Source organism: Mixophyes fleayi, chromosome 10 (genome assembly GCF_038048845.1).
Source record: "Mixophyes fleayi isolate aMixFle1 chromosome 10, aMixFle1.hap1, whole genome shotgun sequence".
In the NCBI taxonomy this organism is placed as follows: Eukaryota; Metazoa; Chordata; class Amphibia; order Anura; family Limnodynastidae; genus Mixophyes; species Mixophyes fleayi.
In genome coordinates, this window is record NC_134411.1 from 76819093 (window position 1) to 76887367 (window position 68275).

Genomic DNA, 68275 nt, shown 5'->3' on the forward strand with positions numbered 1-68275 from the left:
TAACTTTGCACCTGGGCAACACCATGTTGAATTAGAGGTGGAGGTAAATCTAAAATGTGGGGACAGATTTATAGTTGGGATAGGGTATGTCGTAGATCAACTTAATTTGTGTGCTACATAAAAAAGCAGCCAGTATTTCCCTACATTCAATGTAACATGGTTTGTCCAGGGTCAGATTTGTACCGCTTTTTGCCTTACTTTCCTTATTGAATTTAACAGTGTGGCTGTTTAATAAATTGTAGCGCTGATTGTGCTTTGACCTCTGTTACCCTTCTATATTAAGAGAGTCTAATGTTACACGGATGGGATGGCATTGATTGGCTTCAAGTTTGGGATGGGGAAGAGGGGCTACTGGAGTTGCTGTAAACTTGTCGGGTGTTTGCTAGTAGGGGACCGGTCGGACTCAGCAGGTGTATTCAGAGGTATATATAACACTGACCTGCTAGGAGCCCAAAACACCGCTACAACCCCTCCTCTCTTCTTTAGTCATCTTTAGTGTGCCTTTCCACATTGCTCCCACGCGGGGGCTCCAACCTGTTCCATCGCTTGGACCAGTCACCAGGGAATGCTACTCTGTCCACATAACTTTACACTCTTATATTTTACACAGAAATTGGATCTCCGTAATAATGAACCTCCAACAAAATATATAGTGACTGGTGTAATTATGCAAAAACTGCCTACCTCTGGCTAGATAATGACCCTTTCCTGCCCCTCATGTCAGTGTATTTGTATAATCAGGACCTACTCAGCAAATCACTGTAGAAGGGTTTCTGAATGTGTTCCTTACCAAGCAGCTCCTGAGATCTTGGATTACTAAGAACAGACAGTATTTCCCAAATACCACTTTATGATAAAGAAGTACATTATTATATCTGTAAATGAGTATCCTTTCTTTTTTTGTAGATTATTTTTCTTACTAAAACATAACTCTTTGTACCATAATCAACCTACTATTATGTTTTCGGAGTGCGGGAGAAAACCAGAAACGCCAAGAGCAAACATACAAACTCCACACAGATAAGGCCATGGTCAGGAATCAAACTCATGACCTCGGTGCTGTGAGGCAGAAGTGCTAACCACTGAGCCACCGTGCTGCCCAAGTCCAATGAACGCAATTGCCTGCAATTCATGTCTGAATGTAAATGCCTACGACTTGAAGGGGTGGGAAGGAGCAGACTAAGGTAGCCCAGGTATAGTAAGGGCGTTCCCACGCAGATGTGGCACCTCTCTTTTTCAGTGGTAAGGTTTGCACTCACTTCAGGACAGGGACAACTGACTTATTATAGTGATGGCCAAACACGACATTGTATTTCATAATATAATGGGATGATTGACAATTCACCTGCACACATGACACAACTCATCTCATTAAACAACTCTATAAAAGATCATAAAGATCATGGCAGAGACACGCCACTGTGCCATTTCATTTCCCAAAAAAATGACAGATGACCCGGGAATTAGACCCATGTCTTTTAGAGTGTTACTCCCTCGTCTGACCCGGGTAGCCTTCAGTATGAACAGTAATACCTGGGTTTTTCAACCCGGGTGTCAGCGAAAGCTATTGTAAAGCTAAAAAAAAACAAAAACAATTACCAGAGGAGCCAGTCAAAGCTCCTCTTGTGATGTTGCCATGGAGACCCAGGCAGACCCGTGTTCAGTGTGAACACAATCTGAAGTTTTAGTTTACTTACCTTAGGGCTCCTTTTCCCAGACGGGTGTCCTGCTCTGTCACCCGTCAATATCCCGGTTCATAAAACTGGAATATTGCCAGGGCGACAGTGTGAAAGTGGTATGAATGGGGTATCAGTGAACAGTTTGGCTGCTTCATCGGGAACTATTTAAACTAGCAGAGGGGAGCAGTGAACTAAACAGGAATAAAACAATCTGCTCCCCCAACCAAGAGGTATTGTTTGTGCAGGGTAATGGAAAAGGAAACATTTCCACAGCAACAAAAGACAATGCAGATCAGAACAAAATGAACATAGGCAGAGAGATGAACATAGCAAGGAATAGGAGATGCACAAACAAAACTCTTAGAGCTATGTGTGCAAATGCAAGGAGCTTAGGAAATAAAATCCCAGAGCTAATTGCTATAATGACAAGGTTGATCTGGATATTGTGACCATTGCAAAGTTAGGGTGCAATTAAAATCATGACTGAACATAGCTATACCGGGATATACGTTATGTAGGAATGACAGAGTGGAAGGAATTGATGGAGTGAGTGGAGGGGCAGCAATGTATGTGGAAAAAAAAGCATAAATACTACTTTAATACAAAGTATTGAAGAAAAACCTGAGGGTCTTTGGGTGACCATAGAAATGAGGGAGAAGGCTGTTCTTTGTACTGCGGTGATCTATTGACCACCAAGCCAGGAAGAAGAATTGGACAAGAACATATTGCAGGATATTACAAAAATTTAATATACATAATATGAACTGGGAGGAGTTTTTTGTAAGTTCCACTAGAAGTAGAGACATTCTGAATTACTTGCATCCCTCAAGCAATTGGTGAGGGAGCCCACTCGCAAAAACGCAAAAGTATGAGGGAGACAAGGAAATGGCAGATCATCTTAATAATTATTTTTGCTCAGTATTTACTACAGAAAGAGAGGGGAAGAGGCCACAGTTAAGTTGCAAGTATATTCATTAAAAAATTAGGTTGATACAAGTACGACTGTCTCTTGTCGAGGTTTTCCAGTCTGAGCCATCACTTGCCGAGGGCGTAAAGTTCAGGCCATCTCTTGCCAAGGATGTCCGGTTCCAGCCATCTCTTGCCAAGGGCATCCAGTTCCAGCCGCCTCCTGCTAAGGGCATCAAGTTACAGCGGTCTCCTGCCGAGGGTGTCCAAATCCAGTGGTCTCCTGCCGAGGGCATCCAGTTCCAGCCCTCTCTTACCAAGAGTGTACAGTTCCAACCATCACGTCTCCTTGATGGGACGCTTTCTCAACTTAGTGCCCTACTGAGGTTTTGTGCATCATATTTTCCCTCCGTACCTAGCCTCGTCAATGACCCAAGAGGCAGCTACTGTTCATGTTAGCAAATTTTAAAGAAGCCCTTTGATCGAGACTAACCATCTCATCCTGTCTAATTTGCAACTCTTTGCTGAGGCAGTAATCGTCACGTTTACACGATCTCCTGCAGTCCCAACTATCAGCCCAGTCCAAGAACTACCTTTGTGCTCCACCCAGTTGATTTAGGCTCCTATTCCGAGGAAATCTTGTAACAGAAAGGCGAAAGAAAAAAAGAGGGTCTGCGCAGCCTCAACTTTCCTCTGGCATGATTTCCATCTCCCCTTTCCGCCCTTTGACGAGGACTTCTCTGCCGGGGCCCCCCCATAGTGGACAATGATTCAGACTTCTTCAACCACTTTTGGTGATATGGGAAACTGGAATCCCCCCTAAGGTGGGATTGGGGGTACTGTCAGGATCTGCCTCGCTTCCTCTGCAGCATCTCCTCAGGATGCTGCTACATCTCGGCAGCTCCTTCCTCTGGGAATATATGGGACTTTATTATTGTGTTTACCCTGCAGTACCTGTGAACCACCAGAGGTGCTGCGACCAGAGGTTAACTAGCTGGACTAAGCTAATCATTCGCACCTGATTGTCTCCTATTTATGCCTGCCTCTCCCAGTTACCTGTGCTGGTCATTGTTGTTTATGTTGCTGTTACTCATTTTTGTGCTCTCCTGTTTCTACTGTTCTCTGGGACTCCTACAAGCTGCTGCCGTCATCTCTGTATCTGATTTCTCTTCATTCAGCCAGTCCACCTGCACCAATTGTATTCCTTGTTATCAGTTCTCTGCATCACCCAGAAACCCTTGTTTATTGTCTGCGGTTCGTATCATTTTCTGCATTTTCTGGTTCTTACCTTTTCAAATAAATAGTATATGTTTTCATCATATCCTGGGCTCCATATTTGTTATTGCCAGCTTCCAGCATTGAAGTGTGACAGATTGCTGGAAAAGGCATTCTCTTAAAAGCCAAACACAGTTGATTAGGATCCAAGAGTAATGATGAAGACTTAACCCATTGCAGCCAGGATCAGATGAAGGCAGTACAGCTTCTAGAGAGGAGACACTGAATTGCATCCTGAGGCAGATTGTGACAATAAGTAGATTACATTAGTAATTTCACAGGTGAAATGTATTTTTGTTTTTGTATATGTGGGGTCACGTGGAGAAATTAATTACATTAAATAAATTGACAATATGCATAAAGCGCAAGCTTCATATCTTTAGCTGATGGCAATTTTACATATGCATCCATTCAACTTAGTTACTCTCCAAGGGATCATACATAGTAAACTTGCCACATGACCAGTCTATTATACAATAGACTGACTAGGTTGCAGTACAGGTTGCAAAGTTTTTGTGGTGTTGGGGTTAAAAAAATGACAATCTCATATGTAAAAAGGCAAGTATAGATTAATTTAGAAAACACATTAATATATGCATTGTTGGGGGAGGGGGGGGGGTGTTAAGTTTTATTTAGCCACAGCATTACAGTCATTTGATGTTAATGTATAAATTATGATATGAAATTTACATGGAGGGATCCTTTGTGTGTTTGGGGGAGGGCACTCGCTTGTATCTATCTGGCCCACACCCTCCACCAATCATAAAACATGAGTGTTTACTAGTAATAAGGTCAATTATGGTAAGGAAACATGCATTATGTGAATTAAAGATGTATGTAGTGCAAAAAGGTGCAATTGCTCCAAAATCAAGTTGAAGAGCATATAAACATGCAGTTTGATTTTCCGTCATGTAACTGATTTACTACAGCATTCACCAAATGTATTACTCAGGCGCGCTTGTATTTAAATACGGGTGTATGTGCGTACACGCTACGTGCGTGCTTTTAAGACGCAAGTTGCATTTGAAAATAAATCAAGCACACTGTATCTTTATGATTATCAGTAATATATCCAACAACTGTAATGTATATAAGAATGTACTATCAAGACACCAACAGGCAATTCAACATCACTTTTCAATTTCTGTGTGATGAGCACAGGTTAATAAACAAAAGCAGAAGACAAGCTGACACTATCACAGAGCTCTATTACATTCCCATTCTTGTATATACACATATACACAACGCCTTATCTGTTAGATGTATTAGATGTTAAGGACTAAGGAAACTAAGGAGGGAACTGAACCAATAGAGTAAGCCGGTGATCAGAGAAAAATGAGAGTGCAAGATAATGGCAGAAACTGTACTGCATCAGGGGCCCTGAACATAAGCAAACCGAGGGGGGTTTCCTAGTGCCTGGAAATCCCCCTCCAAGCCTGGGGCACAGTAAAATTGATGTGGCTGGACCCTGCCCCCACTTCACACGGCTCTTCTCGAAAAGTGAGAGCTACTTGCACCTAACAGCAGTGCACACAGCATTGCCCATGTATATTATGGTGATAGGAAGAGTTGGAGAGCAGCCAAGCACTCTCTAAAATTATAGCCACGCCCCCATGCATGCTGGTCACGCCCACTGGCAGCATGGTGTGGAAACCCCCCTCTGCAAATCCTGCGTTTGCCCCTGCTGAACCAGAATCCAGCAGCAGCACAGACTAAGAATCAGGAGGTCACAGATATTTACAGGTGGGATTAACAATACATTTCTCCATTTTTTTTTGGCACCTAATTGCATATTTCACTGTAAATGTATAGTGTAGATTCTTCATTTGGTTGCTTGCTCGATGCCGCTTTGCAATGCTGCATATTATGAGGTGGGCCCCATCCATTGCCTTCCCTAGTGGGCCCTTCATGACCTAGTTCGACACTGTTCTTACTTAAGTTCCATAGAAACCCAGTTTAGTCCCAATACTATTACGATATGATAGAAATGTGTTGGGACCACGTCCTCTTCACACCAGATACCACAATAAGACCTTCTGTGATCCAAGTCTGGACATAGATCCACTGAGTCCGCACAAAGGACTTAATGAACTTTCAATGAACTAAAAAAATCATTCAGACTACTGATTTCTCAATTTTTATATTAGGTTTGTTGAGTCTTGTGTTTTTTTAATATCATGTGTAATGAAAATAGTTTCTTCGTGCTTTTCCAGCCCAGAACCATTTTTAGTTTCTTACCCACAAGCACACCAGGAGAGAGGATTCAGCAAATCCATAAGATGAGGATTAGCCAATAAGGGACTCGCATATTAACAAGCTGCAAAAGGAGCACTCAATATACTCAGTTCCCAATTTTTGATAAGTATGTTTGACTGATAATCTATAGGCTTTTTGGAATATCTACCTGAGATGCCTCTCTGTATCAGTGCATAAAGGAAGACAGTCCTAACAGTACTTCTGGTTGAACATTTTGTCATATTACAGATATAACTAAAATACCTGTTATGTGAGAGTTACAACGTATTTTGAGATATTAAGTGTCACCGAATGCCTTGGTTATCATATTATTATTTGCAATGCAGCCTATTTTCTCTTTCAGTGCAAAAGAATTGGGACATTAAGTGTTGAGATTATACCATTAGCATTAGATCACTGTGAGGTGGTAACGATCAAATATCTGGAAAGGGAAACACATACTGTTAAGGATTGCCACTCAATCGTATCCTTTTCTTATATATACTAGATATATATCTGTACATTCCAGTTGTAGTGTGAAATTATTGTTTTGCAAAGGAATTCTCCACCGTACCTGATAGAATATATATAATTTTACAGAATCAGGAACGAGTCCTACATGCCCTGTTGTTAAACCCCCCCAAACAAGTGTTTTGCATTGCATGCAATCTATTTTTAGTATTGGCATGTTTACATATTTGCGGATTATTATACCTAAATTTCCCCTTATTTCAGATTGTGTAAACATGGAAAGGGATGCGTCAAAACAAGACAAGTTCCATGATGGCAAGAATGTCCATTTACGCTCAGCAAATCATGTATTAAGAAAACTGTTTTTCACCTACATTATATGGAGACACATTATGTCAGTTAAACTCTAACACTGTATTTTTCAATATTAAGTCTAAATTAGTAAAAAAGGATAAGAGGAGGTTTGCACTAAGTGCTATGTTATGACATGTGTGAGATATACATTGCAAGTTATACATTGTATGTTATCTTTGTATAAGTACACTAGTTAAAGTGTGACTTATTCATTCATTTATTTATTTATTTGTCACAAGACCAGAAATCAAAGTGTATAGCAGAAGCCAGAACAACCAAGTTTCTCTCTGTTCTGCAGGAGCACCGGTGGTGAATTGTAAATATGACAAAGAGTCAATTTGCACCTTCACACCAGCTACTGTTTCTAGAATTGCACATTTACAGCTAGAGATAAAGTATCACTGTCATAGGAAAGACTGTTTAAAATATGACAATTGACAAATCAGATTCACGGTAGCAATCTAATATATGGAACTGTCTCAGGCTCCTGGAGTTGTTCTTACCCATGATAAGTGTCCTGCCATGTGCAAGATGGTACATGAAGAATCTTTAATTGTAAAGCTATGATTAAATACAAAAGAAATCAACAATCATGTGATCATTGTCTTATTGTCATTTGAAATGTTTAGTCTTAGTCACTATAACAAATTATCAATAGGTATTAGTACGTGTAAATTTACTAATTGTGGGGAATACAATCTAGATTCAGAACAAAACTAAATGTTGGAGACAACTGATACTATCAATGTGGTGATTAATCTTGGAGGAACGGGTTGGGTACGCTTGATGATGAGGAAAAATTCGACATCAATAAGCACTGCAGCTAAAATCCAAATTTCTGGGAAATCGAAAATAAACAGACTTACCTTGAGGCCGACGCTGGAGATCTCTGATTGGCTCACGTGCTGACAGCAAGTTAACCCGATTGGAGAAGTGTTCGGCACTGCAGTTTGATGTCATTGCGACGTCTGTAAGTAGAAATTTACAGCGGCAATGTCGGGTTAAGTGTTTAAACACTTAACCTTAGGGGTCCCCACCTTGGCGTTTTAAATTTCTATTGACAAACGTCACGATGACGTAAAGCTGCAGTGGCGAATATTTGTCCAATCTGGATAAGTTGCTGTCAGCATGGTGAGCCAATCGGAGATCTCCAGCGTCGGCTTCAAGGTAAGTCTATTTTCACATCGGTTTGGCAAAAATTTGGATTTTAGTTGGAGGGCTTGTCGATGTCGGATTGGTGGTAATCATGAAAATGATTACCACCGAGAGGACTAATAGCTAGAATAAAAAGCGTAATTCTGAATTGTCGATTTTGTAACAAACACGTTCACATTTGTATGCAAGAGAAGGTAACTAGTTTGTATTCTTCAAAGCAGTATTGTGTCCTCGATTCCAAAATAGTCCTGATGCAATGTTGTCCTGTGTTGTCAAGTGGTTCCTTTTAGGTAACCACTCTCCCAGAAGATAGTTCTGTACCTTTACACCATTCAAAGTCCAAATTGTGCTTTACTTGTGTCACCTTATTCTTTATTTCGAAATGAGATGTCCTCTTTTCATTGGATGTTATGTAGATGGCTCAGATGGGAATTGTGATGGAATTGTATCTTCAGTTTATAAGTTGCTGTTTATATTTTACATGTCAACCATTTAACTGTGTAGAAATTATGAACATGTAGACATTCTGTTGACCTTTTAACTGTGTCGACCTTATAGCTGTAGACCCTTTGGTGTAGACCTTTTCACTGTCAACTTTTCATACCCAACTCTGCCAGTAGATTAGTGAATTAATTAAAAAATTGGCAAATCCACAAATCACATAGAAAGAAACTAAATATAGTTTAGTAAAACATAGCTTACCTGGATAGAAATGCTTGTTATAGAGGCAGAAGACATAAAAAGTAAAAAAAATAGAGCAAAAAATGCCAATTAATCTGTGTTAAAGCTAAATAATTGGACAAAGGTGCTAATTTAATAACTTCTGTACACTACAAACAGCTGCTATTTTCTATTGTTTTAATATAAAAATATAAACTGGTGAAGAAGCTAAGTAATGTTTCCAACATCTAAATTACATTGAGTTTAGTGTCATTTTGTTCACAATTGTATAAGAATGTTTCTGGTGTTATTTATGCAGCGTTCGCACCTTGCGGACACTAGTTATAAATAATATCACTTTTTCATACACTAAATAGTCAGCTCACATGGATCATAAATACCAGTTTATACAGGTCTAGAGGCAGGAAACTGGAGAAGGACACCTGGCAATCTCAAGGAACAAAGACCAGAAGAATCCACCAATGCCACGTCGAGTTCTTAAGAGGTGAGGACCCTTTGACCTATGAATGTGGAGCTTAATACTGTGACTGTGTATCTTTGTGATGTAACTGCTTTTTACAACTGTACAATATATAATTTGTTCACCTCTGGCTTTGGAAACCAGAGCGTTCTGATTGAAGCTTGAGTTTGTGCCAACGAGCGCACGCGTATGTATACCAAACTTTGTCTTGAAATTCTCTTCTAATAAAAGCTTTGTGCTTTGGAACCACAGTGATCGCATGAAAGAATCTTTATTTTAAATGATAGTTACGACTGAAACGGCGTTGCTTTGATTTCTATGCATCTATAACATGAACTCAATTTCCTGGTAATATTTGTTTTCATTTGGGAAAACACGTAATGGGTTTTAAAAAAGAAACAATCATGTGTCACGTAAAACTAAACATAATAAGGAAGTTTTCTGCTCAATTTCAAACCATGCTGGAATGTATTGTGATCCATTGTAGCATGTCCTTGTCAATTAACAGCATTTCTAAAAAGGAATCTGAAAGGTTTCCCCACATACTTTAACTCTCATTGCTTCCTTTTCAATAACTCAACAGTTATTACAGTGCTTTTTGAAAGTACACCTGGATTTTGAATTTTAATACTGAAATGTAAAAACACACCATAGTGCTTTCAATGTCTAAAAAAAGAAACTCTTGCAGTTTAAGCTGTAAATTGTTGATAAAAACCTGGCAACAAAAGTTATGTGGCGCAGAGGGGAATATAATATATGTAAATGTCTTCAATTATATTTGTATGTGCGTATAAATATACACAGATCAGACACAACATTAAAGCCAACTAATATTGTGTAAGTTCTCCTTGTGTTGCCAAAACAGCTCTGACTCATCAAAATATGAACTCCACAAGACTTCTAAAGGTGTCCTGTAGTATCTGGCACTAACTTGTTAGCAGCAGATACTTTAAGTCCTGTTGGTTGCGAGGTGGGGCATCCATAGCTCGAACTTGTCTTTCCAGCACATCCCGCAGATGCTCGATCAAATTGAGATCTTCACTCCCCATGCTCATCAATGAGCATGTGGGTGCCCATGACCCTGTCCGTGGTTCACCAGTTGTCCTTCCTTGAAACTCTTTTGGTAGGTACTAACTGCATATGACAACACCCCACAAGACCTGACATTTTGGAGATGATCTGACCCAGTCGTCTAGCCATCAAATTGGTCCTTGTTACTCTTATTCATTTATCCTGCTTCTAACACAGCAACTTCAAGAGCTGACTGTTCACTTAACGCCTAATATATCCTACCCGTTAACAAGTACCATTGTGAGGAGATAATCAATGTTATTCACTTCACTTGTCAGTGCTTAATGTTGTGCTTGATTGGTGTACATAAATTACTATAATAGTGCAAATGTACCCTCACTATTTCTGTTTATAATAGTATTTTTCTTTGGAGTTAGGTGGGAGTCCTAAGTCTTAGAATAGCTGTTTTTGTAAAGTTTTGCTGTGCAGTTGAAAAATTGTTTTATTCTTACTCACAAAATACTCGGTGTAATGTAACAGATGATAGTGATGACCAAACATGGCCATTATCAAACATCTGTGTAACAAAAAGTTTGATCAAACTTTGTTACAGATTTCACTTCACAAACATAAATGCTGCATTTCATATGGATGCCGTGTTTCCTGAGCTGCAGCAGGTAATATTTTTAATATATTAGCCTTGTCTCCCAACATGTTCTTTACACTTCAAATCATGTTTGACAAAACAGTTCATTTACCTTTTAAGCATCTTTGACATCATTGGCCCTGCAAGATACTATATTACATGAAACTTTCTATGTAATGCTTTCTGTAGAAATTAGCCTTTGTAACTAAAAATTATTAACCTGCTCTCAAAAACATAAACATTTATCAGACATGATGCACGGATGCTGTGTGTGTATATATATATATATATATATATATATATATATATATATATATGTTGATAGAGAAAACAAGTAGGGCGCCCAATGTGTAATATCAGATAGAAATGGGGACGATGTAATAAACTGCGTACCATAAGGATTCCATGATCAAGTGGTATGGTAGGAGTTCCTCTTCAGAGGTAGTACCTCCCCCTCACCCACAGGATGATGACAATGTGGATATAAAAGCACATATAGTGTAGTATAGTTGTGTTATGTAACACCAATTGTGATAAATCCTCCACCACTATCAATAGTGGAAGCCCAACAACCAAAATGGCTTGATATTAGGTATACACCTCCAAATAAAAACAAAAAATCTGCGTACCAGAAATCCTGTTATACAAGTAGCGTATGTGTGCTCAGGGTCAACAGTCCATCATGGTATAATCGATCAGGCAAATATCATAGGCGGACAGACAAACACAAAATTGCCATGTCAGAGTAAAAAAATAGCACTTTAATAAAAAAGCAGTATGAACTCACATGAGGTACAGAAATGATGCCAGTAGAGTAACAGTAGCACTGGGGTCATGAGTTAAATTCCCGATCATGGCCTTATTTGTGAGGAGTTTGTATGTTCTCCCCGTGTTTGCGTGTGTTTTCTCCGGGTGCTCCGGTTTCCTCCCACACTCAAAAAACATACTGGTAGGTTAATTGGCTGCAAACAAATTGACCTGTGTGTGCGTTTGTATGTGTGTTAGGGAATTTAGACTGTTAGCCCTAATGGGACAGGGACTGATGTCAGTGAGTTCTCTGTACAGTGCTGCGGAATTAGTGGCGCTATATAAATAGCTGCTGATGATGATAGATAGATAGATAGATATACGTTTCTACTGCCCTAGATACCAGCATATAATGCAGGATGAGCTGCTGTCGGCTATTTCAGAATCCATATTAAATTACTGAGATTTATTGAGGGATACAAATCAATAAGTCATTATAACTATTATTCATGGTGTATGGTTTTATAGCCTATATTTCTGAATCACTTTAATTATTGAAATGTTCCTACATGCTAAATATAATTTCTAATTTATCTAAATTATTCCAACTCAATTGTACTTATTATTGTAACATCTATGGACCTGTGTAATGTTCGGACGTTTGTCCAGTTGCGTAACGAACCTGTGCATGCTTATGGATGGATCTTACGCCACTGAACGCAAATGATGCTCACGGTAGCCTACGACTTGAGGGGCGGAACTGGGGAAGGTAGGGGCAGACTACCGTAGGCAATGTACGGTAAGAGAGTGCCGAGTACTTCCTGATGCTAAAGCAGCTGATTCAAGTACTTGGTTTATCGTAAGTATGTTTGTTTCCAGCCGTATAATTTACACCAGCTACAATGCAGGTGTAGATGCCAACTGATAGTGATGATTGACACAGCATAGTGTTTGTTTTAATAATTATGTGCCAACACTAGCTAGCACAGAACATGTACTGTATATGCAAGTAACATAGACTATAAAGACACATTGTAAGTACAGTATCTTGATTTATGTATTAAAGGTAAAAACATATATATATTTTCTTTGAAAATCCATATTAATGATTATAATGTAAAGAATTGTTTGTTTAGTTTATAATAGGATATATGTTGTATGGCGAAAGCAGGGTGTCTGTCACATTTATCTAAAGGTTTTAACCTGATGTACACCCTCTCTTTCTCTAGGGATAATTGGACATTGTAGCCTATATAGAAGACTTTTCAATTCTATATTACCCATTGTTAAAATGTGTTTGTTGATATTGTAGTGATGGTGTTATGCCTTGTTCTTCAATTGAAGCCAGGTGGGTTATGGGTAAGGATCAGGTGAGGTTCAGTTCCAGGATACAGGTGAGGGGTCTGTAGCTGAATTCATTACACCCTCCTTTTTCTACAGGAAGTCCTGATCATTTGAAATCTAGTTCTGGCTGAACAAGCTTGTAAGGAATTCATACTAGGAGTGTCATTTAATCATCTTGGCCTTGACCATTAATTAACCTGAGTATGTATTGTCTCAGGTTGTATTCAGCAGACACTTTAGAGTCAGCCCAGCAGGTGACCAATGTATGTATTAGGGTGAGAGGAGACAGCCCTCTAACAGCCCCTTTTGACAGACAGACATTCTCAGGATTCCACTAAGGTCACCCCTGACCTAGCCTCTGGAATGGGTGGAAACTACAGGGCATAGAGAAAAGAGGGAGACACAGGAGAGATTGGACTTTTTGCTTTCATCCTGGGAAGAACTCCAGTGTTGACGTCTAGGCTTCTGCTGGACTGTACATCCTGCTGGGACATCTGCAGATCAGAGGAACTCCGTGGGTCTTGTTACTTGGTGGGTCTGAGGGAGACCAAGGGCTTGAATCCTACCATGCTTGTTGAGGAGAGATTGTCTTGCTGTGTGGCCAGGATTCAGCAAGTCAGGACATCCAGGTGGCTGTAACTTCTTAAGCTAGTGGGGTAAAGCATTTATTTACTGTTTGTATATAGTATTCTAGGGATTTTATTACAAAAAATATACTGTTTTACTTTTTTAAATGCATCATGAGTGAATATAAGAACCTTAGAAGTTACTGGGTAGGCTTCCCTGGCATAGTAAGGCACCCCTGTGTGGCCAGCCAGCGTGAAGTAGGTATAATTGGGCCAAATAAACCCGGTATCTTCACAGCTTTCTGATGTGACCCTTACATTGAAAATATGCTTGTGCGTATACTGCAGTCTGTTCTGTCTGTCTACGTAAGGCAAGTACTATGTAGTCAGGGCGTACTTGCAGCCAGATTCTAATCGAAATGCATTTCGAGATCCGCTTCGATTTGAGTATGGTCAGAACTATACTCAAGTTCCACGCTCTTTTTTTTTTTGTAAAATCTCTTTATTTTTGCAAAAACATGAGATCCACACAGTAGGTTACATAAAAAAATAAGTTGAGGTAGATGAATCAAGACATAACGATAAAAGTATAGAAAGTTATTACAAAACACGAAACAGATTATTACAGAAAATTTGTTTTAGTATTTTAACAATGAATTAATCTATATAAATAAAAGAGATGAGGAAATGTAAACTAAACTAGAAGGTTGATCCAGTCTACCTATGAATTATAAAGAACTCAACTACCGTGGAACTCCATAAAGTTATTACTTCATTTTTATCCCTTTTTTTTTTTTTTCTATAAAATAAGGAAAAAAAGAAAAAGGGGGGGAAAAGAAGATAGAAAAAGTGTGTAAAGAAGGGAAGGACGAGGGTAAAGGGGAGAAGGGGTATATCTTAAGAATATATCGGAGGAGAAGATTTTCAGGTGGCGGGCGTTGTTGCTTGATGGTAGGAGTACCAGAAGTCCCAGACCTTGTGGAAATTTAGAATTTTGTCATGGAGAAGACTGGTAATATATTCCATAGTGGCCAAGTACCACACACGGGAAACTACACTTTGAAGGCTAGGTGGGTGAGGGGATTTCCACTCTTTCGCTATCTGCAGGCGAGTAGCAGCACAGATGTGTTGGACAAGTCTCCCTGTTTATTTAGAGCTTTAACTCGGGAACATAGCAGCATGACCATTGGGTCGGGCACCACCTCGATATCTAAAATTCTTGTTATTAGATCAGCAACCAATGACCAAAGATTACAGATACTAGGACATGTCCACCAAATGTGGAAAAATGAGCCCACCTCTCCACAACCTCTCCAACATAGATCTGAGGTACCAGGATAAATTGTATGTAGTCTTGCAGGCACCAAATACCATCTAGTGTATACTTTAAATGTGTTCTCTCGTATTGAGGTATTGATGGAGATTTTAGAGATTCTCACTCTGAGCCGGGACCATCCCTCCTGATCCAGAACCTTGCCAGTGTCCTGAAGCCAAGCCTCCTCAAAGGATTCAGTTGAATCAGATTTTGGACTCAGGAAAATATGATACACCAGTGATATCAATCCTTAAGAAACTGAGCTGCACATACATCTCCTCTCGAAAGGTGTGGGTTTACGTAGTTTGGAGGACCTGCAGAGTGATTGCATGAAGCCTCTGATTTGTGTGTAAGGATGAGGGGAGACCCTTTTTCTCTCTGATATCTGGAAAGGTCTGGGGAGCATATTCTCCCAGAATGTGGGTAAACTGAGTGATGCCCGCCTCTTGCCATGGGCGTGAGAATGACTGATTGTTTCCCATTGGGAAATCTGGATGGTGCCACAGCGGGGTGAGTGGAGAAGGGAATGAAGTGAGTTCCCATTTTTTGTGAAGCTTATCCCACAGGTTAAGTGTAAACTGTATGGAGGCGTGCGAGTACACTGAGGCCGGCCTTTGATTCCTGGGGAGCAAGGGTAGTGAGTTCAAGTTGTGGTTTGGAGTATGGGCATTCTCCAGGTCGACCAATCTTTTAATCCCCGGAGCAGACTGCCAGGAAATGATATGGCTAAGGTTAACAGCATGATAATACCGCTCAAATAGCGGCAATCCGTATCCTTCTGACTGAGAGGATTTAGCTAAACAGGACCTTTTAAGTCTTGATTTTTTCCCTTGCCAAATAAAATTGCCACAGATAGTTTGTAAATTCGCTAGATAAGTGCCTGGGACTGGTATGGGTAATGTCTGAAAGAGGTAGAGGACTCTTGGCAAAACGTTCATCTTTATTGCATTAATTCTACCGAACCAGGATACAAAAAGCGAATCCCATTTTGACAGGTCCCTTTTTATTGAGTCTAAAAGGGGAGTATAATTAGCATGGAACAGTTGTTTATATTCTTTTGTGATGTGGATCCCCAAGTAACGCACCGCCTTGGGGCGCCATTGAAAATCGAACGAGGATTCGAGTATAGCTTTAGTAACATTGGAGACTTGAAGCGAAAGGGCTTCCGATTTAGTGCTATTAATTTTATAGTCTGATAGGAGACCGTATTACTTAAGTTCCTCGAGAAGATTTGGGAGTGAAATAAGGAGATTTGAGCGTTTCAATAAGATGTCATCTGCGAATAACGAGATTTTAAAATGATGGGGACCAATTCGTATCCCTGAAATGTCCGGGTTTCGTCTGATAGCCGCAGCCAAAGGTTCTATGCTTAGGGCATACAGCAAGGGAGATAAAGGGCACCCTTGTCTGGTACCATTGCCTAAAGAGAAGGCCTGGGACTGAAGTCCATTAGTCAAAACCGAAGAGGAGGGGCGATGGTATAGTGCCTGGATGGCCGTTAGGAAGGCCCCGTTTAAGCCGAAGTGACTTAGCGTGCTAAACATGAAAGGCCAAGAGAGTTTGTCAAAAGCCTTTTCGGCATCTAATGCTAGGACAACGGATGGAATCTTGTTCTGATTAACATGGGCAATAATGTCTATTGTGCGCCTAGTGTTATCTAGAGCCTGCCTAGTGGGAACAAAGCCCACTTGGTCCAGGAAGACCAAAGTTGGCATATAGACATTTAAACGGTTCGCCAGTATTTTGGCAAAAAGTTTAATGTCTGCGTTGATTAATGATATTGGGCGATAACTAGGGCAGCATGTAGGGTCTTTATTAGGCTTAGGGATCACCACTATATTGGAGCGGGTGGATTCAGCATGAAATTTCGTGCCAATACTATTTCTTCACTGGAAATAGCTTCGTTAAGGGAAGAGGCCTGAAGGGAGGTTAGCGAGGGTAATGAACATTTGTCCAAGTAGGTGTTGATAGTTTGAAGAGAAGCTCTAGGGGAGGTCTGGTCCTCCGCGCTCTTTTTTAAAAGGTAACTTGTGTCCGAACATGAAAATGAATCAGGCCTTACATGTTTACATTTACATAGATTCTGCCATTCGAGATTTAATGCAACATTTTTATTTGCCCGTTGACCTTTAAAATTTGAGAAAATCTGATCATTTAGCTTCAAGCTCAACTATATTAAGTCATTACTTTTCTGAGGAAGTGATCCAGATGCTCACAAAACGTGGAATAAGAAAATGTGGAATATTAGCCATATAATACTATCTCACGGAATACCATTTTAGAATTTTTTGTGTATTGCAGACCAAATTAAGAACTCATTTACTATGGCTGCTTTATTTCTACTAGGAGTGTGAGTGTATCTAATCTGTTGACTTTACACTAATTTAAGATTTTTTTTGTAGAAATAATACATTTTTCAAACAGATCGGAAATCGACAAGGACTCAATTCTGGTATTTAGAAAGGTGCCTCTAAGTTGAGCAATTACCATCACCATACCCTTTGGAAAGAAATATTACACTTATACACAATTGTCCTTTTCTGTATACAACATGATCCCAGTGTGACTATCAACACGAAAACTCCAGGATTGGGAGACTAACTATTTAAGGCTTCATTTCACCAATTAAAAATAATATAATACAGCGACAAAAACCTGAATGAGTGATGTCATATATTAATAATATGCAAGTGTTTCACGGATCACCACATAAAATGCATAAAACATTTATTAAATATCAAAATAAAATGAAATAGACACACATATAATATTATATAATCCATAGATATAAACATATAAAATTGGGTAAAAATAGACCTTATATACAGAGGGCTAGTCGAAAAGAAGCAGCTAGCTATCAGAGATCAATTCGCCAATGTGCTGAAACAGATATAGGGCCTGAGTCATTAAGGAAAGTAAGGCAAAAAAAGCAGTAAATGTTCTCCGGGACAAACCATGTTACAATGCAAGGGGTGCAAATTAGTTTATTATTTTGCACATAAGTTAAATACTGGCTGTTTTTTCATCTAGAATACAAATACTTGATAGCTTTACTTTTATACTGAAATTGAAAGTTAACCTAGGACATGTCCTACCCAAACTATAAATCTGTCCCCACATTTTAAATTTACCTCCCCCTCCAAGACAACATGGTTTTGCCCAGGTGCAAGGTTACTCTTTTTTTATGCTTTGCTCTCCTTAATGACTTAAGCCCATAGTGTTGATAATAAGTGAACTGTTACTGCAGTCAGATATGCATATCGTAAACTCTTTGGGGCATATTCAATTCCGATCCCGATCCGCGGGATCGCGCCGGAACGGCCGCAAACCTAATCCGCGGTACCGCAATAACGTGGATTTTCGTTCGCAGCCCACAGGGCTGCGTACAAAAATCCGCGTTATTGCGGTACCGTATTACCGGCAGTACTGCGCATTTTCCGCGGTAACGCGTGTTACCGGGATCGGATCGGAATTGAATATGCCCCTTTGATTGTGAAATAATATATACACAAAGCCGGCATCCACACAAAAGTACTTGTTAGTGCAAAGGAAATCACTTTGATTGAAAGTGGTAGTTGAATATATGCTAGCTCATCCACATGTGTGGGTAGCATTTTTCAGTGCTAAACCACATGCAACCTATCAATGCAGTTTATTAATGGGTATCCACAAACATGTGGTGAATCCTGTGTGGAAAACTCTGTAGGCAATCACTCCAATCAGGAAACAAGTAGAGGAATTAGAGAAATGTACAGAAGCAGCGACCACCCCCAGACTTTTATTCTAATCTTTAAGAGCCGCGTCGGATCTAAGCACCAGGAAGCTACAATGATAGAAATCCCGGACAGACCCGTCGGCAGTATTCACCTGCTCTGTTGATGATCCCGGATATGTTTAGTGGATGTAAGAGCAGCTGATTGAAGACAGTTTGATCGGGGTCTGAAGTGAGAATGGTGTTGGGTTCCTTTAAGATAGCCAGCTATAGGCATAGGTGTATCGACACTGCAGAGTGGTTCCGTCGCTTGCAATCTCTCCTGCTTTGTTTCTTGAGAGGGTTAGCATGTAACACTGGCAGTTGGTCCTTGCAAATGTAGGATGTAGCTATAGGGTTCAATCTAAATACCTATTGAAATCACTAACGCGTTTCATTACAATGTAACTTCTTCTGGAGGGAAAGATAAAATGCTCCAATTACAGGACGAATCCATTTGGAAAAATACACAGACACGTGACCTGTTTCAACTCTTTATTATCACTAATTAAACATTTTTTGCACCAAAAAAATCCCACTCATCTGTCCCTCCGCATAAATTGTTACGCAGAAAAAAAGCATTGCACTAGTCTTTACAACCTGGAGAAAAGAATACACAAGTCTGTGCCATAAAAAATAAGAACAATACATAAAAGTCTGTGCCCCCACAAATATACAGGGTCACAACAAAAATTACAAAATATTGCATTTCCATTTAATAGATTCCCACCCTTAGTGCACCAGATCTGGAGATAGCAAATTGCTTATTATCCATAAACCGACTGCATACAGCCCTCTTTTCTCCTTTACCTTGATTTGATACATTTTAGTCTGTGCATAGTTAATTCAATGTTCATTTGTTCATTTTACACAACTTGAAAATTAGAGGTCAAGATAACAGACATATGGAACAAGAAACTCAGGAATTACGGGTAGGTCTCCCGGACTCCCGGGAGAGCAGACCATTCTCCTGCATCCTGCCTGATGGGAGACTGTGAATTGTGTCATTTTGGTCCCGCAGGGGTGGGGCCAAAATGTTGAGAATAGTAGCGCCCCGTCCCCTTCTGTCCTCACACTCCTGTTGGGAGTTAGGTCATATTGGAGACTATACTGATATACTGTTGATGTTGTTTTGTTTAGCTGTTGCTAATACCTGCAATGAAATCATCTTGGAGAGAGTGAGGACTCCAGGAGCATGGTGCATATGAATGTCACTTATCAGCAATATATGCAGAAGGGGAGGGACAACAATTCATTTGTGGTGAAAAAATAATAAAAAATTAACTCAAATATCCTAACAAGTAAAAGTTATTGTAATAAGCACATAGCAAAAATGTTAAAATGTGTTTGGCCAAGAAGTTAACAAAAAAATACTACAAATGCACAGTTTAGAATACATAGCTATACAAGTCGAACTACCTCACTTTCTATCAAACTACAAAAGAAAAAAGTGCCTCGTTTGAAATTCAGACATACAGAGGTAAACACAGGGAGAGATAAAAATGATATAAATTAGCAATGCAAATTAATTTTTGTCCATTTTTTCACATCATCATTTATTTATAAAGATTCTGCAGCACTGACAGCCGGCATACAAATACATAAGCACAACATAACAAATACATGAATACATATAAGCATAATAACAAATACCACTAAGCATAATAGCAGCAGCCGTATGGTACAAAACCAAAGTGTGTGTAATTTGCGAGCATTTACAGGTAGCGCACAAACAAGTATGAATTCCATATGAATGAGTATAGTATAGTAAAGTGCATAGCACTCACACAAAGAATACCGCTTTCATACTGCCGCCCCGGCAATATCCCGGGTTTTTCAAGCCGGGTTTTTGCCGGGGCTCGGAGCGTCCCAGCTCAGAAACACCATTCATACTGCACCTCGGACCAGGGAATTTCCCGGGTTGACCCCATTCATACTGCACAAGTCTGTGCCCTGGCAATTTGTGGGAGTCATCACCAGAGCAGTTTTCATTGGCTGAAAAATGGTGATGTCATTGAAAGGTGACTGGTTTTTGATCTGCTTGATCTGCACTCCACCATCCACCATTTCTCCTAAACTCCTTCTCGAATCTTCCACGGGCTCCCACTGATGACATCATCCTCCAGAGACAGGCAGACAGCCAATCAGCTTGTTTGAAAAACCCGGGTTGCACCATTCATAGTGCAGGCAACCCGGGTCCGACCCGGGAATTACCCCTCGGTAAATCCCGGTTTGAAGAACCCGGGATTTTTGACTTGTACCATTCATACTGCACCAAGACCCGGGTCGTTTGAGCTCGCCCCGGCAAAAACCCGGGATTTTGGTGAAGTATGAATGGGGTATAATTGAGTGGGAAATGAGAAAGATAGATAGACATGAGACATAGAAACAATCCTGCCGGTGAGAGCTAACAATCTAGAGGAAGAGGATAGTGAGAGATAGTAGGTGATAGTGGGACACAAGTGAACATTGTGGGTGTAGGAATTGGTTGTCGTGGAAATGAAGTTCTAAGAGGGGGTAGGTTAAGCAGACATGAGGACATGGGTTTTGAGGGAGCATTTTAGAATTTTAAATTGTGGTAGAGTCTGGTGGGGAAAGGTATGGATTTTCAGAGGTGGGGAGTAGTGCGGGAGAAGTTGAGAGGAGATTATAAGAGGGGGTGGAGAAGCATAGATCGCAGGCATAGCAGAGTGGACAAGCTGGGGTGTATCTTGTAACAAGGTCAGACATATAAGAAGGATAAGCATTAATGAGACCTCTGTAGGTGAAAGTAATCAGCTTGAATTTACTTGACTGGAGTAAATTGTGAGCAAATTAAGGGATTTACAGAGTAGTGCAGTAAAAGTAAAGTAACGGAAGAAGATTATTCTAGCTGCGGCATTAAAGATGTATTTTAAAGGAGGAGATTACAGTAATTAAGGCAGGAGATAATGGGCCAGTGGACCAGGGTTATGGCAACTTAATGAGTGAAGAAGGGATATATTTTGACAATGTTGCAGAGGAAGAAGTGATAGGACTGTGAGAAGGACTAGATATGGGGAGAGAGGCTGAGGGCAGAGTCAATAATGACACCAAGGCAGCAGGTGCGGGGAACGTGGGAGATCGTGATGTCATCCGTGAGGGAAATGTGGGGCGGGGTATGACATTAGTAAGGGGAAAGATAATGAGCTCAGGTTTGGATATGTTAAATTCTGGGTGACATTAGGTCATCAAGGTGGAGAAAGAGGGAGAGAGGTAAATTTGGGTGTCATCTGCGTAGAGGTGGCAGTGGAGGCCGAAGAAGCGTATAAGTTTTCTTAGAGAGACGGTGCAGAGGGAAAAAGCAGAGGGCCGAGAACAGATCCCCGAGGGACCCTGGTGGAGAAAGGAAGAACAGATGAGCAAGAGTTAGAAATACTTAACAATGAGATGGAGGTGAAGTGGAAAGAGCAGCTGACGGAGTGAACTTGGAAGGAAGAGAAGGAGACAGAGGTTTTGGGAGTGCATAACACTAATGGTGCATCTGGGATATAGTAGGATGCCTACTTCATCACCATGACAGTCTCCAGGATGAGGAGTACGGGTGACGGAGAGAGCACCAAAGGAGAAAAGGAGAGTGTAGCATGGGAAGCAGTGTCAGCATTCTATTCCTGGTGACTCAAAAAACTGTATCTGCATATGTATCGCTGTACGCTCCAGTCCAGTACTAGTGTAGATAGATCCTTTTATGAATATGACAATTGCGTATCTGATGATTATTGTTGCTTAGTGCAGATTTCTCGGAAACATACATAAGCTCATCTTTAGGGAAACTGCACTAAGCAGGGAATCATGTCAGTTGGACAAATTTCATAGTCATCAAAAGATCTAGTTAAGAAAAGTATAAACCACGAATGAGAGGTTGGTTTGGAAACACAGGATCTGCTTCATGAGATCCAACGAGTATCATTTATAGTATTGCATTTTTTTAATGTTTTTTTTTTATGGATTTTTGCAAACAAATATTTTAATGTTTTTAGAAATATAGGTGAGCTGTTTTAAATTGTTCTCCGTTCATTGTTCTATTCATTGAAAGTAAATCAGATCCGTTTATTGGATTTAAGTGAGTGATTACAGACTTCTTCCTAGATAGAGTGCCACCAATGCCAGCACAGAGGGACGAGACCCCCCCAATCAGACTCCAAGATTCAATCATCCATTCCCTCAATCCTGCCTGGAACCCCTACCCCTGACTTTCCACACCATAACAAAAATAAGAAGACGCAACTGATCAGATGATGTAACCAGTAAAGTCAATTATATATGTGCTGAAATATCGCAGAATTCAGCACATAAATAATTGACTTTACTTACATGTCTGTGTATATACATACATATATATATATATATATATGTTTATATATACACGCACACACACATTTTATTACCATTGTATTTACTCATAAGAGCCTTGCCCTCATTGCTTTGTTTAGAGATAGTCTCTAATTTTCCTGCCATGTCTCACATGATAAAGACGAGGCGATTGTAGTAAAAATCATGAGGAACCCTCAACTTCAGTTGGCAATAAATATATATGACTGTACCACTGTTTTATTTTATGATAATTGTAGTGGAAAAATGTTTGTATCTCTTCTCCAAGCTTGACCTTTAAAATGATTTTCCACAGGTAATATTAGTGATAGAAGTTATTTTAAGTACTGCTGTCATTTGTATGTACATTATGTCATCCAAATAATAACCACAACAGTAAACAAGATTATTACAATGATCAGGTACACTAGAATTACAAGCCGGTCCACTACCAAGGCGGCAGCATACCATTCTGTCTTGACATCCTCTTTGTTCCTAGAGTTGACCAACTCCTCATGGATCCTTAGAATCTCCATCAGCAGCCTCTTCAACAGCTTCACATCAAGACTATCTTCGTTGTCTTTTGGAGTCTTCTTTTTGCTCTTCAAGTTTGCTTCGATTGACCTGTTATCATCTGCAAAGAAATAGGCAATAAGGAGTAGAAGTGCAACTTTTTGATTCGTCTGTCTCCGCCTCTCCCAACCGCTACTTACAAGTCTCCATTTCAGGTATGTCTACACCATATTTTTTGAACGATTTTTCTTTAAAGCAGAGAACACGTGCCAAGTATTTCAAGATCCAGATCCTTATCCAGGGTGGGACATTTGGTTGAGATTCAGACATCATTAACATGTAGGAGACAACAATGCATCCAAATATACTGCTTACCATGACGGCCATACATATGCAGCAAAATATACCTGTCAGTCGAAAAAAATAAAAAATAAATGTATACACTTAAAGAAAATGCAGATCAATGTTTACTTATAGATACTCTCTGCACTCCCATCATTACAGTTGATCTGCTGTAATGGATTAAACTTTTCAGACTTAACTAAATATTAAAATACATGTATTTCGTGAATGATGTGTTCCAGAAAATGTTTAAATTCCCCTACTGTATTAGCCTGTATCATGCCTATTGGGAGGCTATTCCACCTTTCCACTATCCATACGGGAAATACATTTCCTCAAATTTCCTATAAAATGACTTCTCTCCAATTTACTTCACTTCCCCTGAAGAATGCTTCTCTCCTGTTCCTTGTTATTACCCTTGAGATATCTAAAAGCTTCTATTGTATCCTCTTCTCCCTTCTTTGCGCTCTAAGCTATACATGTTTAGATCCTTCAGTCTTTCCATGTAAGTTTTGTGAGTTAGACCATGAACCGTTTTAGTTGCCTTTTTCTCTAATTTATTTAGCTCTGGAGATATGGCCTCCAGAACTGAACACAGTATTTCAGGAGGGTCACACCAACGATCTATAGAGATATTGCTACCTTTCTCCCTCTGGTAGTAATTTGCTTTCCTGTGCAATCTTACATCTGTCTGTCCTTACCTATTGTTTTGTTACATTGTTTGCCTACATCTAATTCTTCTGAAATAGTGACTCCTTCAAACCCTTTTGTCCTCAGTAGTATATATTTTAATGTCATTAACACTATAGTCAGTCTTTGGTTCTTGAAAACCAAATGCAGCTTTTCAACTCATTTTGTTCCTCCTTACCCCACTTGAAGTGTATACACTGTTGTATATATTTGTGTCTTCTGCAAAAAGGCAGACTTCACATTTGATACCATTAGTAGTGTAACAGTGCACTGGTGTGAGTACACAGGCAGACAATGTTGGGTGCTCCATTAGGAATATTTCCCTCCTTTGAATGCAATCAATTTACTAATGTCCAACATGAAGTAGGATCTCTGGATCCTACGTTCTCACTCACACTTACATCAGATACTCTCTCTCTCCATTTATAAGTATATTGATTCTTTGTGAGTGGGCTCCCTCAATTCCTTGAGAGATGTTCCCTCTAAGGAATTTAGGCTATCCATACTTCTAGTACACCTTGAAGATGAACCACTCCAATCCATACCACTTAAAATAGATCAATTACTCTCTGTCATTAAATGCAGCTGCTCCCTTGGTTTGGTGTCAAGCACAGAAACTGGCTAATAATCAATTGAGCCACATATAAAATAATGAAAATATTAAGACTCTGATATGTGCATTGTCTGCACAAGAATGGTAAATGGTTGTCATGTGACTTCACAGCATTCTTAGCACACAATTGAAATTAAAAACTTTAATTAAGATCCTTTTTTGAAAGCTTTTGATCCATATAAAGCAGGAACGTTCCTTTGAAAATTAGTTTGCCCTTCTCAGCAGTGAATTTTACAGTTACAGATAACATTGTTTCAATAAAATATATATACATATCTGCATGTTTCCTCAGTCTCAGCAAGTAGAATAAACTTGAATAAGCTTTTTAGGGTGAGAATGCACTCTCATTTTATAAAGTGTGAATATTATACTAAGTACATACTAAGTGGGCTTAAGCTGATAAGGTGTCACCACTAAGCATGCCCAATGCCCACTTAGTGACATTCATGAGACCATGGGACACACTCCCTGCACCTCATCCTATCTTTTTTTAACAATGATGGTATCAGAAGAAGCATTGATTGCAAATTGAAATTTCTAACAAGATGAGAAATAACCCATGCTTAAAATGCTTATAAGGAGGGAACAGAAAACATACCTAATACTGGAGCGGTTTTGGATGTAGGGAGCAGATTGTTAAGGATTAAAAGCAGCACGGAGAACCCTAAAACAATGGTTATTTTGAAGCCGAGCCTCTCCCCAGACTCCATCTGTATGAACATACTGCCGATATCCAAGAGAACCATGAGGCACGCTGGGATAATGAGTGTGAGGATATAAACTATAGGCACTCGTTTTAGAGTTATCTAAAAATAAAAAAAGAGAATGTCCAGAAAGATTAGTACATGTAAAAACCCCTATTTGTAAAAGAAAAAGAAAAAAAAAGAAACCCATATTCACATTGAGGCTCTTATATTATCCTTTTATAAAACTATATTACCCTTTTATATTACATCTACTTCATGTCCACTTGTATAACTCAGCTCATGTAGCCATTCACAAGGAAGTATGTGAAAAAGTCTGGAGAGCCCCTTCCAACAGATATTACCATGGAGTAACCCCCTTGAAAAACGCCCCCAAACCAAGAAGGGGGGTCGGAGCACAGTGCAGCGTGGCTATTTAGGACATAGTTGCCTACTCTCCTGGAATTTCCGGGAGACTCACAAATTTTTGGGAGTTCTCCCGGTCTCCCGAGAGAGTAGGCAAGAAATACATATATTGTTTTTTCGGGGGTTCCGACTACACTGCTGCTCACAGTCAAACACAACACCCAGTTTTTTGACTGCCCCTCACCAAGCTTAAAATTACTTTGACTAGAAAAGAGAAAAGATTTTAAAAGAAATAAATATATTTGTGTTTTGGTGGACGCTGCTCACAGCCAAACCCTGTTCTTTGCCTGCTTCATAAAGGTGTCACTAAAACTGACCCTCACTAGATTGCTTCTTTCACTAGAAAAACGTTGGATTTTAAATGAAATAAATCTAATTGTTTTTTTGGGATGTGCTGCTCAGAGTTATACACCAACAGCATCCTGTTTTTCCCCACTGAATAAAATTATTAAGAAATTCTAGTTAAGAATGATGTCACACTAAACAGGAACGCTAGTTCAAAATGATGTCTATATATAGTACTATAAAATATATATAGTATACTATACTGTACACATACACAATAGCCAGTACTCTAAACAGTGCTCTGACAGACTGACACCCAATTGATCATCAAACTATTCTAACTGACTGATCGCTACACAAATAAACTGCATTAAAAATAATTACAATTATTGTTTTCTATGTAAAATTTCCTATTTCACCCTGTCTAACTCTCTAGTCACTCTCTACATGCTATTTTAGGAGCACAGTCTGCAAGCCACCTTCTTCCCTACACGCTGTCTGTTCTAAAACGGCAGATGAGAACAGTGAGAGGGCTATGTATCTAGATATCGTCATTTTTTACCGGAAATTACGCTTCGCTTTGTTGTCAGATCCGAATTTGGCACGAAGAATTGAGTCGTGTTTTGTTTCTACTCGGATCCACAGATCTCGGATCTGTCGGACTTCTCTGAATCCGAACAGCTCATCTCCAGCAAATATGGACCTTGACAAGGGGGCTTGAGGAAAGGCACTTGCTGTATATTTTAATATATTTGGGGAGATGTTCTGTTTATTACAAAATATCACGAGTTTAAGGTTTGTTGTGTACATTAATACATTTGGCGTTAGGGACTTGCTGAGTGTGGCAATGAAAATTTTAACTCCGTAGTAGCCCAGAGTACAGATTTAAGATTTCTGAATGTTTCACTGGTTGTTCACACATAATAGGATGAATTCTAAATTTTTAGAAATGTGCTAATGAGTTTAAAAAATATACCACCCTTTATTAATTATCATTGAATATTGCCAATGTTTCCTTTCTTAAGGTTGACTATTTAAAATTTATGTCATATGAACCTACACTCATCTTCGGTGACTGTGGTTCTTAATATTAACATTTGTCACTTATTTATTTTTGTCACTTTATTGGGGGGGACAGCTGCTTTCTGATTGAATAAAATCTTGGTTCTTACAACTCAAAGAATGGCACAGAATGTCACAATTAAATTAGATAAATAATAAAAATAATAATAATTATCATTATTACTACTATTATGATTTTTTTTTTTATAAAGCACCAACATATTACACAGCGCTATATACTGAAGGGATCATGTAATTAAAATAAACTATAAAGAAAAATCTATGTCTTTAAAGAAAATAAAAGTCAATAAATGAAAGTCATCTAGATGTTAATAACCCCTTCAATCCTTAGACATAATGTACCATACACTGGAACAATCTGTACTAGACACTACACTGGTACATACACTATGGCGGGAATTAAGATTATTCGAAATATAGATTATTGTTTGCAAATACCATACTTTAAATAATAGAATTTGTGTACTTCTCACCTCATAGTAAACTGTGCTGTAAGTTACACCTTCACTCAGTATAGTTTTATCATTTACATTGATGTTTACCAGGTTCCAATCTCCCTTGCTGAGAAAAACCTTTTGTGAATTCTTTAAAACATCTGGCGCATTAGATTTTGGATACATGATAATATCTTCAACTGTAAAAATAGCAGACAAAAAAAGAAATTAATAGACTTAAAACACTAGTATGTCCGAAAGAGTTATAATGTCATATACCAGGTAGAAAGACAATGGTCCATCTTTTCTTTTGTACTGTAGCTATGTCAAGTGTGAGTTTTCCCTTCACCTGCATCATAGGCAGCAAAACTGATTCCATTGCTTGCAGTCAATGACTAAACAACCGCTGTCACTAGTCAAAAAGTTTAAATAATGAAGGCACTGGGCCTGAGTCATTAAGGATCTTAACTTAAGAAACTTCTTAATTAAGTCTCCTGGACAAAACCATGTCACAATGCAAGGGGTGCAAATTAGTATTCTGTTTTGCACATAAGTTAAATACTGACTGTTCTTTATGTAGCACACAAATATCAACTTAAGTGTACAAATAAGCTATCAAGTATTTGTGTGCTACATGAAAAAACAGTCAGTATTTAACTTATGTGCAAAACAGAATACTAATTTGCACCCCTTGCATTGTAACATGGTTTTGTCCAGGAGACTTAAATAAGAAGTTTCTTAAGTTAAGATCCGTAATGAATCAGGCCCCCAATGCTTAACTTTTCCCTTCCAATTTGTTTTTTCCTTTTTAGACTTGCAAATGCCACTACACTCTTGTGACTTCTCCCCCCCCCCCCATGTCCCTGTGTATGAATCCACCTGTACAAAGCATTTTATCTTTCTGTACAGCAAGCAATCACTCTGACCTATGAAGCTTTAGCCTCTCCTCTGCTTCCTCATTCCAGAAAGTAGAAGAATAGACCGGCAAAGTCCACTACAGCAGAGGTGTGGTCCAATGGTGGCAGATTTTTCAAGTGCCGTTTGTTCATAAAAAATGTGGAGTGTCGTTGCTGTTCTTCTATAATGTATCCCCATTCGCTCTTAATTAGTGGTAAATTTGATATCTAAAGCTATCTAAAATTTGGCTCTGAGAAAAGACCTCCAGGGGTTAAATGTATCAAACTGAGAGTTTTCCGGCGGGTTTGAAAAGTGGAGATGTTGCCTATAGCAACCAATCACATTCTAGCTACCATTTTGTAAAATGTACTAAATAAATGATAGCTAGAATCTGATTGGTTTTTCAAACCCACCGGAAAACTCTCAGCTTGATACATGTACCCCCTGGTCTTATTCCGTTGTTTGTGTTCATTAGTTAGGAACCTGCATTAATTATTGGGGAAACATAGCCATATAGCTAAAAAGAGCAGAACTCGGTATTAATTAGTCCTGAAATTCAAGTTCTGTGTAGTAGTTATTAATGTAATATTGACAATTACCCTCCCCCTATACTCCATGAGCTACTGCCCCAATATGTTGTGCTTTTACCCTGCTACGTAGCTGTATATATGCAATGACAGGTTTCCCCAGTACCAAGCAATTGTACAGAGCAGGTATTATGATCATAAGCCCTGTCTCAGGATGTCAATTATTCCCAGAGCCCATTAAAGAGTAAACAATGAACTGCCATCTAAATTACAGTCTTATCAGAATCTAATTTTAATATGCTAATTTGGGGGGCCCTAAGATGATGTACGGATGGATGTCATCAACCTGATGTACGTTTCACTATTACAGATGTGCTCGGCTTTACGGGGACCTCATTTACTCAATGTCATCTTATCTGTACTGTTCAGTTCACATATAACCTGTGTTGCAAACATTTTGTAAATCAAACAGTGCGACACTAATTACACTTTATTTCACATATAAGCTGGGTAGCACCAATTGTACATATCAAGCTACCTTACTATACTCTAATTTTGGTAGGTACAAATGCATCAATAGGGTTAGACATAATGGGCCTGAGTCATTAAGGAGAGCAAAGCATAAAAAAGGAGTAACTTGGCACTTGGGCAAAACCATGTTGCATTGGAGGGGGAGGTAAATTTAAAATGTGGGGACAGATGTATAATTGGGGTAGAGCATGTCCTAGATCAACTTTAGATTTCAGTGTAAAAATAAAGCTATCAAGTATTTGTGTGCTACAAGTAAAAACAGCCAGTATTTAACTTATGTGCAAAATAAGAAACTAATTTGCACCCCTTGTATTGTATCATGGTTTGTCCCAGAGAAGATATACTCCTTTTTTTTGCCTTACTTTCCTTAATGAATCAGGCCCAATTACTGTAGGGGAAATAAGGATAGGGAGGTTGTAAACCTCTATAGATGTTTGCTGGTTTAAAAGAAAAATATAGTAATTATAGAGTATTAAATTACAGCCACTGGAGAAAAGATATTCTAATAACTATGTTAAGGTGGTTGGTTTATAAAGGTTACTAGTGACAGTGTGTGACTGAAGAAAATATTATAATGTGAAATTTATAGAAAAAGTAAAAAAGTGAAGATTAATTACATGCAGAATGTGCTGTTTTGTATTGATAACTTACTGTGCTTTATTTCTTTGGTGATAAGTGTTAAATATTGTTTTATAATAAAAATAATAAATATTTTGTTACATGTTATGTGAGTGGAAATCATTGTATCCTGACTTTTTTCCTTATTTTCCAAATATTAAATATATTTTTATCAAAAGAGACATAGAAGTGTTAGATGAAACAAGAAAAAGCGACCTGTAATCAGATTCCTAGTAGTGATGTGTTATTATAATGGATAAATAAAAGTTATGTAGATATTATAATTTACCCATCCTATAGTAAATTGTTCTACAAATTTAGAAAATATTCAAATACGTTTTATTTATAGGGGCGTCATCTCGTATAATACCTAACGCTGTCAGTATGTGATATGTGAAGAATCAGTACAATCTTTCCATAAAGTGTGTGGATGTATATCATATATCCTTTATATAAAGCAATATCATATGAGGCCAAAAAATGATAATGTACTGAGCTGAATTTGGCTGGGTACACACTACAGAAAATTTCTCCCGTTGTGATATTGTTAAAGATTTTACCAACGACCGGAAAGTCCTGATTAGCATGCCGATTCATATGTACATACTAGACATGTTTTACAAGATTTACCTTCAGATTTGTGCTCTTCATCTGTCATAACCATTGGCTGAAAAGATTGTGACTCTGCACACTCCATAGAGATCTATGGACACTGCTGGTTCTTGAGTGCATACACACTGCAGGATTGGAACGACATTCTTCTATCGTTGAATGAGATTTTTAATTCAATTTAAAAATCAAATTAAACAATATGATGTTTTTTGGAAGGATAATTGTTCATCATTGGAGCGTACACACTAATGCGATATCGGTCCGAGTGGTCGTTTATCATATGATTGTCCCGATAAACGGCTGAGAACCCTGTAATGTGTACCCAACCTTAGTTCATTCCTATTATAAAGTTATAAAAACAAAGCTTACCTAATATTCTCATTGAGACCTGATGAAGCTAGAGTTCCCAAGAAGAAGATATAACAGCTTTCTCGTTCAGACTAGTTTTGGGAATCCTCATTACTCTGCTTTAGAACATGCAAAAACTTTATTGTGTTTTTGAGTGCTGAATACTTCCTAAATGTCACGGTTCAACGTAGAGGCCACTTAATGGTATTGGCACAGCTAACCCGGAGGACTGTCACGGTTCAACGTAGAGGCCACTTACTGGTATTGGCACAGCTAACCCGGAGGACTGTCACGGTTCAACGTAGAGGCCACTTACTGGTATTGGCACAGCTAACCCGGAGGCGCGGAGTCTAAACGCACTCCTGGTCTTCACCAGGGACCCCCGCAAGGAAGTTTGGAATTAGCTGCAGGAGTTACGCAGGTTGCGGCCCTCAGGGTCAGCCACCAGTGAAGTGGTGCAGGTAAACGGTGCTGTACTGACCAGAGGTAGGACGGTATAGGGATCAGGCAGGAACGTAGTGAGGTGATCCGAAGTCAAACTGGGCTGGCTGCGCAGTACAGAGGAAGCACACAAAGCGAGGTCATACAGTCCGGGGTCAAAGCCAAAGAGGAGGAAAATGCCCAAGGGAGATCCGTAGGGAATGTCAAACAAGCCGGGTCAGGAGCCAGGAAGTCAGTCCGAGAGCAGTTAAACACTGGGAGACGCTGGAGCAGGGGAACCATTCCACAATACTCTGGCACCCTAATGGTGCCGGAGACTTCCTGATATAAGAAGCGCCATTTGCCTATTAGAGAGCGGGGGTCAGGTGATTGGAATAGCGTCCCGTTGCCCCCCGCGCATGCGCCCAACCGCCGGGTGGAAGTACATCATGCGTCCCGTTGCCAGCAATGGGACGTGGGGACTCGGAGACCGGCGCCCGTTCCTGGCACCGAGTGAAGGTGCGAGGACGACGCCTGACACTACATTAATGGTGAATTATAACCTACATAGACTGCTGTTCCAGCCTTCTCTGTGCCAACAGAAAAGAAAATTAGGACTATTGAACTCAGAGAGGACTGTATTATTATTGCAAAAAGTTTATAAAGTTTACAGAAACAAACAAACAAAATCATCTCTCTCTCAGAGTTTTCCTGGGCAGATAAAAAGACCAAAAGAAACAGGACCTGAAAAATGCATATTAATTCCATGTATTATGAGTGCATATACTGTATACGTACAGCAGTCTGAATATATTCTTTGAAACTGAATCTCAATTTTTATTTTATTTTCTAAACTGCATTCCAAAATAATAGATTCTGAATAGTTGGTGTCGTTTTGATAAACCTGTGCACCGATTTCAGTAAATGTCCCCCAACTTGTATACGTATTCCCCTGACCTAAACTTAATGTTACAACTCTAGGAATAAACATACCTGGGTGAATATATGGACCAAAGGTCAGATTGCACTTTTGGGTGTCAAAAGGGAACTTCAAGATATCTAAATGACAGGAACTAACAATTCGCATTGGCTTGGCATTTGTGATTTTCCCAGTGTATTCAACAGTGTAGTACGGAGTAACAGGAGACTTATCACTATTTTCTGTCCTGTAAAATAAAATAATACATACAGTATATATTACTATAAAGTTAATTTCTAGTGCCAATCTCTTAATCCAAACATTATATACGGCATCCATCATTGAGCTCTTTCCATTATTCTAATTTCAGCTACATTTGAACTCTCCATCACCAGTCTCTAAAAGCTATACATATATACTTACATATATACTTATACAGGGCCACCATCAGGGGGGTATGGGAGGTACCAGTTTAAGGGGTTCCAGACTGACCAGGAAGCCCACCGTCCAAGACCATCATTTTTTTCTTAAACAATCTGTTGAGGCCTTCATTTTGAGTGGGGCCCAAGGTTTCAAGATGTAGTGGGGCTGTACGACATTATCGGGGGGCAAGCCCTCTCCTAAACAGCGCAGGCCCTGTGATTGCTGTACTTCCTGGTGGCTTGCTACTCCCCCCAGGACCAGCCACCAATGAGCTGCCTTAGTTTATAGTCCCACCCCTTTCCTCTGTTTCTCATGCTCTCTCTTCTCCCATCCCAGTGATTCTCTTTTCTTCTACTTCCCCTCCTCTTGCCCGTCAGCTCCTCACCCTCACATCTCTACATGTGGCGATGTCTCTTCCTCCATCAAATGTGGAACCTAGGTAAGCAACATGGGGTATTTAATGGTATGTGAGTGTATGTGGGGAGGGGGGCTGTTATAGTATATATGGTGGGTCTAATAATAGTAAAACCTTCCCCACAGCCAGTGCGGTATCATAATATATGCTGTGTACATCAAAGAACCAGGCTCTCTGTGGTAAAGGACATGTAGGCAAGTCTGAGGGGCATGTAAGGGGTAGGTGGAGAGGTCTGTGTGGCATGTGGGAAGGTCTAATAGGCATGTAAAGGGCATTTGGTAGGGTCTGTGGGCCATATGGGGAAGTCAGACTGGCATGTGGGGAGATCCGATGTGCATGTGGAAAGGTCTGAGTAGTATGTGGGAAGGATTGATGGGCATGTAATGCGCATTTGGGGAGATCTGTGGAGCATGTTGTGGGGTCTGTGGGGCATTTGGGGAGGTCTGTGGGACATGTGATGAGGTCTGTGAGGCAATTGAGCAGGTGTGATGGGCATGTGGGGCATTCTTGGGAGCATATTTTTGCTCCAGGTGTCATTGCTCAATGCTACACCTCTGTTTCCACGGGACAGAGGGGGTGGAGGTGGTCAAGGAGAAGGGGGGGGGGTGGCTGTTTCATTTGTACTGGGCCTCACAATTTCTGAGGCAGATCTGTACTCATATATACATATATAATCTGATAAATTCAATCATTTACAGACATGTCATACCTCCCAACAAAATTAACTATGCTACACAACTCCGTCATTTAACTGAAATAATTAGCAAGACTTGAAAAATGTGGCCACTGTAAATTAGGACTATTGTGGGGGAAGGGGGTGGGGGGGGGGGGATGCCATGATACTTAAAACTGTCTTGTTTGTAGTTCGATTTGGGACATTGATTACTATCTGCATTGTTCTGGTTATTAAATGCTTACAATTGTTTAACAGTTTGCTGACTGCTAAACAACCTAAAACAGTGCATAAAAATAACATTGAATTGGTACAATGCTGCATAATATGATAGTGCTATATATATATAAAGAAACAATAAAAATAATAATAGTATAGAATATGAACCATATTTTTTACATTGGGTTGGAACAGAAACCCAGTGTTGTTACTGTGACACAGGGGCAGCCATGTTTGAGCAGGAGATACCTGATTCAGCTCTCCCCTATAACTATGCAATAATAACTCACTGACAATAGTGATCTATGTCTAGCTACTATGCTACTATCCAAGTTCTTTATTGCTGCAGAGATCTAAAGGTAGCAGATATAACATGGCATGAAATGCATAAGAAGTGTGGCATCATATGGCGTCTCTGCCTTTTCGTCTGTGATACCATTTCCCAGCCTCAGGTTCATGGTGTCCGCTGTCTGCTCCATTGGACTTACCAGTGCTCACTGTGTTCTACTATCCAGATTAGCAGCCTGATCTGGCCTCTGCACCATCCCTTGTACTGTGCTGCTCTTTAGCGCCATCTCCACAACTGGCAATACACTCAACCTTGAATCTGTGTTGCTATAGACTGCATTATTAATCATCTGTAGCTCAAACCTGGTTGAACTGCTACCTTGTAGTACTGCGTTTAACCCTTCATATTCTGAAACTGTTGTTGTATTGAAGTAACCTTTCCATGTCATATGTTTGAAACACACCGTTGCTTGTACAGAGTTGCTGTTCACAGGTTCTCTGCGCCAATTGGCTTTCTATGTGTATCTGCTTTAATACATATACTTCATTTTATTCAAATACTTCTGCCTCACCCTGAGTTCATACTAGGAATCATAACAATCTTGCTGTATTATATTTCCATTGTTCTCCATTCCAACTGGTCCATTAATAATCTCTTTCCCCTCCTGTAATTGGTCACCTCTCCTGCAACAGGATATTTAAGGCTCCTGACCCAGCAGTCAAAAGATATCTAGAAGGGAACAGATATCACCTCAAATGGCCATTTTTCAAATGTGCCCTTCTTAGTGGTAGTTATGTGAGTATTGGAGAATATCTTCAATGTCAGCAAGATAATTCTCTAGAGTACCAGAGTAGATAAAAGTATCATGAATATAAAAGACTAAAAATGTGCATAGTCTTTGAAGGCTACTAACACCCAAAAGACCAAGGAACAACAAAATATTCATATTAGCTTCTGTTTATCACATTCTTGGGTGCAAATAAATTTGTGAGCTCCATATAAGGGGTTGGGTATGAAAAGTGGACAGTGAAAATTTCTACACCAAAATGTCTACAGTCATAAAGTCAACACAGTTAAAAGATCGACATTCAGGATGTCTATATGTTCAAAATGTCTACACAGTTAAAATGTCAACATGTAAAAGGTAGAAAGGGTTGTAAAGTAGCCCAGGCTGGCAGAGCCTAGTGCTGGTAATAGTAAAATCATAAATCGGGGGGACCCCACTCTTTCTGGCAGCACTAGGGCTGGTTAAGCTGTTTGGGGGGTAAGGAGGCATGCAAGTGTTATTTTTACACTTCTTCTTTTTTTTTATATGTATCACCATTTTAAATATAGTGATTTATGTTGACCTTTTGACTATCCACTTTATAACCCTATCTACATTTTACATGTCGACGTTTTAACTGTGTAGACATTTGAACATGTAGACCGTCTGACTGTCGGCCTTTTAACTGTGTCGACCTTATGACAGTAGACATTTTGGTGTAGGCATTTTCACTATCCACATTTCACTGTCGACATTGCAACTACATCCCCAGAGAAGAAACATCTTTATCAAACTGTGCTTAAAAGGAAATCAAATAGAATGTGTATAAGTGGCAAACTACTGTGTATTATTCATAATTGTTTTCTATATTTGTCCAAAGCTTTGAACTCTGAGATGGATAAGTGCAGCCGCATGATGGAACAGAGTTTATGAATGTTACCTAGTATATTCATAATATCAGCCAATTATGTAGGAAATCCAAGTGGAGGTAGTTGCAAGTAAGTTGAGGTCATGTGGATAGATGACAATATGGTTGGCAATTCACAACTCCAAAAGGTAATTGGGTTTTTCACCTTAACCAGGAGTACAAATGAGAGGGATGGAATGAAAATGATAATAGAGGCATTCAAGAAGAATTGTGGCTACTAATACCACTAAAATGTATTGTCTGCCAATTGAGGCTATATAATAAGTTTTCCTGTTCCTGGTACTGACAAGAGAGGTCTGTATTTGTTAATGAAGGAGATATTAACAATGATACAAGACTTTTGTTAGTAGGATAATAGCTTTTAAATGTGTTTTATTTAAGTTTTCGATTTCCTGTGTACTATTTTCATTACTTTCTGATTACTATTATAGAATAATGTTGAGTTCATTTTAAAGCTGTTGATGGGAGAGGAAACCACTTTTGTGGAACTATAACACCAATAGACAATTAGGTCCAACCCTCTTTTGTCAAGACTACGAGACATATTTGCCTACACAACAGCAGGTGAATGCAATCACATATAGGGAAGTGTTACACCCAGAGCTGCCTTTACCATTATGGAAAAAATTCCTTTGTATTCAAGTCATGGCCTCATCTGCCAAGGATAGATCCTAACAACTATAAGACTGCAACTGATGCCTGCATATTTAGACTTACATCTCATAGACATACAGGTCTGGTTTCCAAAAGTTATCACCTGTCATCAAAACTTGTTTAATTGAACACTGTGTACTTGGGTCCCAATTAATAAATTCATTTGTCCATGCCTGTAATTACAAAAATAATTTTAATGAGATTGTAACATGCAAATAACTTTAGTTGAACAACACAAACTATATAGTATTCTCCTAGTAGAGTTATTTAATCTAGACCAAGGGGAATAATGTACATTGATAACAAATGATTTTCAAAATTCATGGGTTTCAATTCCATTTCTCACACGTAAGCAACTACAGTATGTCAAACATAGCAGTAGTCAACAAAAGTACATTTGATCATCATTAATTAATCACTGGTCTTATCCAACCTGTAAATAAAAACTAAAATTCATGCCCCATATCGGCCAGGAGATTGATAGGGTAATTTCTTAAGTACAACATGCGTGGTTTGGTGTGTTACTGATGTGATTGAGCCTGAAATGTATCTCTGTGACATGGGAATTGTTGTCATAGAGAACATAAAATGTGTTGCACTCTATTATCTCTGACCACTCAATATATATGTGAAAGTGGTGCACCTGAATGAGATTTGCGCCATGCAATAAATGCTACATTTCTCTGTTTAACTCTAATGTGCTAGACCCCTACATGAGTGCACTGTACTATACCATCTTGGACTAGGATATTGGATCTTCCAAAATTATATATGTTGCATTGTTGTCAACATGAGCCAATAGGAAGACATGTTATGATACACTGAACTTTGCTTAGTAATGGGCCCTAAGAGATCTGTTTTGAGGGGCAGAGAACAATTACAATGCATATGGGGTATGCTAAATTTGTCAGATTGACCTGTTATACAATACTGACAATGAGGCTGCAATTGTTCATACACTGTTACATCTGTTTTCATGATAATGAATGTGTCAGCGCCTTCAATTGTAAAATAGGGCTCTTACAACATTGAGTCCTGGAAAAGCAGTAGGACAACTCAGGAACATAAGGACCTGCAGTAAAGAAAGTGAAGTCTCTAATACGTCTGATACCTTGAGACCTCCCTTTACATCTGCAGCGGGTTAGTGGACATTTAATTATACATGTCTATAGAATAGGTACAAGTACTAATGTAGACCATATACTCATAGTGTAAACTGTAGAAGGAGCATATACTCTGCTACAGATAAACATATGACATGCGGAGGGCAGTTAGCGTAAGCTGTACATGGCCTCAGCTTCTTGCCCAAGCTCCCACTTTTCCTTATTCTCGCAAATATAAAGCATGGGATAGTTCTGAAAACTGTCGGTAAACATCACAGCTGCGCTAATGATCGACTTAATACCAGAAAGCAAGGCTGTTTTAGGATCTACAGAACTTCCATCTCTGTCCAGCTGTGGGACCCACAGAGCTCAACTGTCATTGATGTTTCAACATCTGCTCGGCTGTCCACTGAGCTCAATTGTGATTGTTGTTGCCATCTCTGTTTGGCTGCTGGACCCTCTACACCCAACTGTAGGTATTCTGGACCTCGTTGTGTCAGAGCTGCAGACACTGCCTACTCTATGAACCCCAGCCAGTAAAGTTTGCTTCTCCTCCTCTGTTGCCCTGCAAAATTTGGATAAATTGTTCCTTCCCACTCTCTCATTACATACCTTAGCTAATACACATTCATCCATTTCTCTACATCATGCACTTACTCAATTTACACTCTCTCCTATTCACACTTCTCTCCAAACTCCTCCTCTTTCTCCATCATGCTATCTCTTCCTCCTGTAATATGATTTCCCCTTCACTACTTCCCTCCTCGGTAGTCTGCCCACATGAATTGATTTGTCTCCTGCACCCACCACATTCACCAGCCTATATAAACAGAAATAAACCTCACACCTACAAATCATCCTCGCTTGTCCTCTTTCTCACCCTGTTCCTCCCCATACAATTCCCACTATCTGTTCAAACTCCTCGCTCTATCCCAAATCTTTCTATCACCACGAACTTGCAAACCCTCCAAATTTATCCACATATCTCCACTAACACCTTTGCGGCCTGGCTCACTTATTTCCCATCCTTAGACCTACTTAGTCTCACACTAGATGATTTAAAAATTCTCATCCAACTGTCTCTTCAGCTACTAAACTTCTTTCACTTACTTCCTAGTTTGGTAACTCCCAATTGATCTCATCTCCAACCCATTGTAATGGACACTCCCTTGACCTTGTCTTCTCCCGCTACTGCTCCATATCAAGTTTCTCCAACTTAACCTTCCCACTCTCTGACCACAACTTCTTTCCTTCAGCCTCACCTTGCGCTCCCCACTACACCCAAGTCCACACGTGCACAATGGAACCTAAGTACTCTTAATCTAATCCACTATGCATTTTCACTAAAACAACTATATTTTCCAATGACTGTTCCCACACTGCAGAGCACCACTGGAGGAAATCTCGCTCACTTTCCCATTTCCTCCATTATAAATTCATCCTATCATCTTACACTGCCCATTCAATTGCAAAACAAAAATTCTCCATATCTGTAATGTGCACCAAGTATTCTAATGCATGTCATCTCTTTGCCAACTTCAACTCACTTCTCTGTGCACCTGCACCTCCTTCCACTTCCTCCCTCACAGCTCATGATCTTGCCATTGACTTCAAAGACAAAATCGACACCATTCGACAGAATATTTCCTCATCTCAAATTCCCCACACTCCACAAACTACCCACCTACACTTCACAATCCACTCTTAATTCTCAAAAGTACTTGAAGACAAAGTCTCTGCACTCATCTCATTATCTCACCCTACAACTTGTCCCCTTGACCCTACTCCCTCCCAATTTCTCCGCTTCCCACCTCTAGCTCACCACTTCAACCTGTTTTTCTCCACTGGCACATTTCTACTCTCCTTTAAACATGTGCTCATCTCACCAATTCTAAAGAAACTATCTCTCGACCCATCCTATCTCTCTACTATCTCCATATTGCTCTCCTCCCCTTTGCCTCCAAACTGCTTGAGCAATTATTGTACAAACACCTTTCTCAGTATCTCTCCTCTCACTCCATTCTTGACTCTGCAGTCAGGCTTCCACCCCCCAACATTCGACAGAGTGATCAATGATCTACTCACTGCAAAGTCTAAGGGCAATTTCTCCATACTCCTGGACCTCTACTCTAATGACACTAAAATCTAAATCTCTTCCCCTGACCTCTACCCTTCTCTACTATCTTGTTTAACCAATTGTCTTTCTGCTATCTCCACATGGATGTCCTAGCGCTACCTAAAGCTCAACATGTCCAAAACACAGCTTATTATCTTCTCCTGCCAGAGTCACCACCTTCCCTCGTATCTGCCTCACTGTCAATAACAGCACAATTTCCTCAGTCTCCCAAGCCTGCTGCCTTAGTGTCACACTTGACTCTGTCTTTTGCTTTATTCCCCATATCCAGACTCTCTCCCAGTCCTGTCAACTCAACCTTAAACATTGCCAGAGTACGCCATTTTCTTACTCAATATGCTACCAAAACTCTTATCCATTCTCTCATCATCTCCCATCTTGACTATTGCAACCTCCTGTTTTTTGGCATTCCAGACACCCATATATCCACACTTCAATCCATCCTAAATGCTGCTGCAAGACTGATCTTCCTCTCTCACTGCTCCATATCTGCTGCACCACTTTGCAAAGCATCAGCAGCAGCAGCTATTTATATAGCGCCACTAATTCCACAGCGCTGTACAGAGAACTCACTGACATCAGTTCCTGCCCCATTGGAGCTTACAGTCTAAATTCCATAACATACAACCACAGAGACAAAGAGAGAGAGAGAAACTAGGGTCAATTTGATAGCAGCCAATTAACCTACTAATATGTTTTTTAAAATGTGGGAGGAAACCGGAGCACCCGGAGGAAACCCACGCAAACACAGGGGGAACATACAAACTCCACACAGATAAGGCCGTGTTCGGGAATCGAACTCGTGACCCCAGTTCTGTGAGGTAGAAGTGCTAACCACTGAACCATCGTGCTGCCCACACACTGGCTCCCTGTGTCCTTCCAAATCCAATTCAAATTACTCACCCTTTTCTACAAAGTTCTCCACAACACCACCCCTTCATCCACCTCAAATCTAATATCAAAACACTCTCCCTTCCACCCTCTTAGATCTACCTCTGACCTGTGCCTTGACTCGTCTCTGGTAACCACCTCTCACTCCCGCCTACAAGACTTCTCCATGGCTGCTCCCCACTTATGGAATTCCCTACCACGCCCAATCAGGCTTTCCACAGCCTTCAAATCTTTAGACATTCTCTGAAAACCCATCTCCTGATCTCTCTTTTAGAGCTTATCTTTTCCCTGATAATACTATTCACACTAATACACCCTCATATCTGTCCCAATCTCCACTCTGAGCCCCATTTGCTCTCCTTGTTTTCAGCTGTACCCTCATCCACTTAGGATGTAAGCTTCCTAATGAGCAGGGTCCTCCATACCCTTTGTTTTCATGTCTGCACTTATTTTGTCTACCTTGCATGTCCCTGTCCTGTTTTCCCTACTGTACATTACTGCAGAGCCCTGTGGTCCCTTACAACTCTACGATAATAATAATAATAATAATGATATGCCCTGAGATTAAAACATAGGACACAGTCATTGGACTTCCTGAAGCTATTTAATGTATTTGCGGATTGCACAAGTTTACACATTGTGGTTATTAGACTGGACATTTTCAGTCTTGTGTTCTACAGGCATGTGGTAAAGAGAACCACAACAATGAACAAAATATGTATAGATCTGTAAATTGCACTAAAATGAAACTGACTCAGAGACACTTTCAGTGATTATTCCCTAATAATATGACATGATTGTGTCACTGGTGGTCCTGTAGCTAGATGTGTCTTCACAAGTATTTCTATGGTTTTTATTTTCATGGGGAGGTTATGATAGGGTTCACATGATGAAGCACATTTTACTGAACATTCAATTAGTTTAATACATACATACCTTACAGTCAATGTTGTAAAAGTTAATAGGAAAGCTAAGTGACAGACGAAGGCAATGGTACTCTTAAGAACCATCATATGGAAACTTCTATTAATGTTTATAATGACTATGGCCCTTTGTGCCTGTGTTTATTGTGTTGTTCTTCTATGGTGCTGACCATTAAAGTGTACAAGATATTTATGTCCTGTTATGTTAATAGGAAACATTTCACAATTACTACTTGTATACATGGGCACTCAAAAACAATGGTGGTAGATAAAACCTTCTACTTTGTTCTTGCTTTTAAAAGAGAGTTCTAAGCATGTTCTTAAAGCTTCCTTTCAGCACAATGCACTATGTACTTCATGAGCATCCCCAAGAGCTCTATTATATTCTGCTGAGTGATTGCGCTTCTTAGCACTGCATGCCAGGTTGAAATCGATGCAAAGCAAGGGGAGTGCGTTTCAGAAAGTTTTTGTGTACAGTTCCATTTGTTTAAATCTTTTTTTGACTATCAGCATTAAACCACATCTAATAGTCTTGAAGAATGCATGCTGAACATGTAAAATGAATGCTATTATGTCTGAGCCTTTACTCGACTAAAGAGCTTTCACATGCTTTGTATATTATGATAATGTATTTCTCTTACCATGTTGAACCAGATTAATGTGGTTAAAGATTGCAAGCTTGTGTCCTGAAAAACAGAAAAGTGGTAAAGTATCAGTTGGGTGAATATTAATAATTTATTATCATTATTATTCTTTATTTATATGTCGCCACAAGGTTTCCACAGCGCCGTACAATCACAAAGTACAATACAAACAGTGGACCATACAGGGTACAACAATACAGAACGAGACAAGTAAAACTAAAACTCCAATAGCTCCAAGCATACCAAGTGCAATGGCTTAGGAGATGAATAAATGGAATTGAGTCAGAGGGGAAGAGGGTCCTGCTTGTAAGAGCTTACATTCTAGAGGGGGGGGGACAGGCAGCAGGCAGAAGAAGAGTCAGTAGAGGGTATGAGGCACAAGATAAGTGTGAATAGGAAAGAGGAAGATGGTGAAGAAGGGTGGAGAAGGTTAGGTAGATGGCTTACCAGGTTTACCATTTCCTACCTGACATTTTTGTATGCTAACCACATTTACAGAATTAAAATAATTTTTCTATCACATCTTTTGTGCCAGTGGACATTATTTCTTTTTTTTTCTTTTTTAGAATTGATTATTGGGCCAAGCAAATATACTTTAAAAAGTTTTGTGTGCAGCACAGTATAACATTTATATGACCTTAACCCCAGGATATTGCATAGACCTTTGAAAAACATAAATACAGAAAAAATAGAAGAACAATTCGCCATGACAAACTCACCAGTTGAACAACAGTGTACAAGGTCATGTCAATGGATATGTAGGTTACGTTTTTCCAATTTTTCACTGGCCGAATAGATGAATTTTTGAAGTCCAAAATATTTATCAGGCTACTGATACTGCAGTTAGGCTGGCAGTGACATAAACCTAGGACATATAGAAAGGAGGGGGAATAAAATAATCTTACTATATATACTGACTCGGAGTATCGAGAAAATGCAATAGCAAAGTACTTTTGTTTTGGTGTATTAGTAACATGCATCTGGTGTCGAATCTATTTTGTGGGCTGAATTGATATTCATAATATCTCACTAAATCTTAGGGGTATATTTACTAAACTGCTGGTTTGAAAAAGTGGCGATGTTGCCTATAGCAACCAATCAGACTCTAGTTATAATTTGTTTAGTACATTCTGCAAAATGACAGTTAGAATCTGATTGGTTGCTATAGGCAACATCTCCACTTTTTCAAACCCGCAGTTTAGTAAATAATATTACCCCTAGTGGCTTAATACTGTTGGTTGAATATTGCCTCAGTCCACCAAAATGACTGCCTCTGTGCAGGTGACTTGTACACAATTTGTTTCTCAGTTATGTTTAGTTAGTACTGAATATATTTTTTACCACACAAACGTCATTCTCCCCATTCACCAATTTTTTTCCACGCGATTTTAGGCACTATTGCTGAAACTCTTGTTATTTGACAAGGCAAATAATTCAACTGTCTCCCACATTTGTGCTATCCACACAGTCACCAGCCTGATTTGGCCATATATATGTAAATAGACAAGCCTGTCCAAATAATGAATCATTAGTGCAGATGATGACTGCATGCAGGGGCAGATTTTTCATCTGATTGAAATAACCATCCGCTACAATAGCACATACTTGCCAATTCTCCCGGAATGTCCGGAAGACTCCCTAAATTCTGGTCGCTCTCACGGACTCCTGGGAGAGCAGAAAAGTCTCCCGCCTCCCGCAACTGCCTAGCCTAAATGATGCGATTCACGGTGAAGCAGATCATTTTGGCCCCATCATTTTTGTCATGGGGGGCGGGGCCAAAATTATATTTTATTATCATGGCATATCATTTGCTCTTAAATCACTACCACAGTTATGAGAGACCTTATCATGAGCCTAACAGTTAGAGAAAAACTATAAAACTGAGGTAAATTTGTTTGAAATTACTCTTGAAAATGTGCACACAAAAATATCATATTTATTATTATCTCATTGTTGTAGATATTTCTGCCCATTTGCAGAGCAATACACATGAGAGGTGCATCCAGCAGGTCTGCATGAAATACATTTGTGTAAACATTTTGCCTCTCCAGTTATAAGTAGGCTCAGTTGGCAAATGCACACAAGTCTACATTGACGCATATGTGTCTGTCCTCTTGTGGAAGTGTGCAGTGCGAATTATGTTCAACTCTACATCAGGCCCTAAGTGTTCATTTTCTTGGGTTTAGGATAATTTTAAGAGATTTCCATTCCAAGAATTTGGATCTAGCAAATAAATAGCTGACAATAAAATAAAACCCATCTCTTTTTTAGAGGTGACCAGGGGAGCACGCAGGGGGGGGGGGGTTTCTGGGTCTACAGAAACCACTCCCCTCTGCTACAGAAGTGCCCCTACATAGCGGCACTGTACTATATAGCAGCCGCGGAGCTGTCAAAGAAGCGTCCGCGACGATGCTGTATTGTATACAGCACCGCCGTGCATGCTTCTTTGAAAGCGCGGCGGCTGCTGTATAGTACAGGTCTGCCGAAATGGCAGGGCGCATGCCTCTGGTGACCTTATCCCTATAACACTATTCACACTAATGCACCCACACAACTGTCCCAATCTCCACTCTGAGCCACACTCACTCCTCTTGTTTCAGCTGTGCCCTCTTCCACTTAGAATGTAAGCTCTCTAATGAGCAGGGTCCTCCATACCCTTTGTTTTCATGTCTGCGTTTAGTTTGTCTACCTTGTATGTCCCTGTTTTAAGTATGTCCTGTTTTCCCTACTGTATGGCACTGCAGAGCACCGTGTCACCTTACAAATTTATAATGATAATAATAATAATAATAATAATATTAATAATTGATATGAGTAATTCTACATCCGTGGTACCATCATGTTTAATCATGCTACAAAGAGCCTGTATTCACCTTTCCTTCAGGTATATTAGTGTACATAAGTGATGACTGAATTGCAGTCCAATTGACTGAATACGAGCCCATTCTTTAAATATGAACAAAATACAAACTATGTACCACAAATGGACCACAATAGTTAAAACCAAAAAGCATTAAAGTATTTATGCTGATGATACCAACAATTAACAGCCATGGGTACAACTTTAATCCGTTTCTTTGTAGATATAACCATGGGCGTTGTTACAGAAACTTCTACTGTAGTTATTTAGGAGAAAACAGAGCTTAATTGTAGGCTTTCATACTAGAAATCCCAGTTAGTAGATACTATTAGAAAATATACTATATTTAAAAAATAAAGGCAAGCATCTCGCATTGATACGTTTCTTACAAAGTTTATATTGCTTAGCAATGGTAAATATTAAATATAGACAAACCTACCCAGCAGGGCACAAGCTAGCAACAGGGACAAGCTGTGTGGAGACATCGCGGAGTGAGAACAGAAAGTCTGATTTGTTGTCCCTCAGCGAAGATTGATTTGTGGGAGGTTTCTCATAAAGGAAGTTGAAAGTTATATAGTAAGTTGAGAAACTTGTTTAAAAAAACATTGTTTACTTTTACTTTACACGGAGAAAAAGTTATTTCCATTTCAATGTTAGATTAGGAGATAATGTGCAGATTTCCATTGAAATAAATAATACTAAACTGTTTAAATTCCCTATGGCAAACAGGGCATCATAGCAGTGAACAGTGTGGTGATGATAAGAGGCACAGTGTGATGATGATATGGGGACACAGTGTGATGATGCAGAAGACACAGTGTCATAATGGGACACAGTGTAATCATAAGGGGACACAGTGCGGTATTGATAAGGGACACAGTGTGATCATAAGGGGGCACAGTGTGGTATTGATAAGGGACACAGTGTGATCATAAGGGGGCACAGTGTGGTATTGATAAGGGACACAGTGTGATCATAAGGGGGCACAGTGTGGTATTGATAAGGGACACAGTGTGATCATAAGGGGGCACAGTGTGGTATTGATAAGGGACACAGTGTGATCATAAGGGGGCACAGTGTGGTATTGATAAGGGACACAGTGTGATCATAAGGGGGCACAGTGTGGTATTGATAAGGGACACAGTGTGATCATAAGGGGGCACAGTGTGGTATTGATAAGGGACACAGTGTGATCATAAGGGGGCACAGTGTGGTATTGATAAGGGACACAGTATTGTGATAAAGGGCACAGTATGGTGATGATATGGGGACACAGTGTGATGATGCAGCGAACACTGTTTTATGAAGGGACATAGTGTGTTCATAAGGGGGACAGTGTGGTGATACAGAAGACACAGTGTCATGAAGGGACACAGTGTAATCATAAGGGGGCACTGTGCTGATAATAAGGGGGCACAGTGTGGTATTGATAAGGGGCACAGTGTAGTGATGATATGGGGCACAGGGTGATGATGCAGCGGACACAGTGTTATGAAGGGACACAGTGTGGTATTGATAAGGGGCACAGTGTGGTGATGATATGGGGCACAGTGTGGTATTGATAAGGGACACAGTATTGTGATAAAGGGCACAGTGTGGTGATGGTATGGGACCACAGTGTGATGATGCAGCAGACACAGTGTTATGAAGGAACACATTGTGATCATAAGGGGGCACAGTGTGATGTTGAAGCGGCACAGTGTGATCAGAAGGGGACACAGTGTGGTATTGATAAGGGGCACAGTGTGGTGATGATATGGGGCACAGTGTGATGATGATATGGGGCACAGTGTGATGTTGAAGCGGCACAGTGTGATCAGAAGGGGACACAGTGTGATGTTGAAGCGGCACAGTGGGATCAGAAGGGGACACAGTGTAATGATGAAGGGGCACAGTGTGATCATATGGTGACACAGTTTGATGATGAAGGGGACACTGTTAAAATGAAGGGAATACAGTGTTACGATGAAGGCGCACAGTGTTATGAAGGGACATAGTGTGATCATAAGGGGACACAGTTTGATGATGAAGGGGACACAGTGTGGTGATAAAGGAGACACAGTGTTAAAATGAAGGTGATACAGTGTTATGATGAAGGGGCACAGTGTGATCATAAGGGGGCACAGTGTGGTGATGAATGGGCACAGTGTGATCATAACTGGGCACAGTGTGGTTATAATGAGGCCCAGTGTGATGTTGAAGGTAGCACAGTATGATGTTAAAAGAGGCATAGAGGGTTAAAGGAGGGGCCACAACCAAACTAATTTGCAAAAAATATACAAGGAATACATTTTCTTCATTTATATTATTCATACAGGAATCCATGTTTGCTGTTTAATGTATTTATTTGTATTACTCTCTTTATTTAACTTTATTATATGATTCGCATTAAAATAAACAGCATTATTAAATAAACAAATAATTTATAAAAGAGGAGGGAGCAAATTAATTTTTTGCAGGAGAGCGCCAGACATGATAGCACCGGCCCTGATGACAAATGTATTATTTAAGGGCTCCTTGTCTATTTCCTCTTGGTTCTAGGGAGTCATTTTATTTACAGTTGAGCACAACTGAACAGAGAGCATAATGTGTATTTTCTCTTCAGTCTCATCATGTGAGTGCATATGGGCCTGTTGCAATGTTGTGTCTGGCTGCTCACAGTAACATGGTGACTCATGTTGTGCAGGTGCAAATATTTACTCTGGATGACGGCATATCAGAACGTTCCATATAAATTATTATCTAGCTGCAGTACAAAAATGGAAGTTTTTTTCCACACTTAACCGGTTTTCATTCCTCCTGGCCATTTTGAATGGCCATATAAACTATGTCTCTGCATGTTCATTCTCCCATATGGCAAATGCACCCTCCCTTCTAAAACACTGAAATAGATTTTCTCCTCTTCATGCCTTAGTACTAGGGATGTGCACCGGCCACTTTTGGTGTCTCGTGTTTTGTGTTTTGGATTCAGATTTGCTTGAGGTTTTGGGTTTGGATTTGTTTCGCAAAACACCTGACGAAAGGTTTTGGTTTGGATTTAAGGTTTTGGATTCGGATTTATTTTGAAAAAAACATAAAAAGTGTTAAAATCAAGTTTTTTGGTTTATTTTCACTCCTACGCTATTATTAACCTCAATAACATTCAATAACAATCATTTCCACTAATTCCCAGTCTATTCTGCAGAATCAGTGAACTTTGTAATATTGCAGTACCAATGGACTTATACTGCAGGATTGTTTTTGGATATTTTTTTTTTATTTCTTTTTTTTATAATTATTTTTTTTTTTTTTATAACTTTTTCTAAAAATTTTCGGGCTGGGCTGGGCTGTGTCCTTCTAAGGGCATTGTTATTTCCCCAGCACAGCACAGCACGAGATATAGCAGGACAAAGGACCGCCTAACACAACCTCCCTCTACCCTGATCAATGCCCGAGTGAAGATGGCGGCGGCTAGCGGGGAATTTATAGGATCCAAGTATCGCGAGATCCGACAGCGGGATTATTACTCAGAGCCTCGGTTTCAGTTTTGCAATTGGCGGGAATACCCGGCTCTGTCTCGGATCCGGCTCGGATCGGCAACGTTCGGGTGGGCTCGGATTTCAGAAATCCGAGCCCGCTCATCTCTACTTAGTACATACTTGCCTACTCTCCCGGAATTCCCGGGAGGCTCCAGAATTTTGGGGAGTCCTCACGGACTCCCGGAAGAGTAGGCAAAGCTCCCACATTTGCCGAAATTCACGACAGTGAATGGAGGGGGTGGGGCCTTAATTGTGGTATTAAGCTCCGCCCCTCCATTCAATGTCGTTAATTTCGGCTTTTTACAGTGGGGGGGTGGGGTAACATATTATTATGGAGGGGATGCTGATCTGGATGTTCTGGAAAAGAAAATATGGATTTTTTTATGGCTATTCTTTCTCAGCACTGTGAATTATGGGTAATAGCAAAACAGTAAAACAAGGAGGGAACAATGATGTTCAATTAGTTTAATTTGCATTAGAACATGGTATAAGCACACATCCAAATATTTTCCCTAATTCCTCTTCAAACTTTGCCTGTCAACGTGCTGAGGGAGGCCCCCAAAAAAGGTTAGATTTTCAGTAGGTTCCTTATGAACTTTCTCCCCATTTGTTATCACTATCTTTGATTTGCTAGTGTCTGGATTACTGAGCCTTGGTGGTGTATTATCCCTTCCCGTGCTCCAAATAATGAACAATTGCTTTTCTGTGTGTCTTTATGTCTGCAATCAAAGCTAATCATTTTTGAGAAAATGCAAGTAGGCATGAAAGTGGCAGTGGTCTGTTGTCTCCTGATCTGTATTGTCAATCCAAAATTCCAGGGGGTAGATTTACTAAACTATGGGTTTGAAAAAGTGGACATGTTGCCTATAGCAACCAATCAGATTCTAGCTATCATTTTGTAGAATGTACTAAATAAATGAAAACTAGAACCTGATTGGTTGCTATAAACAACATGTTCACTTTTTCAAACCCACAGTTTAGTAAATATACCCCAAGGTCTTTTACCAGCTGCATAACAGTCAATCACCAGGGTTGTTACGATCTGCTCTGGATCTGCTCTGCTCTAATGAGCATGGGCAGTGGGCCAGCACATATGTGGTAAAGCCCTGTTTGGACTTTCAGTTCTCAGAAGAGCTGAGCAGGGGTCTGCTTAGCAGATGAACCATCATGACAGTTCCACCACTGGCTTTACCAATTGGTACTCACGTCACTGAAGGAGAACAAATCATTTCTTCCCCGTTTTTTGATCTCTTAATGTAATTGGTTCCCTGGATGATATAATCTTCCAATGCTAAAGTCATATTCCTGACTAATTGAGTAACTATTGAATCAACAGCAAGAGATTTGACTCAACCTATGGACTCTTTCTTTGCAAACAGATACAGTTAAAACATTCAGTATAGATACAAATTTTCCTTTGGAACATTTTGTTGCTAAATATCAGTTAGCTCAGTTAGCTCCTGTAACAGTGTAAAAAGGAATTATCATTTCATAAGTGTAGGGAGAGATGATGAAGCTGGGAGCGAGAATCTTTAAGGCTAATAGCTTCTCTAACAATGATAACAAAGGTTCCACTAGAGCTACATTGAAGCCTAGAGGGTAAAATTCATCTTCTTCTTCCTCTTCAGATACCATCTATTCATGTACTATGCTATGACACACATGCACATTTAGATCATAATCTGATTGAAGACTCTTAAGTTCTAAATATATCTTCTTTTTCCACATCAGAAGTTTTATTAAAACTTTTGTTACAGATAGGGAAATTTTGAATAACACTTTGAAGCCGAGAAAAAATATCTTGCACAAGCTTCACATAGTTTGTTGGATTATCATAGACTTTGCAGGTTTTGACATTGGCAGACATATTTTTTATAACTTTTATGGAGTAAACTCTGACGGGGAAAGCCCAATGCACGGCCCCACTTACTGGTCAACGACCAAAATGGAAATGAAATATCTGCCGTTTCGACTTTATAAGCTGATGGCCTCTAGCATTATTCAGCTCTCTTTCTCCTCCCATTAACACACTGCTTCATCATCATCATCATCATCACCATTTATTTATATAGCGTCACTAATTCCGCAGCGCTGTACAGAGAACTCACTCACATCAGTCCCTGCCCCATTGGGGCTTACAGTCTAAATTCCCTAACACACACATACACACACACACACACACACACACACACACACACAGACTAGGGTCAATTTGTTAGCAGCCAATTAACCTACCAGTATGTTTTTGGAGTGTGGAAGGAAACCGGACCACCCGGAGGAAACCCACGCAAACACAGGGAGAACATACAAACTCCTCACAGATAAGGCCATGGTCAGGAATTGAACTCATGACCCCAGTGCTGTAAGGCAGAAGTGCTAACCACTACGCCACCGTGCTGCCCTCAGGCATTTGTGAAGCTGAAAGGGAACTGGACAAAGTAGAAACAGAGCTGATATTACAGTTGATTCTGCCATTTGTGAGAATGGAGGTGTGCACTCATAGTTTATAATCTAAGGCATTAAGATGACCTACATGAGGAAAATGTAGAACTCTTAAAGCCATTATCTAGGTTGTACGCAGGCCTGGATTTGTAGAAATTCAATATAGGCTTGAGGCTAGATTGGCAGCTTTCTAGGGGGGTGGTAACTGCTCATAATAGTCTTTTGTAATTATTTTTTTTTCCTTTTTCCTTAATTTATATTTATCTGTCTTTGCTATGACTGTGACACCAGTTGACCACTGTTCTTAATTTCCAGGAACAGTCCCAAGGTTTAAAAATTTGTCCCTAGAAATGTCCCCTTAATAGAAGTGACTAAGTGCAGGGCCATCTTTTCCATTGGGCACGATGGGCAGCTGCCCGGGGGGTCCCACAGGCAAGGGGGCTCCATAGGCACGGCCCTTAATGAGAATAAATAATCCTGCAAAAGAAAAAAACCTGCAAAAAAAACCTACAAGGGTCACTGAGCAAGTACATCTATAAATCTCTATCTCTATATATCTATATCTGTATCTGTATACATCTATATATCTATATCTATATCTAGTAGCCCCGGTGCACTGCTTTGCCCTGGGGCCTATAATGTTGTTAAGATGGCCCTGACTAAGGGATCAGTATAATTCCTCTTTTTCTTTATGTTGATTATATTTTCACTATATTTTGTTAGTCTCAGGAAGTTAATATCAATTCCATAGGTGTGACATGCGGATGGCCTTTGGAGATGGCTGTACTTTTCTCTCTGTGCTCTACCTCATTCATATCTTCTCATGGATGTGGAGTGACTGGATTGGTGCTGTCTTCACCTGCTGGATCCAGTGGGTTCTACTGTCATTGGTGTTGTGGTCTCTGTTCATCTTTTGGTGTCTCCACTACCACCTTGGTGACAACGGCTGCTGCCACGGTTTGCAAGCATAGAGAGCGGGTGTGTTTATGGTGCCAAACAAATATACATACATATAACTTTTTCGTTCTCTTTGCAAAAGACCATGTTTTTAATGCCAATTCAGAGGTAGGGTGCTGCCGTGTGGACAAATAAACCAATTTATTTATCGGTATAAAGGGGCAGCACTGCGGCACAGTGGTTAGCATTGCTGCCTCACTACAAGGTTCGATTTTGACCTGTGTGAAGCTTGTATGTTCTCCCCACGGTTGTATGGGTTTCCACCGGTTGCTCCGGTTTCCTCCCACAGTCTAAAAACATACTGGTAGGTTAATTGGCTTCTGACAAAATGGATCCTAGTCTGTGTCTGTGTTGTAGGAAATTTAGATTGTAAGCTCCAATGGCGAAGAGATGATGTGAATGACAACATATTCTCTGTACACCGCAGAATAATATGATTGACTCTATATAACTAAACAATAATAAATAAACAATATTAATATTACAAATTCCGTATATGACAATTAAATAAAGGCAGTTCCATCGTTTCAAAATAGTTTAGTTAGGATCATTTAGGGGGTCATTAAAAGAAATCAGCAACAGTTTCATTCAATGAGGGGTGAAATCCAAAAGGTGATGTTGTCAGTACTTTGACTTGGCTTTGAGCCTCAGTTAAGTAACAAACTAATAGCATATATTTGCATTAATAGCGGTTTAGCCTGCTAAATGTTTGCTAATATTATGGCTAGATAGCCATCTTTCATATTATATTATGTTTCAGAAAACAGTTACTTCATAACCAAGTTATGATGGGTGCTGTACCTTCTACAGCATGTAGGTGGCACTAGAGTATATGTTATACTGCTTATGGTAACATTTTGCCAACATATTCTCCATAGATATTAAAACATTTTTTATAAACAGGGGCCACAAATCATAAATGATTCCTTGGATTTTCAACAAACAAGATAAAAATGCTGTTGAGTGTCCTCTGAACCAAAAGTACTTGAATGTGAGGAAGTTACAATCCTGTTACTTAGTTCTTCAATAAAGTTAATATGATCAAACAGATACCCAAACCTTGGAAACATGGATTATGAAAGCGTCATTCAGATATATATGTTCTGTCCCCAATACCCCTATATTGTTCCAACTGTCAATCACTGATTTCTTTTAAAACCCTGAATGCTACTCTTTCAACTCTGTTTAACATTAGTGGAATGAAATACTTCTCAAACAGATGGTGTATCAATGCAGGAAGGCTGTCTGTGCCCTAAAATAGATAGGGTGGTTGAAAAAATACACATTCTCATCACGTTAAACTTTTTCGAGGTTAACACTAACTCGGCCATTATTTTTGTATTATTAAACTTTTATTTATATAGTGCCTACATATTACACAGTACTTTACAGAGAAAATATTTAATCATTAAAATCAGTCTCTGCCCCAGTGGAGCATATGATCTATATTCCCTACCATACCCCGACACACGCTAACATATCTACCAGCATGTTTGGAGTGTGGGAGGAAACCAAAGTAGTACAAGAAAACCCACGCCAACACGGAGGGAACATACAGGGTTCATCCAGGTTCATGCAATGGAAGGCAAACATACCTATTGCCTTTAAAATAACTTGTATTTCCATTAACGTAAGTGTTGCTCCCAGGGGAAACTTTGAACGTGTCACTCCTGTGCACCTCTTATCTGTTCTATATGCCCTTGTCCCCCCCATATTTTACCTTCTCTCACTGCTTACCATATAATCCTTTATGTTGCCAGTCCCCGGTCTACTCTCCTTGGTTTCTCCATATTTTTTCAGTCCAATTTTTGCTACCTAATCTAATTTTTCAGGTGGCCCCAGGGGCAAGAACGATGGGCCTGCGGCTTAGCACTTTCCTGTGCTGTCTGGAACATAGGGAATAGGAGTTTTATTATGGCAGTGGAGTGGGTAGTCTTGCTGTACAGTCATACGATTAAATAAGTACCAACTGCATGGGACAAACCTAGCGCTATTGTCAGGACTAATAACTAAACCACATCCAGTGACGGAACTACCATTGGTGGAGCAGGTGAGATGCACCTGGGCCCATGGAGATAATGGGGCCCGCTGCATGAGGAGCTAGTCAGCTGTGGGCCCCGATTCCCTCCTCCCCGCTTCCCTGCACTGGAGCCAACAGCTTGCTAGGTCCGCCTCTGACTCCATCCCCATCCATCTCTTTCAACGCACACGTAATTAAAAACATTAAAAACATTACAACATGGATTAATCAGTTTTGTCATCAATTTATCTTTATTTGTCCTTTAAAACATGTTGTATTTCCTTGCCACAATTAGTAACACCTGTAGATTATTTATGGCTCATTGACATTACTTTACACAAATTCTTCAATGCAATTATCCTCCATCCCCCCTTCCAGCTGCACCAGCATTGTAATAACAACCTAATTACCACCAAGGGGCTGAATCCGGCGCTCACGAGTAAGAAAGAAAACTCTGTATATAAATCAATTAATAATAAATTAAGTACATCCAAAAAAATAAAATTATTATAACAATGGCTAGTTCCCACTGCAGCTAATTCAGAGCCTATTGCAAACCCCACATAGAAAAATTACCAAACATACACAAGAAGAGCGCTGTGGGATATAGCTATATTCCACAGCGCTGTTCTTCTTATCATTGCGATACACTAAAATACATTGCTGGGTTTAAATTGTCAAATTTGCTGCACATTAACCAGCATTACATTTCATTGCACATTGCCATACCTCCCAGTGCCCCCAAATGAAAATTGGGCCACACCCAATCCACTCAGATGATGCACTAATCCACCAAGGCCACAACTCGTAACAGCTATGCCCCGACCTTTACGGTAGGTCGTACCCCTTGTGGCCACCAGAAATCTGAACTGTGCTTTTCTGTTTAGCAAGCTACCCCGGGGAGGAATTTGCATACTGTGAGAATATACATATCAGATGATATCTGAATCTTTATGTTTAAGTCAACCATTCCAATCATTTCTTATGACACATGATTTTATCTGATCTCTTTTGTTGAACGCAGAACAAGCAACAGTATTCCTGCACTAAAAATTTGCATGAGAACGAGGAAGAGAGTTTTTGATCATCTTCACCCAAGGTCTGTGTAGCAATATAGCTTCCCTAAAGCTTTTGTCTCTGATAATTAGTTGCCTTGCATTTGCAAGTGTGTTTCTTTGTTTTGCAGTTACTTGGAAAATTAGTTAAGTCGTCTGGATGTGCTTGTAGTAAATGCCTATTCCAAAAATTGGAGGTACGCAGTCTATTTAATAGAACTACACAACAAAAATTTGATTTCACCCCTTCACTATTAAAAAACGCACAGAAATCAGCTCTGCGCACTTCCAAATTCAACAAGGAATTGATCTGATGATACGGGCGCTGATGAATTCGGGTGCAAGTCTGCTCTGCTCTACTGCACAGGATACGTCCAATATCTACGTGGAATATACATTCGTAAAAGAACGCACAGAAAAATAAAAACCTATTCAATTGATGTAAACTGGTAATAATATAAGCATTAATGACAAAACAGTTAAAAACAAACATATTTTTTTTATAATTTTATTTTTCCATGAAATATATTTTGTTAAGATGAACTTAATGTCTACTGAACATAAAATAAATTTTTACAGTTACTCCTATTTGCAAATGTAACGGGTGTCTAGAGAGACAAGGGCAACAATAACCGCAGAGCTCCTCCTGGGACGAACTGTACACTTCTCACGAGGAACCCCATGGTCCAACCTCAGCGTGCAAACTCCACAGCACTTCAGTCTAGGGAAGAAACTAGACAGGTGACTGAAGGGTAGGAATACTGGACAGAAGAGGAGGGGGTGTCCACAAGGTGACAGGGAGTAGAGCTACATAACTTTACCCCTATTGCCGACACCTTGTTTTGCTCCAGGCTTGGGCTCAGGACTACAGATATTCGGGACATGGAAGAATCTAGCCCAAATACACTACCCACTGTTGTACGAGTGAGGTCCCTACCAAAAGAGAAGAGAGAGACTAAATCGGACAATGGTACTCACCAGGAAAACGGTCGCCTCCTCTTGATAGCCATCTGCACACTATTTGGAAACTACAAACAGTTACGAGAAGACCTACAACCACCCAACAGAGGTAGCTACCTGCTCAAATGTGCCTCTCACACCAGCGTTAGCTCTAACAATAAACAGCAAAACAAAGAAGTGCCCTGATCCAGCAAACTAGCGCAACTCTAACACTACTACTACTACTACTACTACTACTGGGTGCAGTGCAGGGCACTGCTCTAACTCCCCCCAGAGTTCCAAGGTACAAATCACAAAATACAGACCTTACCGGATACCAAATCCTACCTTTAATGGGGGCTTGCTTACCGGATCCTATAAAGAAAGATTACTTGACAAAAACACAGCTAACAGTACCACACAATAGCACACAGTACAGTGTATTACCTGCAAGTGACCACAAGACAAATGGCCACTTGATTACCATACCAGGGAAAATACTTAAACAAAACTATACAGCTCAGGATACATACAATACAGTATATGCAATACTTTATCTGGCACTTCTACCTAACTATGACTCTTACTTGACTCCAGCGGAACAGAACGGGCACAGGCTCACTGTAATAATATCCACCTACAGTTGTCTGCCCATTGCCTATTCACAGTCACAGGAGTAACCTTTGAATCAATTACTCGGCCCACAGACCTATCGTCTGATCTAGTTTATCACCACAGGCTTAGAGCCTGAACTCTACTTGCTTCCACAGGCATACAGCCTGAACAAATTGCCGCACAGAAAGTCTGAATTCCTATAATACCCAAGCCTAAAGCCTGCTTTGTACTGGGGCCAAAAGAATCCCACTGGCCCAGTGCCCGAAATGTGCCATGGGCCTTGAGCCCGACCTATCTAAGGGAACTCTGCACAGGATACAAGCCTTCCTTCCAGGGTCACTTTCAGTCTCTCCAGCCTCTTCTGGCAAGGGAATTCTTAGCCCTTACAAGGGCCCCCTGTTTCCAGTCCAGGCATCACCCCACTTTTAGCACAAAGTAGGTAGGTAATGCTTGTACCTTCCTAGGATTGTCAATCTTTTGATAATTTTCACTGCGATACAGTAAAGCAGAAACTTTAATCCCTAGCCCATTCTGTCTCCAAAAACTGTTGGCTTTCTTCAGGTCGGGAAATGTATGCCCCCTTGGCATTCCCAGACTATGGCACTATGGAAGAGAGTGTTTGGCTGTCCCATAGATGGGTTTCCTTGGTGGCACTTATCTATAGGGGCTAACCTGGAGTGTGACGGGCACTTGCTTCTACCCTTAACAGCCCCCCCCCTCACTGACAACCAGCTTGGACCGACTTGTTGGGCAGGGGGTACTTTTGGATAATCTAAAAAACATAGATGGATCAATACCTTGTTAACTCTGTTAGCTGATGGGGCTTGACTTAGCTCCCCCAGTATAACCCACTGGCAAATGCTTTTCTTGAGCCTCAGTCAGCAGAAGATTCCCAATCCAGTGCCCAGCTGCATAGTCACTAGATCAGGTCTTCTATTCAGCACAACCTGGCATAAACAACATTTACATGGGTATATCTGAATATGCAGTGATTCACAGCTCTTTCAGGGGAAATATCTCCATAATACATTACTACATATAAGCATATGAAACACATGGACATTCAAACACCACAGAGATCATGCCTCCAGCTACTGAGGAGAGGGGTCCAGAGTGGTCCCTTTATTGACAGTGGCTTGTACCCAACATGCATTGTGCATGGGGATTTCATCTGGGGAATATGGGGCTAAAAGTCATGCTAGGCACATCCCACAGCTTTGTGGCCTGTGAGGAATGTGACCTGATGAACTGAAACTTGGTTTACATAGCCTGACTATCTCATTTCATCATAGTATTCCATATAGAAATTTGCATAGCTTGGCACAAATATAGTTCCCATTTCTGTACCCCATTTCTGACAGTAATATGTTCTATTGAAAATTAAATAGTTCTCAGTTACTACAAATCCAATTCAATATAAACTACGTTTAACTATAAAATCTGTTTCCAAAAATGTGCCACTGTTTTAATCCTTATATCATGTGGAATAGTAGTATATAGGGATATTACATCATATGTAATAAGCATTAATGCATCATTACATTTTGTAGTCTCCAAAAATCCCAAAAAAAACGCCAAGGAAGATGAAATTTAATGTGGATAAATAAGCCACGGTGATAACTATGCTATTTACACATCACACCATTGTGGAATGCTTAGATTGGAAAGGACTTAGGAATATTAGTTGACAGAAAGATGAGTACAGCTCAGTGCCAGGCAGCAGCTGCAAAGGCAAATACAATCTTGAGATGCATAAAATGGGGATAAATGCATGTAATGAAAACATAGTATATAGAAGAATATGAGGTACAGTTTTGATCACTGTAAGAAGGATATAGGTCAACACTTATAGCAGGGGATCCAACCTTCCGCACTTATTAATTAGGCTACCAGACAAAATTTACTTTTACTGTATGTTATTATTAGTTATCCAAGGTTTGCAAAACCACCTTGGTGTGTGACATTTGACAGCTAAACAAACAAAAAGAAAACTAAGCCTCCACTTTGCAGGCTAAATAAACAGAAATTTGATCACTAAGATTTACAGATCAGCTAGGGGGATTCCCAGTGAGCAACACATTTCAAAGAATATGCAAAACATGAGCAATGTTTTTACCTCGCTTGTTGTTCTGTCTCTCTGACTTCAGGTTAACAGTCTTCCACCAGATTTGTGTGAGAGAGAGACCACTCCCAGACACAATAGGAGGTCTATTTATGTCAGTGCGATCAGTCAAAAACCCAGAGAAAATGGTTGTTTTTCTCCAGTGAAATAACCATTGCATTAACATGCACAATTTATCACGCGGGTAATGCAAAATAAACCAGAGATTTCTCCTGCCACAACCTATTCTAAATTAAGTCTGCAAACAAACTCAATTTATCAACTATGGAAATTACTATTTTTTCATAATTTTGTTTACCAAAATCATCCAATGCCTTTTTTTTTGGATTGGAATTTTGTTGTGTATCTTGACATACTATGACTAAGGTCTAGAGTATATGTATATATAAACTAGGTGAAGTATCCGGCATAGCCCGGGTTTAAATCTTCAAGCTATTAAGTTATCAATTAGTTGGATGTAACTGTCAACCTTTTAAAAATAATTAGCAGCTCTTCTAACAGACCCATTAAGGTGGCTGCCCAGTATCGGGTTTTTTATTTATATTAAATGTCATCCAAATCCATCCACTGGAAGGCCAAGAATAGGCTCCACAGGTCAAAGTTCTGCCCAGTGTACACAAACCGGAAGTCTGACCAGGACACTAACACTCCTAAAACCTGTCCAGGATCACTCTGGACCAACTCGTGTTGGCTTCATCCCAATCGGTGCAGGGTGTCTCCGAATTCAGTCTCAGAACAGGCTCCCCGGCTCAAAGTTCTGCCCAGCATACACCAAAGGGAGATCTAACCAGACCCTAACCCCTTAAAACCTAGTCAGGATCCAACTGGACCACCTTGCATTGGTTCCATCCTAATCAGTGCAGGGGTGTCTCTGAATGCAAGCTCAGAACAGGCTCCCCAGTTCAAAGTTATGCCCAGCGCACACCAATGGGAGATCCAACCTGACCGTAACCCCACTAAAACCTGGCCAGGATCTAACTGAACCACTTTACATTGGATCCATCCCAATCAGTGCAAGGGTATCTCCGAATGCAGTTTCGGAACAGGCTCCCCGGTTCTACCCAGCGTACATCAATGGGAGATCCAACTAGACCCTAACCCCTTAAAACCTGGCCTGGATCCAACTGGACCACCTTGCATTGGTTCCATCCCAATCATTGCAGGCTCGGAACAGGCTCCCCGGTTCAAAGTTCTGCCCAGCATACACCAAGGGGCGGTCTGACGGGAACCCTAACCCCCCTAAAACCTGGCCAGGATCCAACTGGACTGGGTTTTAGTTACTTCCTGAGTGAGGAAGGGGCATATTTTGGCAGTGTTGTGGAGAAGGATATGTCAAGACTGCGAGAGGGACTGGATGTGAGGGGTAAAGCTGAGGGGAAGTCAAGGTTGACATTGAGGCACCGTATGAGTGGAAACTAGGGACAGAGTGAAGTTGTTGATTGTGAGGAAGATGTGGGGAGGGGTAGTGACATTATCAGGGAAAATCATAATAAGCTCAGATTTGGAAATGTTGATGTACTATTGTTAGGAGACGAATGAATAAAGTACTATCAGGGATAAATATGCAAACAGCCAATCAGAAGTGATTAGAGAGCACTTCTGGTGTCATCGTCATAAGCATGTATATGACACCAGTAGTCTAGTATCCACAAAAGATACTTCTCCAAACATATGTATGTGGAGATACATCCAAATCTCATTAGGTTGCATCTCCTGGGAGAGTGATATACTTATTTGTACATGCCCTTACTTTACTCAACTTGCTTGCCCCCAGTGTGACTCTCCAGGTCAAGATGCGATCAAATCTAAATACAGATGCATTTTGGTTCACATACGCACTATGATAATGCATATTTCTACGTCCCACAAATGGACTGACATCCAACTCTAAATAAGGCCCTTTATCTCTTCTGCTAATCTTATTTTATTATGCTGAATGTTGAAGATTCACATAAGGTTAGAGTGCAATAAACCAGATAAAAAAAATAAGGAAGCTAAGCAGAAACTGAAATGTAAGGACTGTCCAGCGTACTACTTTATGTAGTACACACCCTAGAGATGAGCAAAGTTGTGACAAATTTTTGTGCAAATCGAAGTGTAAAGTTCCAAGGATGCAGAGCCTGATTCATCTTCAGACGTAGTCCATTGTGGGCCGTATCTTGCGTGAAATAGATTTGTGCATCCGTCAAAATGGATCTTACACTGATGATTGCAATTGCATGTAGTTCATATCCGTACACAAATGACACTTACGACTGCCTACGGCTTGATGGGCAGAACAGGGGAGGGAATGGGGCAACTAACATAGGCCAGAAGCAGTGAGAGCGGTCCCATGCAGATGCGGCTCATTCAAGTCCTGGGGTTCTCAGAAGTTTCATTCTTTTCAGCTCCAGGTGGGACTGACTGATGATAGTGATGAAAAAAATGACATTGCATCTCACAATATAATGGGCTTATTGACAATTCACCTACACACCTGACGTCACTCATCTCATCAAATAACATTATTTAGGATCATGGCAGGGATGACCCCATTGTGCCATAACATTTCCAAAATAAATAATAACAAAATAAAAATGCTAACTGCGTTGTGAAAAAGAGATAGGTGAAGCATTCACACATGCATCTCAGTAGCAACAAATTTAATTTTATTTAAAAATCATTGCATACGTTAGCTTGTGCGGATATTTTAATGATCTTTCTGACCTTTTCAAAGCATTTGCAGACATTTGCATTGAAATATTGTTTTTTAAATGTATATACATAGTTGCATACATCTCTATCATGGTTGTTATTCTAATATTTTTATTTTTTTTAAACTAACATTACACACTTTATTTTACCGAATTTTAATTAATTTTTTTTTTTTTTTAAACATTGAAATAAAAAAAAAAATATAATATTAAAATGCAAGAATCTACGCTAGCTGTAAGTATTTTTTGTCTATGTGTAACTTCAAAGGGGACCCAAAAAATTATCTTTGTGTGTGTGATAGTTCACAATATTGCCATCTGGAGTGGAGTTCCATCGGTTGAAGAGGCCAAAGTTTCTGGCCAGGATGAAAATAACGCAAATCCTGATTCTCCAGAATCCCAAGATTATTCCGCCTTCTAGGCATACGTAATTTCATCTTACATTTGGTAGTACTTTTTGGGTTTACTTAAAATTAAATTTTTACAAAGCATGTACACAGAAGCAAGGAAACCATTTTTTAAAAAAAAAACAAGAAAAAAACAGTGCATTTAGTGGTTAAAAAAACAAAAAGCAAATTAGTGACGCACACAAACACAAGTGAAACACAAAAATATCAGTTAGACTTAAGCGCACACACTTTCCACTTGGGCCGATACTCCCAGGTCTGCTGGACCGTGGCTGCCTTTAGGTTAACCGAGTAAGGGATGGAGTGAGCACAGAAACTGATGATAAAGCCTCTAGTTCTACCTGCTCAAGTTCCCCGGAGGCAGCAGGTACTGCAGGTGCCACAAGAGCCGGAATCACGCTACTCAGTTTATTTAACTAATTGATTACAGCGCCAGTCCATTTTTAAAAAGTTCTTTGAATAAGTGCGAGTGTGTTGCATATGTCATCCAGTTTTGCTTGGACATTGGTGCTGTATCACGCATCTCACCAGTTCTGCCCTGTGTAGTTCACTGTGTGCTTTGGTTTCCCTTGGTTACCGCTATCTGCTGTTCACCCAGGCGTTCCTCTATTAACGGACGCCATCTTGCCTAGTGGTCTGCTCATGCGTTTCCCTGGGAACCTTCAAAACCTCTGGTCCGCAGTGATTGGATCATGTGCAGCCAGTTACCTTTATAAGGGCCCTCCTCCCTTTAATGGGTATCAGATCATCAGGTCTCTCTACCTGATAGGAAGCATCTCCTCTGACTCCTGTTGTTCCTGACATTGTGGATGGTGAAGCTTATTGCTACTCAGAATTCCTGTGCTGCTCACTGCTTCACTGCAACTACCTGTGCAGCTCATCTCTACTCAACATTACCTGTGCTGTTCACTGATTCTCGGCATTACCTGTGCAGCTCAGAATTCCTGTGCTGCTCACTGCTTGTCAGGAACTACCTGTGCAGCTCATCTCTACTCAGCAACACCTGTGCTGTTCACTGATTCTCAGCATTACCTGTGCAGCTCAGAATTCCTGTGCTGCTCACTGCTTGTCAGGAACTACCTGTGCAGCTCATCTCTACTCAGCAACACCTGTGCTGTTCACTGATTCTCAGCATTACCTGTGCAGCTCAGAATTCCTGTGCTGCTCACTGCTTGTCAGGAACTACCTGTGCAGCTCATCTCTACTCAGCAACACCTGTGCTGTTCACTGATTCTCAGCATTACCTGTGCAGCTCAGAATTCCTGTGCTGCTCACTGCTTGTCAGCAACTACCTGTGCAGCTCATCACTACTCAGCAATACCTGTGCTGCTTACTGCTTTCCAGTCGTACCTGTGCAGCTCATCGCTTCTCAGCAATATCATATACTTTCTGCATTAATTTTTGTACCAATAATGTATTCCATAACTTTGACAAATGAGGTCTGATTTCTCAATTAATTCCTAATATTTTAATAGGAATTCAATCCCTCTAGATGCTGTTTTTATAGGCAATATATATTCCTTTACAGAAAAGTTTATTGATTGGGCAGCATGGCATTTAGTGGTTAGCGCTTCTGCCTCACAGCATAAGTTCAATTCCCGACCATGGCTTTATATGTGTGGAGTTTGTATGTTCTCCTTGTGTTTGCGTGGGTATTCTCCGGTTTCCTCCCACACTCCAAAAACATACTAGTAGGTTAATTGGCTGCTATCAAATTGACCTTAGTGTCTCTGTCTCTGCCTGTGTGTGTGTATGTTAGAGAACTTAGACTGTGAGCTCCAATGGGTCAGGGGCCGATGCAAATGAGTTCTCTGTACAGCTCTGCGCAATTAGTGGCACTATGTAAATAACTGGTGATGATGATCATTTCTTGCTCCTTTGTATTTTTATTTTATATTGGCATTTCGAAATCCAAATACATTCTGTCGAAGTCAGCAAATTGGATAAAGTCATTTCAATTAATATCAAGCAGCTTTGATTGTCATTGTCTGAAAAGATGCGTATTGCACGCTACAGCGTGCAAGGGCGTACGCAGCCACAACACGTGGCAATTGCGGTTTTTACACATTTACACACATTCGCACCAATACGCATCTTTGTAAATAGTACACATTAATTATAGTCGCAACACATAGTTATTTATGTCAACATATAGTAGTGTTTATGTGTAATATTATAAGTTATATGCACATTAGTAATACATATGGTACAGGTTAAAGGAAACGTGTCATGTCTGGTATCATATTGATCCCCTTTACATTTTTTATAGATTGCACATTGCATACTCTAGTTATTGATGTTGGGGATTAAACATTTAATATGATGCTGACTATAAAATGCTAATGGACTAGTTGAAACTGGAGTCTTGGCGGGAAGAAAGGAGCACATCCCCTGGAGAGATGACCCCCACCTTTTGGATTCTTTAGTTTGAACTAGCCTATGATCTGCAACCCCCTGGACCCTCCTGAAGCCTGGACCAATAGAAGCAAGCCACACCATCTCCATTGTTGTACTGTATTTCTGTTTGCATATAAGCAGAAGCTTTACATCTAGTGTTCAGTCATCTTGACCACAGACTTCAGACCTGAATGACTGTTCACTGGATCCAGAGCGCCTGCGATAAGTAACGGCTGTACTTATTATTATTTCGCTTGAATATATTCTGCTACTTTTTGAGAATAAATATTTGTGCGTTGGAAACACAAATCGAGATTCGACAATCGTTATTGGATAGCGACAAAACGTGCATAACAATTCTATGATGTGAATATAAGGAGCTATTGGTAATTTCAGCGGGATTTTTCACATAGCTTAACTTTTCTGTCTTAATAGCAATTCCCCTTTTCCTGAGACTGACATACTTTTATATTGTTTTCAAATCTGCGGGGATGCTAGAGGGTTGAGAAAATGCTAATTTGCTTCTCAATTGGTTACTACTGGCTCCCTCTTCCTACAATTAGTAGACAGTAAAAGTGGCTTCTACTTAGAGGGGAATATCATATTTGTATCCCCACTCTAGAAACATTCATAAGATTGGAGCCCAATTAAATAAATGTGCATAATTTCTATAGCGCGTGAATCGTAATAACAGCGTCTTGAGACGCCGTCTATCTGACACGCGTTCCGTTCTATGCTTTCTCAAGATGTTAACCAGTTTGTAATTCTCGGGAGGTATGTAAACGCCCTTCGGCCAATCATTATTCATCCTGATTGAAAGACATCTAACAGAGCCAATCCAATCTTTCACAATCCATTGCTATGGAGATATGAAGTGGGTAATCAAGAAATGGGAAGTGGTGCACAAACATATTAATACATAATATGATAACAAGTTCTTCCTTGGACATTGGAATGATACCCCTTTCTCCTAGAAATATTACGATAGGAATATGTAAGTTTGTTTATTCTTATCTTATACTTTCTGGGGTGGCTACTGTTTCAATGTCACGTGATTAATGATCAAACATAGCATGTAGTTGTTCAGACTCAGTTATCCAATTCATAATATCATTAATTAAATTACAGTACAATATAGTTGAATAGATTGAGATGAATTCCAAGTCTAAGAAAATAATAATATTCATTTAGAATTATAGCTATCTCATGCATAGAATTTCTTATTCAATACTTATCTATCTCTTATATCATCTAACGTCTTCATCTAAGATACAGTAATTATTGAGTTGAAATCTCAATTAATCGTAATGTGTTTGCATGCTTATTAAACAACATAATAATTAAAATTAAAATCTCCTTTGATTATAACCTACGAAGTGTTCTTATTAATTGAATTATTATTATATTAAAATAGTGACATAAGTGTGAGTATAAGTGAATAAACATAAGTAATGTTATGTGATTAACATGATAGTAATTAAATAATATAACGTGAATTTGTGAAACATTCTATTGTAATCTCTATGTGGCAAAAATATATATTTCAGTGTTAAAACTTGAACTAAATTAAGTGAATATAATTTGAAAATTTGATCACTGCGTAACAAGAAAATTATAAACAAGGATAAAAGTTACTTAAATGTGATAGTATTCATTAAATATTCTCTTAATCATAGAAGTGAGGATGCACATAGGGGAGAGGACATAAAAACAAAGATCCCCCAACTCCAGCACCACAGGTAAGTGTTGTTTAACTTTTTAGCTATCATAATTATTATTCTACTTTAATAATGTGATACATAACAACAAGATAGAAGATAGAATGTGATAATTATTGTAAATTAAATATGATTTATTGGAATTCATTAAATGTTCTCTTTGTCATAGAAATAAAGATGCCAAAATCAGAGATCCCCCATCTCAACTACCACAAGTAAGTGTTATTTACTTATTTAGTTATTGTAATTGATATTTTAATTTATAGAATAATGGCATAACATTAATATATATTAGTTGTTAACTTGTGTTATTTCCGTATATTTTTGGAGAACAACAACCACCAAACGACCCAGAAAAAAAACCACGCAGCTCCTTCACCTAATGTAAATTATTTCCTTTATTTATTGTTGCTTTTATTACCTTTTTTTGATATTGATTGAATTGTAGGATTTAGTTCAATATAATTTTCCCAATTTAACACAAACATGTTTTTTCAATGTAATTAATTATATGAAGATCATCATATCTTCTTAACGAAAAACTCCATTCGGCTACACTTCACATAAGAAATATCTAATGACTTTCCTTCTTTAGAAGTTCAGCTTTAGTCTTACCCTCTCTGATTTCCAAGAAAATATTCTCAATTCCAAAGGTCCTCAAACCATTTGGATCTCCACCATGTTTCTCCAGAAAATGCCTGACTACTATAAATAGGATATTATGGGCTAGATTTACTAAGCTGCGGGTTTGAAAAAGTTGGGATGTTGCCTATAGCATCCAATCAGATTCTAACTTTCATTTATTTAGTACCAGCTAGAATCTGATTGGTTGCTATAGGCAACATCCCCACTTTTTCAAACACGCAGCTTAGTAAATCTAGCCCTATGTCTTTTTTGATCATTCTCAGTATTTCTAATGTTTCCAAGGTGTTCTAGAACTTGTTTTTTTTAGGGGTGTAGTAGTCATTCCTATACATATTTTCTCACAGGTGCATTGGAGACCATATATGACCCCTTGAGTGTTACAGTTGAAGAAGTTTTTAATTGCATGTTTATAATAGTATTGATGTTTTCTTTCTGTTGGCAAGCTTTACATTTACCACATGGGTATGTTCCAGTCGTCTTAGTTTCCTTACGAGGTTCAACAGTTAGATGATTATGGACTAGTACATCTTTGAGATTGTTGGCTCGTCTCCAACAAATCTCCAATTAATCCTTGGTCCTAAAATTTGTTTTAACTCCTCATCTGTATGGAGGATGGGCCAATGAGCTGTAATACAGCCTGGACAGTTTACCAATCCTGGCAAAAATTGTCTATAAATCGAATTTTGAAAAAGTTGCATTATGACTTGATGAAGGGGATGATCAAGATTCGTAACTCTCATTATTATTTGACCGGCCAGTCCATAATTTTATGTGTTTCACATATACCTACAAAATTGATATGGATCTACTCAATACAATAAGGGCTTAATTTAGAGACTATGAACAAACTGACTAGTGATTGTGATGAGTGCAGAAAAAATAGGGATCTTTGCACCAGTCAATGTGTTCTAAAAAAAATGCCAATGTATTGCCTCTGTTTTTATACACAGATAGCTAAA

The 68275-nt window shown here is 39.7% G+C and overlaps 1 protein-coding gene across 1 annotated transcript; it reads right to left on the reverse strand.

Moving 5' to 3' along the window:
• Positions 1 to 23293: 23293 nt before the first annotated feature.
• On the reverse strand, positions 23294 to 46021 carry LOC142104050 (5-hydroxytryptamine receptor 3A-like). The gene is made up of 9 exons (XM_075188501.1): positions 45970 to 46021; positions 43648 to 43793; positions 42926 to 42970; positions 37297 to 37406; positions 32941 to 33113; positions 28034 to 28194; positions 25682 to 25889; positions 23639 to 23845; positions 23294 to 23559 (listed from the first exon to the last, which is right to left on the reverse strand). Exons 1-9 carry the CDS (start codon positions 46019 to 46021, stop codon positions 23294 to 23296), a joined length of 1368 nt encoding a protein of 455 aa, XP_075044602.1.
• Positions 46022 to 68275: the final 22254 nt, after the last annotated feature.

What these genes read in the sequence shown, in the direction of transcription:
- LOC142104050 (XM_075188501.1), bottom strand. Translation starts at nt 46,021, where the DNA reads ATGGTTATATCTACAAAGAAACGGATTAAAGTTGTACCCATGGCTGTT. An exon ending in ACAGCACAGTTTACTATGAG is followed by an intron (nt 25,890 to 28,033) that starts GTGAGAAGTACA and finishes TTTTATTTTTAG; the next exon opens with ATAACTCTAAAACGAGTGCC. An exon ending in CAAAACCGCTCCAGTATTAG is followed by an intron (nt 23,846 to 25,681) that starts GTATGTTTTCTG and finishes TTCGACTGACAG; the next exon opens with GTATATTTTGCTGCATATGT.